General features: G+C 47.9%; 1 long non-coding RNA gene across 2 annotated transcripts; it reads right to left on the reverse strand.

Annotated features, from left to right (window-relative positions):
* Positions 1-5187: 5187 nt before the first annotated feature.
* On the reverse strand, positions 5188-30269 carry LOC144141094 (uncharacterized). Of its 2 annotated transcripts, none has more exons than XR_013316428.1 (3): positions 29956-30269; positions 29341-29476; positions 5188-8834 (listed from the first exon to the last, which is right to left on the reverse strand). It is a non-coding gene; the product is annotated as an uncharacterized LOC144141094 (long non-coding RNA). The 2 variants fall into 2 exon arrangements; XR_013316427.1 differs by having other exon boundaries at positions 29361-29476; positions 29956-30239.
* Positions 30270-69414: the final 39145 nt, after the last annotated feature.

Consider the following 69414-nt stretch of genomic DNA (forward strand, 5'->3'; position numbering starts at 1 on the left):
ACGTATGGCAGGTATGTTTGTGTAATGACACTCATTGCCTCGCCTTCGCTATTTTACCGTAGAGCGCACCGCTGGTCTGGCAACCATTCAGCCAAGATGTTACCGAATGGAGGCCTTTTGTTGTTGGTAACTGATGCGTCAATATGCTGCGGTCCGTGCTCGCTGACGAAAAAAGGGGCAGTTTGGTATCATCGCTGACCTCTTTTACTATTGGGCGTCAGTATAAAACGTCCACAAACGCAGTGGTAAGTTGAACAGGGCGCAGGCGAGTCGCCCGCCCACAGCAAGCATGCAGCGGTGCCCACAGAATGTGCTTCAAACACACGGCTGGCGAGCCGTGCGTTAGCGTGGCGGGCACGAGGTAATAATAAAAAGAAATACAGCAAAGAAAACAAGCAAGCAGCACACCGCAGGGGAGGTGTTGCTCATAGTCGTCGTATGCGCCCGATCGGCAAAAGCCACAGTGCAACGATGAACGGTTTCGTTTTCGGCGTCGGCACCGACAGCAGATTGCAGACGACAGGGGAGAATATTTCCTCCCCCGTTTCGGTGTTTTGCAGCGGCCGTACAGAGGGCGCTACGTGTAATTAGCTAAAGGGAGAATCTCGCTGGTCCGGGGGAGAAAAGCCTCGATTTCCTCCCTTTTTCTACCCTTTTTTCTTAGAGTGTACAGCAACCGCTGGCGGAAAAGAAGGGAGAACCTCGGCCGAGCCACGCGTGCCTTACTTCCACCGAGTGAAACTGACCTCCTCACTGTGCTCGATTGCTGGGAGGAGATCTTGCTGCGGAGAGAGCGAGAGAGAGAGAACTTTTATTTCCCGAAGGGCTAATTCGTGGGAAGGGTGGTGACTGAGGGAAGAAGGCTCCCGGTGACATTGGCAGCCCGAGCGACGATGGCTTCTTGCGCCGCCGAATCCGAGCTGCCCAACGCCCTCGCCCCAGTGCTCACCGTCTCAATATGGACATTGCCAGAGGAGGAGATCCATGGTTTGCGCCACCACACAAGCGGAGCAGTGGGTTGAGGACCACAGAGCATGGCGTACATGCAGTGCAGGCGGGATAGGCAGGGAAAAAAGGCTTCCAGTTGGGGTTTAGTTATCCCCAGCTTTGACACGCGCTTGGCCTGCCCGCTATGACACACCGTTTGCGGACACCTGACACCTTTGTACGCTTCCAGCGTCATAGGTGGACCTCTTTACCTCTTAGAAGCGCACGAATACACCTCCAAGTCACAGGGCTACAGCCTTGGAGACTCCTAGTAAAGTATCCGATATCTGGGCCCAGTCACAGCATCTCCCCACATTTTTCCGCAGAACAGGCGCAATGCTGTACCTTTCCACACCATATAATACAGTATGAGGATCTCTCGCAACAAAAATTTGAAGATTTAAGAAAATTCTCTGCTAGTCAGTAGCATTCTTGTGCCGCTTATCCAGAATGTATGTGCTTTACGGCCAATTTTTTGGCTTTTCAGGTTTCGGCGCACGTAAATGATCCACAGATGGTTGAAATTAATGCGGAGCCCACCACTACTGCGCGCCTCATCACCTCTGCAGCGCCGTAGCGTTAAACCACATAACCAATCAATCCAAAATTCTGTCGATCAATTATGTACATTTACGCTATTACATATATTAAAGATGGAACTTCCGCAAAACTTGAGTGGAAATTCACAGGGCTCACGGTTCGCCATTTCCGCTATTTTTTTATATTTTTCATATTTCTTGGTTTTTCAAAATTCTTCTTTCAAAATTCTTCGGCCAATTACCTCCATTTACGCTATTATTACGACTAGAGGTGGAACTTCCGTGAAATCTGCATTTTGGTTGAAATTCAGGGCATACACGGTTTGCCATTTTCGTAATTTTATAATATTTTTTACTTTTTGGTTTTTAATATGTTCCACTGGTAACCTCCATTTACGCAATTTTTACGACTACAGGTGGAACACCCGCGAAATCTGCCTTATTCTGGAAATGGAAGGCGTTACACGGTCCTGGCTGTGGGCGTAGTCGGCAAAGAATGCAACGCATCAAAAACAGTAGGAAGACTGCGGTAAATCCAATCTTTAAGACTCCGTAAGCTAGCCCTTCCTACCTTTTCGAAGGCTTGTCGTGGGCACTCCGAAAATCGGAGGCAGTTACACAGAATGTGCGCAGTGCCATTATTCGCGGAGAAACGTGAACACTCTAGATACCCTGACTACCGTATCTTGCAGCACGAAAATATGTACTAGTCCCTGCCGGCCCAATTTTATCCTGTGCATGATAACGTGTCATTTCCAGTGACACTGGTGATGAATGTCGGCAGGCTTCACGACACTTATATACTTTTCAAAAACTGCTAAAATATCACCAGTGTTCGGCCTCAGAGCCCCACGGATACAATAGCCGGTTTTGTGCGCGAGCCGCCCGAGTTAAAGCCCCAGCAGTGCGATATTTTTTTCCAAAACCCGTACTTCCTGTCAGTGTAAATTTAGCTTTTTGTCCGATTCTGCTAGTTGTTTTGGTATTACAGGGACGGTTTGGTATCTGTTAGGTTGGTTTAGACGTGGGTCGGGCTATATAAACACGTTCATTAACGCTCTGCATTGCACCAGATGTGCCACGGTTGTAAGTTATCCCCTCGGAGCAACGACCTTTGGTCATTGCTTTGTTATAACTATTTGCTAAAGCCCGAAAGACCCGCTTGCCATAACTATGTAGCTGCAATTCATAGAGAAGTCAGAATTAGGGACATTCGTAGGGTGTGTCTGCGTAAATCCTTTACTAGGGATTATATGAAAACTTGTACACTTGTTCGCATAAAAAGAACCCCGTGATTTCGCATCAACAATTCTGGCTTACGTAGCGCGAAAGCAAGCAAGTCCTTCAACAGCTTCCTGCTTGAGTGCTAGCCTACCTTAAAAAAGCTCGAAATTCTGTGAACACACTAATCTTGCTTTCACCCTTTCTGGCCGAAAAGTGTGTAAGAATCTTGTCCCATGGCGAGCACCTTTAAAAGGTGTTTTGCGTAAAAAAGGGTGTTCGCGGGAACACCATAAATAGGGGTGTAAGGCTGCTCAACACCCTAAAATAAGGGTGCGGGCAGCGGAGCTACGGGGACTGGTGGATGGGCCGAGACCGCAGCATGACATACAGGCACATTCAACACGCACAAGTCGTACTTGACCATCAAATCAATTGAGCAAGAAATCCAGCGGGATGCAAGGGGACAACGAGTACATCCTTACTTAAAAAGACATCTGCTCTTCTAGCTTTTATATCCAGCAGAGGACAGTCCTCCATAAGAGTCGGTCGGCTTGTCGCAAAAATGATGTTTTAGCGCTAATTTCAGAATTATGCATTTTATATGAGCATATAGAAATCAGCATGCGGATATGAAAAACTTTTCAATTTCGAGGTAGTTATTAAGTTCAAAGTGTCATAGAATTTTATCAAATACCAAACTAATATTCCCCGACATCTCAACAGCCTTCATAAAAGGTGTTCATTATTGCAAAACCATTTTTCCCAAAAGGGTGTAAAGCTACAGATTAGCCTGTTGGAAACTAAGAAAAATGGTGTATCGAAAAAGGGTGTAAGAAAAGACCGCCAGCTGACAAAATGGGTGTACAAACCTCCAACTTTGGAGGTATTTCATAGCCGTTTACACGGATGGACAGAACATTTTCTACAAGCGGAGACGTTTTGCGCCTTCCAATGTTTAACACAATATAAATTGCCATAATTTAGTACAAGTGAAGCTGTTTAAGCCTGAACTAGGTTCGGTGGCGTTAGCAAAAAAGACCAATAAAAAGAACTGCGCCCCCTGTAAAGAGCGCACCGCCGCAGCTAAAGTATTATAACAGTGAAGCTGGCTTTGGAGCTGGTTCCAGTGTGATCAGCGAAGGCGCAACCGTATGCGCACCTCTTACAATACCATTTCAAAGGTACAAGTCTTTTTGGGGATTCTGAAACGCAAGAAAATTGGCGCAGCTTGGAATGGTGGTGCAAGGCTGCAGAAATAGCATAGCTGGGGGTTGACCTACCTTGTTTTCCCCTTGGATCCGCTGTAAGTGTGGGAGACACACCTGAACAACCCTGTAAAATCTAAACTTGGCCTCACCCCTCAGCGCCTACCCTAACTTAGCAAGAACATCGCAAAGCCTAGCAAACGTAAGAAAACGTAGCAACACCGGAAGAAACTAGGTCGACACCCCGTTCCGCTGTTCTTTTTTTGCAACTGAACACCTATTTCACACCGTTTCAACATCCTACAGAAAGCCAAGCGTGTTGCAGTCGGTCAACACCCTTTCCACCTCACAACTACGGTGTTTTAAATTTTAAAGGTTCAAATTGACATTTCACGTGCCAAAGCTAAACTTAGGAGATTCGGGGCACCGTATATGGAAACTAGCAATCATTGAAGACGAACAATTTTGTTTTTGCTTCTGAAAATTTCTTACGAGTGAGGAGGGCATGAGATGTCTTGTTCTTTACAGTGCAATTACACATGCATGCATGGCCTCATTCCGGGAACAGCTAAACACTTTTTCCACACGCTTTCAACACCCTCAGAAACACCACGGATGTTGAAGATTATCAACACCCTTTTTTCACACAAAAATGGTGTAGAAGTAGGAAAAGGGTGCCGAGATTCAAGAAAAAGAGTAATGGGCTCCCAACACCCTTTTTGGCCAAAAAGGGCGTAAAAGCGTTGTGTGAATGCTTAAGGTTGCCTGAATAGAGGGCCCAAAAGGCACGTTTTTGCTGAGGGCGGATAGATGACACAAATGTCTCAATTCCTAAAACAGCGATTTAAAAAATGTAGAAAGTTTGTGGTACAGAGAGCGAGTACAAAGTAAAAGGGCATAATGGCAAGATTAGGCACCAGCCATTAACTGCGGCACCAATCAAGAGTAAAAAAAATAAAATGTGCAAACGGCACTTGTTTAACAATACGCAGTTTGAGCTCTGTAATCACCAAAATAGTCTTCACATATACAAACATTATTACTGCCGAATACAGGCAGGCTCACTTGTTAAATAAGTGAGTCAATGTTGCGCTTGCCTTACGTTGTAGTCATCTTACATTGGTTAGCCGTCGCACGTTTGTGCGATAAAGCATAACTAACATTTGTTTGAAACCAGGGGCCGTTGCAATATGGGAGGCTTTCAAAAATAATTCTCAGTACACACACGTACATTCACTGCTTGTCAGAGCAAATATCTGTTTATTACAAGAAATGCCCGTTCATCCATGACGCATCACTTTTTCTAACCTGCTCTTCGTCATCTGACACGCCATTAGGTTTTGTCAGAACACTACGTTAGCATACGTTAGTAATAGCGGCACTGGGAAAGATCCCAACCAGCCAGTCCCATAAAAAGTCATCAGGCGCGCTCTCGGAGCCAACATCATTGGTCTGTTCAAAGTCTGGCCACCTTGCAGCGTCCCACCCGACAAATAAAAACGTGAAAGCAGCGCTTGTGCCCCACTACCCGTCTTCCCAAAACTCTGCAGAGGTCAAGTTTTTAGTTTCACCATCTTCGAACGACGTTTCCCGGTACCACTCTTCACTTCCTCCTTGCCAAAAATCATGTCCAGAACTGGCGTTTGTACTCCGCGATTCGTAATACTCTCCGCCGAACTGATAGTTCCACTCCTGCGTCTGTTGGACGTGGTCTGGCAACACGTCGTGGGGCGGAGGTACCGCAACCATTGTAGATGACTCCGGTTGCTGACACCCTTGCATTGTCTGCGAATGTACCGCAACCATTGTAGATGAATCCAGTTGCTGACACCCTTGCATCGTCTGCTCTGTCCCAGCCCAACTAACTGGTATAGGCGGTGGTAGTGGCGGCAAGTTTGGTGGCGGCGGCAATGGAGTCGGTGGAAAAGGGGGTGGCGGTGACTTTGGCAACGGTGGCAGCGGTGGTGGCGGGCAATCGGGCAAAGGTGGAGCTGGACACTTCAGTGAAGGCGACAACTTTCGTAACGGCGTTGGCGGTGATGGTGGCCTAGGAATTGGCTGGTACTGGTACCAAACAGCGGGTGATCTTTCAGAGTTAGTGGATGAGGACAAGGTATGCTGGACATTTCCGTCTTCATACGATGGCTGTGAACCATCAAGCTGAGCCGGCGTGTACAATGATGCACCTGGAGGGTGCAGGCCAAGTTCTCCAGGAAAGCGTGGTGGTGGTGATAGTGGCGGCGACGATACGAAGGACTGCGCTGTTGGGTACTGGAACATAGGATGAGCCTGTGCTGGTAGGCAATCAGAAACCGCCGGCGGAAAGTTCGCGGGAAAATACTGCGACGGAAGTTGCTGATGGAATGGTTGCGACTGGATCATTGACTCTGCTTGCTGGAAAGTCGACAGTGGATACTGCGTGTCGGGATGCGGGAGTACGGCCGCTGTCGAAGTTCCCGGTGGCGATGGTTGTGGCGGTGAAAGAGGCGCTGCTTGATGATACGCTGGTATGTACGCGAACGCTGGCTGCGCGGGCTGCAGAAAATGGGATGGAGCTGGTATGACGGGAATCCAGTAAGACGCCTGCCACGACAGGTATGGCTGCCCGGCATGCCCTTGGAAGTAGAAAGGGTGCACATACAGCTGTTGTTCTGTACCCAGCCCGGATTCACAGCTGCTGGGCTCGACTTCGTCCGAATACTCGCTTTCTAACCGGCGCCGTGGCGGAGGTGGTGGTGGCGACCGCGAGTCAGGCGACGACAGCCTGGAAGAAGAACGGGAGTCTCTGGAGGACTTTCTACGCTTTCGTTCCCCCGAGGAATTCACAGAATTGCGCGTCCTTTCCGTCGACGGCTTTATGTTTTCTGGAGTGGCCGGTGTCTTAGTCTCCAGACGACTACTCGGCGTATCCGGGTCTCGTCGTTTTCCTTTAGAAGTGACTTGCCCATATTCACCTAAGTCCAACGGTGGCAAATAGTACGATGGTCGTACTTCATCTGACTTGGCTCTTGCTGTGGTCCCCTGTAAATCCAAACAACTTTCAGCCTCGCCATCCTTTCTGGTGTAACGTTTGGCAGCGTTCTCAGGCACCATCGGCTCTGCATCTGGATGAGCTTCTTGATACCTTTCATACTTTGATTCTGCCTCCGGGCTTTCGGTGTGGCTGTCGAAAGATACCGGCTTGAGGTCGAAGTGGCAGACGCTCAATCCCCGAAATATATGAGGCTTTAGACGGGGATCGTTTAGAACTACTCCCGGCACAGTGTCCAGTCGTATCAGAGGATCGCGAACATAGCCTGCTAATACTGTTCGGTGCAGTCCTGTTTCGCTAGACGCAGCCGATTCTGTGCGTGAGCCGTCGGAAACGAGGTCCTGGACAACGCCGCGGGCGGCAGCACTTGCCTCGTTGCCAATCACTTGTACCTCCAGGCAAGGAACCGAGTCAATTTTCTTTCTGCAAGAAATATCTACTCGCCCCTCGGTGTATCCGTGTGCTTCAGGCTGTTTTTCCACTGGTACCGGCCCTTGGTAGAGCTCCCAAAACTCGTCGTCATCACCGGGCGGATTCTCAAAGGAGTTACCAGACGGTGCACGCGAGTTGTGATCACCGCTTCCTACTCTGGCGCTGGCAACTGTAGTATTACAGTCACCTCCCTGGAAAGCACTTCCGGGGCGACATTCTGTAGTGCAGGGCGGTGACTCCGATCGGTACGACGGAGAAAGAAACGGGATTGAAGTCCGCGCTTGAACCTCCGGCGCGGAATTATCTGGCTCTTGGCGATGAGGCAGCACATGGTGTTCAGGGTTGCTCGCCGTAGAAGTCGCCGCTACAGTTTCTGAATGCCGATAGTGACATGAACGTGCTGATTCCGTCTGCGAGGTCTCCCACAGCTCTGGCCGTACAACTTTAAAGATAACGCTTTTCAGGCAAGGTTCTCTCGATGCCTTACGTATCCTGTCTTCAGTGACGAGCGTGCGCGGATCTTCCATGCCGTTTGCATGTGCCTGAAGAGGAATTACAGGTACTAAATGCCCATCTCCCCAGCCGCTCTCCGGTGGTGGGGTAAACAGCGAGCGAGCACGTAGGCTGGGGCGATCCATCGAAGGACAAGAACTGGTGAGTCCATTTTCGGGAACCTCTGCTGTGAGGTCATTTTCCAAACTAGGATTACTTGTATATACACCGGGCTCGCGTGCGGCAAGTGCTACTGCTGAGTCGCAAAGAGTGTTAGCTTTCGGCTGCCAGAACTGCTCCGATGACATCGAAGAGAAGTTCTGTACTTGTCGCACTTGGACTTGTTGCTCAGGGCGGGTACGATTTTCAGTGAAGGCGCTCTTTTCCTGAGTACAGTCTGTCTCCATGTCTTCTACAACGTGGCTCTCGCTAGGAATACGTCTGTTTTCACCTGAGCAATACTGTTGCGGGTTGCGATCAACAGCCGAAGTGTGCATGGAAGCTCGTTGGTTGTGGGAATCCTCTCGGCCATTTGCACACTCATTTTCTTCTTCCGGAGCAAGTTCTTCGGAGTGCCACGGAATGAGGGAGTGGTCCTCTCCGTTTAATGCTCCGCTTCCAAATAAAGCGTTGCCTTGGTGGTCCAAAATCCACTGCGCGACCTTAGATTTCCTCTCATCCGGAGGGTAATAGGAAGGCTGGCCGTTAACGCTGGGACTGTCTCCGAACGATACACCGCTGGCTGTGTAGTCACACAACGCCTCCTCCCAATCTGCCTGCTCATAGCTGCGCGATGTCGTCGGTGCACCGAGATGTTCCATGACGAATGGTGCACGAAGAACTTGAACTTCCAGTACGGAGAACTTGAACTTCGAGCTGGTTCCAAGGTTCAAAAGGCTGTTTCAGGTCAGACGCTTGCTTCTCCTAATTGGGAAGAAAAGAAAAAAATCTAAATAAAACTCACTCGCAAAATGACGCCTGTATAAGACGACGGCCGCATTGGCCAGCGAGCTTCACTGCGGGTCTCACAATTTTATTTTTGATGGGTGGCACCTTGACGAACAAATATTTCGCAGAGAACTGCACTGCACTTGTTTTATACTAGACTTGTTTTGTACTTGCAACACGCTTGTTCTTTAATTTCTGACGTCATGCGTGACTTGGTGCGCCATGTGTACGGCGGCAAGGGCCCTTAAAGCTTTTTTGTTGGCCTTCCTGCCACACGGTTGCAAAATAAGCATAATTCATTTCTTACGAGATGGGAACCCCAAAGCGTGCAAGCGAACTTCGGATAATGAGTACTCCATCATACCCACAGTAGCGCACTTTTAAGTTGCGTTTACGTTACCCCAGCTTCGAAGAACGAGCCGCAGCCCAGCTGGCGCCAGTTATTATATCACCCGTGAAGCAGCCTCCAACCACGTGCACAGTGTGATGTTTCTATAGCATATATTTTATTGTGGAGACATTAGTTAACTTATTACGTCGCAAACTCGGCCTCCCAAGCACTCAAGATGGCCGACCACACAAAAAATAAAACTCACGTCAATGGATGCTCACAATGACGCCACATCTCTCGGAAAGCCCCTATAAACAAGGTCACTTACTGAGTTGAAAAGAAAATTGGGGAAACTTGGCTGTGCAGCCTCCAGCTGCGAGACTTGTGACTTTACACTGCACGTTCGGACAGCTTTCAATGTACAAAACTGCTCTGGTAGGCAATAACAGTGCCATCATATCTATGTTTCACCGAGTTCGTCATGAACGAGCTTACTGTGTTGGCCATCGTGCCTTGTGGTCATTGCCATTTTGTCGTACCAATCATTGTAACTAATCTGTTTTGTGCACCTTACCCAGAAGAAAACGTTTCCATTATGAAAATCTCAAAGAAAATGTTAGCGAAGCTGTAACGAAACATGGTTTCAGCAAAGGTTAATCATGCGAAACTCATTTGGCCGGATTTACTAACAATTTATATACTAACGCCGGGTTGCAAGTCGATACAGTTTTCTTAGATTTCTCTGAAGCGTTCGATCGCGTTCTTCACCGTAGACTACTCCTCAAGCTATCTAAATTTAACCTACATTCGAACGATCTGGCTTGCATAAAAGATTTCTTAGTACATCCTAAAGGATCTAAGTAGATCTGGTATATCTTATCAAGGAATACAAACAAAGGGGAACCCGGTCCCTAGAGATATATTTCAGCACCTCCCTATAAACACCATTCCTAAAAATATACACCCTATTCACCACAAGGAAAGGAGAAACGCTAGAGCCCAAGCACTCGAAAAACTGTTTAAGCATTGCGAGGAGGTAGTCTACGTGGATCCAGCCGAATACAAAGTGCAGGATGCCTTTGCTGTTGCAGCCGTCGATAACAAACTCAAGCACATCACCGCAGCCACTGTTTATGGCAGGCGGCCGGAAGAAGCGGAAAAGGCTGCAATTTCTGTTGCAATTATTAGTACCAAAGCAAACTTTATCTTCAGCGATTCCAAAACGGCTGTGCGTAATTTTGCGAAAAACAACATTCACGAAGCGCCATCTCCAATTCTATTAAGAAATCAGTTCGAACCCCGCCAGGTCCAGATTATCTGGATTCCTGCGCACTCGTTCCATCCAGGGAACGAAGTTTTGCCCGCGAACTCGTCAACCGGGCGGTGGACCAATCGTGCCTGCGAGGGTCTAAGGAGCGTATGGTTACTATTCAAGAGATTACACCTCACTACAGAAATGAAAGACTAGTTTACCCTGCCCCTCATTATTCACTAACGCAAATCCAGCAGGCGACATGGAGGCAACTCCAATCTCATACCTTTCTGAACCCTTATAAATAGGCCCTTATGTACCCAAGTCTGTACACCCCAAAGTCCAGAATGTGTAAGGCGGAAAAAGCCGACTTAGCGCACATCCTATATGAATGCTCTGAGCTCCAACCTAAATCCGAATGGCATCTCTCTAACCAAATAGAGTGGGAGACTGCGGTGACCAGCTCCGAGCCTGAGTCCCAAATTCAGGCCGTGGACTGGGCTTTGGAAGTCGCCACGAAGCAATGTCTCCTGGCCACTTCGCGGAGTCAAGAAGAAGCCCATCAATAATCAAACTTAATGATTGTTGGCTAAATAAAGTTGTTGCTCCTCCTTCTCCTCCTTACTTCTAGACTTCACTTTACATTTGTCAACAATAACGCATCTTTTTTCACCTAAGTAACATCAGGGATCCCTCAGGGTAGCGTACTAGGCCCATTACACTTTCTAGTCTACTACTACTACTACTACTATGTACATTTTATTGGCGCAAGGGCGTCTGAGACCAAAGAGCGCCAAGACAATGTTTGTTTTGTCACATTTATTAAAATGCCATGGCGATGATTGTGATGTACTTGATAAAAATAGTGTATATATGGGTGTAAAGGGCCCTTACTCTAAGAAGCGAAGATGAATAAGATGAGAGGTAACAGTGACGATGTTTATGTGTGTGCTGGGAGCGCCATAACATAGCAGGGATGGCGGTGACGTCCCTGGCACGTTATGAAAACGCTCAGAACCGCCCTCAATATTTGCATTGGGTGGCCCTGATGTCACACATGGTATGAGATGAGTGCTAAAAATCCAATGTCAGCGAGATAGGCTAAAAGGCGTTCACTTCTAATCGGGGGTTGATCACACTTTCTAGTCTACATTAACGACCTTCCATCGTGTGTATCATTACGTGTTCGCCTATTTGCTGATGACCTTGTAATTTACCGTAACATTTCTCCTGATACCGACCGTTGTAGTCTGCAATCTCAACTAGATGCGATTAACACTTGGTGTTTAAGATGGTTGATGCCCCTTAATTAATATATATCTAAAATAAAGCGAATATCAATTTTAGCTGGAAACCCCATTGTGCAACTTATACGATAAAGCATAATTCAATAGAGTTAACACGTATAAATATCCTGGTCTTCATTTATTAAATGATTTAACATGGCCTCATCATATTAACGTTATCCTTGCTTCAGCAAATCGCTCTTTATGACTACTCAGGCGTAATCTAAAACAAGCCCCATCTCATGTAAAAAGACTTGCACACGTCACCCCCCCTTCCTTTAAAAATATTGATTGATTGATTGTAGGGTTTAACGCGCCGACGCAACGCAGCCGATCAGGCGAGCCGTAGTGGAGCGCTCCGGATTAATTTTGGCCACCTGGGGATATTTAACGTGCGCCAAAATCTCCTACACACGGGCGTTTTTGCTTTTCGCTGCCATCAGAAAAGCGGCCGCCGCGGCCGGCAATCGAACCCGCGACCTCGTGCTCAGCAGCGCAACACCTTAGCCACTGAGCCACCGCGGCGCGTCCTTCGTCCAAAAATACTATACGCCTCTGCAATCTGGGATCCTCATCAACCATATATCACAAATAACCCCAAGTCAATACAGAACCATGCTGTTCACTTCATCTTTTCTGATTGTTCGACATTTTCAAGCGGCACGAGGACGCTGGTTCGATACCCGGCCGCGGCGGCCGCTTTTCTGATGGCGGCGAAAAGCAAAAACGCCAGTGTGTCCGAGATTTCGGTGCACCTTAAATATCTCCGGGTGGTCAAAATTAATCCGGAGCCCTCCACTACGGCGGGCCTCATCGCCTGCGTTGCGTCGGCTCGTTAAACATTACAAAATTTTCAAGCGTCACAGCAATAACATAACGAAAGTTTATATTTCAGAAGGCGGACGCGTCGGTCAGCATGGGGAAGAAAGGAAGGAGGGGGGGGGGAGAATTTAAATGTTACATTCTGCGGTCGACGCCTGAAGAGCGCGCGAACTCCCACAGAGAAAGGAGCGTCTGCCTTGCAGTGGCGGGTTGCAGCGGTGTTGTCCATTACACAAGCCGCTGGACGCCGGGCGGAAGATACTGTAAACGGAGCGTTTGAAGGCCGGGACAGTCCCAAACATGTGGTGTACAGTGGGCGTGGCTCCTTTGGAGCAAGAGGTGCAGGCAACTGTGGCCACAGATTGCGCAACCTCCACGGCATGCTGGTGACGTTTTGGCACATACGCACGCCACTTGGGCAACACATCCTCGGTTAGCGCGGCACCAGCCCGTGCCTTGTGCAGAAGTACTTGTGCGCCACGGGGCAATCCAATGGGCAGGGGGGCGGGGTCTGGTGGAACCAAATTCCGCAACGACTGTTTGGACGCGTGCCGTGCTGCCGCCTTTGCTTCTGAGGGGTCGGGGTCGTATTGTGCAAATGGGACGGGCAACGCCGCGTAATAAAACACCGTGCTAAAGTGGATAAGTTATGTGCTCGGCGCGTATGCTCGCCTGTAACTTTTCCAAAAAAGCCGCCCGCATCTTCCCACGGGGGGAACTCGAGTAAATGCGTCGCATCTACTCGAGTCAAGCAAAGCGTCACGTCAAGCGAAAGCCAAGCAAAGGCGCCCTTGACTGAATTCCGAACGCGCGCTCCGCCGCTTATATACGTTGAGGGGACTGCGTAAGCCGGTCCCAGTCGACGACGTTGGCGTACTTGTAAAGCAGCGTGGAGTCTAGGTGTTTGAGCCAAGCGCGGATGTTGCTTCGCCGGAGAACGGCACACCGGTTATATGCGCCGCGCTAGAAGGAGAGGAAACCGCGGAAGAGAGAGTACAGCACATGCGCCGGCCCCAGCGCGTCTGCCGCGGCTATGACGCAACGTGCCGCGGCTATGACGCAACACAATCCAACACAATCCACTTTAATCCAATCCAATCCAAATCCAAATCCAAGCCAAGCCAAGCTAAGCCAATCCAAGCCAATCCAATCGAATCCAATCCAATGCCCCTCGCGAGAGACTTCGCTATCGCCTGACTCGACGCGCATGCGCAGTGAGCGTGCGGACTACGGACGCCAACGCGGGTGACATCGTGAGTTACTGAAATGCTCTGCATTTAAAATTTACTTCAACGCAACACTCCACAACGATTTCTTACAGCCTCCATCAGCTATTTTTGTGCGCAGGGATCATCCCAAAAAAGTTAAGCGCCGGCTATGTCACTCATCCCTGTATGCACACTCGTTCCTGCCCCACAGAAAAACTTAATGCCCACAGCAAAACTTCAAATGGTTTTTCGTTGATTGATTTTGATTGATTCTAGGGTTTAACGCGCCGACGCAACGCAGACGATGAGGCGCGCCGTAGTGGAGGGCTCCGGATTAATTTTGACCACCTGGGGATCTTTATCATGCGCCGAAATCTCGTACACACGGGCGTTTTTGCTTTTCGCCTCCATCAGAAAAGCGGCCGCCGCGGCCGGGAATCGAACCCGCGACCTCGTGCTCAGCAGCGGAACGCCTCAAATGGTTTTTCCTCAACCACAGTGCATTCCTGACATTAAGTTTCACTGAAGTTTGCTTTTTTCGTTCTTTCCTATCTTATATTTTTTTCTCTCTCTTTTTCTAATACTGCTGTTAACACGTGTACTTTCAGTGTGTGTACGCCCCCCGGCCCCCTATGTAATACCCTCCATTGAGGGCCTTTAGGGGTATTGTGAAATGACATAAAATGAAACGAAAGCTGATGTACATTTTTGAGCCTTTGCTGTAATCGAAGTAATTCAGTACTAAGGATTTACATGTATTCTTCGTTACCGCTCTGTCGGTTTTCCAGTTTTGGTTTGTAAGTGTTTTTTTTTTCAATAGCTGCTCCTTTTTTATAGTAATGCACAGTGTTGATAATACCTCTTCTATGGTGTAAAAATGTTGCATTATTGTAGCCGTTCCGTCCCTGCGTGCTACTTCACTGCTGTTGTCTTATCTAGGGTGTAAGGGGTGCTCAAGCTGGAAAGGGCAGATTTTTTTACTTCCGTAACCTTTTGTATTGTATTTTGTACTGTACAGAGGGGAATAAATAGCTTATCTTATCTTAACCCCTGGTCCTCGACAGCTCCACGATTCACGCTGACTGATCAAGGATATATTAAATTGGTAACAGCCTTGGAAAACGGGTGAATGACATTTATCGTCGCCTGCAGGTGTAATGTCGGGGTTTATTAACATAAGTAGGAATTAGTCTCTCATACTAACGAGAAGAGGAGCAAAAAAAGGTATACATGACGTCTAAGTTTAGGTTCTAAGATATGTGACGCGACAGCGTTACTTCTGTGCGGAGAGAGCGCTTTGGATTGGAGTTCGTGCATTTACCATTTATGCTTTCCAAAAACTGCAGTTCAGTTAAGAGAGCTTGAGTAGCTGCAACGATTTTTAATCACTGCCGTATATGGAAGACAGACGCCATTTTTGCTTTTGTGGGTTAAGATGTGGGCTTGACAGGCGGTGGCTGCGGTGTGTTTTTTTAGTTTGAGCAAGAAGGTGGCAGTGTTTGCGCGTGTTTATTGTCTGGCTTCGCGGCCTGGCTGAACATTTTAGTTTTTAAAACGCACACCCTTAGAGAGACCTTCATTGAGAAAGAGACTGACCTTCAACCGTAGAAAGATTGGCTTTTATTGAGTAAGGAGTTAAGAGAAGGTAGGCTTCAAGGACGCAACCCAAACTCCAGGGCGCCAGCATCAGCTGACGCTGTCCTTGGGGTGACAAGTTAGCCAGGATGTGTCGATGTAAAAGTAATATGCAATGTGTGAGCTGTTCACCCCACAGCATATCGTTCTATATGAGCGTATTCTTTAATATGAGCAGACCTTGTCAATATTTTTTTGCGGAAGGAAGTGTGGCAGTCGTTGCCAAAAGGGAGAATGGTATGCGAGTTTCTTTCCGAGTTTCCTTCTGTGCCCTTTTGTCCCTGTGTTGATGTGATGTGAACTTTCCTCAATGCGGATTTCAAAAATTTCCTCAAGCATTTAGGTATTATGGCTGCAACCAAAGGACTACTGGCCTTTTGAGCGTGTGTAACGGTGTTTGGGCATATATTTCATAGTTGCGCTAGGCGGATATCGCCAAGAAGATTTTCGTTTTTCCGTTCCTGTGTGTACGGGGGGGGGGGGGGGGGTAATCAAGTCACAACAACGATTGCAAAGGTAGTCCACGACTGCAATCGCTGCCTTCGTCCTTTCGAACGTCCCGTCGGCGTAGACTGTCTTTGCATACTTTTGGAGTTTCCCTAGGGGCAATCTAATCCTAGCTCCTTGTGCATCTTTACGTCTGCGTGTTTCGGTACTATTCGGGCTAATATGGAGAGCCTCTCGATCGCTGACATATGCATCATGGCGTCCACACTTTCTCTCTAAGGGTGAGCGACATATATTCCATTGTAGGGCCAGTCCCAATTTTTTTTCAGAGCCTCCTTTTGTGATGGGAGAGTGGTCTCTGATTATTCGAAGTTACTATAAGACATAAGTTAGGACCTGTGCGGTGATCCTGAAAACTGACAGATCTGCCTCAAATGCTGTTGCAATAACGGTACTTACTTAGCTGTCTGAAGTGCGGGTAAATTTCTGATACCGCAGGTCTACCGATGCCCGGGTCATGGTGAGTGCTTACATATGCCCTCTTGTTTTCTCTTCATTCCTGCTCGTCCCCTGAGACGGCGTGTTACAATGCGGGAAAAATGTTCGAATATTTCCTGTATTTTAGCAATTATGTGATCGCCTCTGCCGCTTCTCTCTAGGACGATGCTGACTATTTTCACGTGACTGTTTTCAGAGATCACTTACTGACCTAATTCTAGGTTTTGTAAGTCGGCCGCGTGACGTCATTTATCGCTTGCCCGACAGAGCTCGGGGCGGTGACTGAACCATGAAAAGTTGGAGAAATCCTTTCAAAATTTTTGTAATTAGACGCCGGATACCAGGTTTTATTTTTATTGTGACGCATTTTACTTCGTTTCTGGTTCTAACGTAGGTTTACTAGGGAATTAGATAGCGTGGCGTTTGTCTTCGGCGCCCTTTTTTTTACGTACGTGACACAATGTTAGCTAGTGCCAATATTAGTATCTTTAATAAAGGCGTTTTGTTGGTGTCGCAAGTTTCGAGCCCACCTGGCGACCGTGTCTGCCGAGGATGCGACCACCCTTGGCGCAGGTGGAACGCAGTTCACTGCGCAGGCCGCCGCAAGCTTAAATCGTGTATCTTTTCTTTAGACTAGGCGTCATTGACCTCATTTCCCAATCTAGTGGTCACTGCTCTGACTCCCGATTCGGGCGAGCCGCAGTATCTGCCTGCCTCAGTTGTAGTTGCGCGTTAGCGTCGATTAGGTACTTCCGCGGAAGCTTGATGAGTACGGCGAGAAGTTTGCCCAAAAACACTATCGTGTTAGAATTAGCGCAGATTAGACTAGTGGTGCAAAATGGAGCACTAGTGCTGCCAGCTGCCCTTCGTCGGAGACCAGGCTATTGGACTTCACATAGATTTCCCAACATGCCGCTGAGAGTTCTCCATGACTGACAGGCCCGGATCGTATCATCTGCAGCCTTTCACTTCTGTCCCAAAGTGGAACGTGTTAGCGCGCACTAGAACCAGCGGTAACCGGCTTCGCGAACCAGGCGTCTGTTGCGCGAAATAGGCGTCTGTGCTCCCCACTTCAGGCGCGAAAGCATGTGAACTGGCAAGAACAACATTTTTACAATAAAGGAACACTGCAAACGCCACTGATGTATTGATTTGCTGCCTTATATTTGCGTGATGTCTTGTTCTTCTTCAACAATTTTGACAAGTATGAACACTGAAACCGGACATTAGACGTTTACATTTGGCTGTGAGTATATACGACTATTGCGCAGCTTTCGTTTTGCTTTGGCCGGGTACAAGAGTCGAGCCACATACACACAGGCAGACAGACAGACAGACAGACAGACAGACAGACAGACCAAAATTTCAGCGTTTAAGTAGCCCAAGAAAGACTATCGTCTTCAATACCCACTACCAACTGGCACCAATATTAGCATTTTGCTGACTGTTTAATTTCAAGTTGCAAACAACCGTTTTCGGGTTTTCACTTCCATTTTTTTAAGTTATTCATTTATGGTCACTCCATAGCCTGTGGGCTCCTATTTTCAGGGTCTTCGGCGCCCTCTTTCGACTCTTTTCGGTACCTGCTACGCTGGTACTGAAACAAGTAAAAAAAGTGCACCACAGCCTCTTCGGCGGATCACTGCTCTGCCAACACCGCCTCTAAAAACATTGTCTAACGCGTCGCCCGCTTTTATATGGGAACAGTAGGGACGCTTAGTTGATGCACTCATCCTCTATGCTGCTTGCCCCGGCTTGTCACTGCTCGCGAGTCGCGAACGCTGCACCCACTTTTACGACGCACATCTGTCAGCTGGCCTGTTGCGTTTCAAGAGGCGTTTGGCTCACATCTCAGCCGCGACGGGGAGCTAGTTCTGGGGCGCACAGGAGATCTTGTTCAACGCATCGCTCGCTTCCTACCTGCTTTATTTTTCGTAGGATGACTGACGGAAGCGGAACTGAAATAGTCCAAGAACATAGTAATTGTCGGGCAGACAAATAGCCAACAGCAAAACGGTATTTTCGGATGGTACAGCCATTATTGTACTGATATTTTCTGAGGATTCAGTGCCAAAAAATTGAGCGTTCATTTTTGTAGCAAGCTACACTGGCCGAAGTTGAGCAGTTTCGCGTGGACCCTGAAGGGCCGTGCTGCGCAAGCGCGAGGAGCATTGGACTGGATGGAATGGACTGGATTGGATTGGGTTGGATTGGACTAGATTAAATTGGATTGTATCAATCCAATCCACTTGGAGTACGTGTGTGTAGAGAATTGGGTCAGCACATTCGCCGGTCTGCGCATTCCAGAGTGGCATCATACACACTAAACTTTTTTACACCCTTTTAGCCAAAAAGGGCGTAGCATAGGTGGAAAAAGGGTGTTGGGAGGCCTTTGCACCCTTTTTCTTGAGTCTCAACACCCTTTTTCTAGCTCTACGCCCTTTTTGTTTGAAAATAAGGGTGTTGATCAACTTCAACACCCCTGGTTTTTCTTAGGGTGTTGAAAGGGTGTGGAAAAGGTGTTCAGCTGTTCATTGAATAAGGCCATGTTCGGATGCATAATAGCACTGTAAAGAAGAAGACATCCCCTCATATACTCCTCTACTCGCAAGAAATTTCCAAACGCAACAAAAAAAAATAATTGCTCTTATGCAATGATCGCTCGTTTCCTTATTGGGTGCACCTCATGCCCCAAGTTTAGCTTTGGCACGTGAAACACCAATTTGAACCTTCAAAATTAAGAAGACTGTAGTCGTGTGGTGAAAAGGATGTTTACGAACTGCAACACGCTTGGCTTTCTCTAGGTTGTTGAAACGGTGTGAAATAGGTGTTCAGTTGCAAAAAAAGAACAGCGGAGCTGGGCGTCGACCTAGTTTCTTCCGGTGTTGCTAGGTTTTGTTATGTTTGCTAAGGTTTACAATGTTCTTGCTAAGCCAGGATGACCGCTCAGGGATGAGGCCAAATTTAACCAGATTTTACTAGGCTGTTCCAGTGTGCCCGCCTCCTCCCCCCTCCCCATTTCCAGGAGATCCAAGAGGGAAACAGGGTAGGTCGGCCCCCAGCGTTGCTGTTTCTCCAGTCTTGCACCACTATTGCAAGCTGCCCGAATTTTTTTACCTTTTAGAATCCAAAAAAGACTAGTACCTTTGAAATGGTACAGTAAGAGGTGCGGATACGCATACGCCCCTTGTGCTCACACTCTAACAAGCTCGAAAGCCGACTTCACTGTCATAATACCCTATCTGCGGTGGTGCACCCTTTACAGGCACCCCAGTTTTTTCTTTGTATGTTTTTGCTAATGTTGCCGAAACTACCTCCTGAAGCTTAAAGAGCTTCACTGGTAATAAATTATGCCAATTCATATTGCTGTAACCATCGTGAGGCACAACCCCCCCCCCTCCGCCCGCTTGTAGAGAATGTTCAGTCCACCCGTGTAAACATGTACAAAATGCCTCCAAAATTGGAGGTCTCTCCACATTTTTTCTTCGTTGGCGGTCTTTTCTCACACCCTTTTTTTCTTTACGCCCTGTTTCTTAGTTTCGAACACCCTAATTTGTAGCTTTACACCCTTCTGGGAAAAATGGTGTTGAAATAATGAACACCCTTTTTGAAGGGTGTTGAGGTGGCAGGGAAGATTTGTATGATATTTATTTAAATTCTTTAAGTTACGGATCAGAAAAACTACCACGTAATTCAAAAGTTTTTGCAAATCCACGTGTTGATTTGTATATTCTCGTAGTAAAATCCATACTTCCAAAATTAGCGCTAAAATATCAGTTTTTTGCGACAAGCCCACCGACTCCATCTGGGGGCTTTCCTCTGCTGGGTATAAAAGCAAGAACAGCACATGTATTGCTAAGTAAGTATGCACTCCCTGTACCGCTTGCATCCCGTGTTCCAACTGTAACTTGTACGTATTGGCTGTTTGTGTTGAATGCTGTGCGCTCCGCCGTTTGACATTGCCTCTGCGCATGCCATCACCTCAAAAAAAGGGTGTGAGACTCCACACCCTTTTCTTATGCTCAACACCCTTTTTTAAAGGTGTTGAGCTCATCACCCTTTTTTCATCCATACACCCTTTTTTTGCCAAAACACCTTTTAAGGGTGTTAGCCATGGGACAAGATTTTTACACCCTTTTCGGCCCAAAAGGGTGTAAAAAAGTTTAGTGTGTAGCTGCGGCAGTCACGCTGGCGCCGGCGCGTGCCCAGCTGTGCGCCTCCGTTGCGCAGTAGCCAAGTCTGCCGCTGCGCAGGAGCCGCTTGATAGCCACACAGGACCACACAGGATAGCTAGGGCTAGTCCTGTGTGGTCTCTACTTGTGTCCCGTCCTTACCGCGCTACTTAACCATGTTTTACGCTTGATAGCCGTTTCGCGTGGCTCCTGGAGAGCCGTGCTGCGCATGCGCGAGGGGCACAGTCAGCAGTGACTGGATCGGACTGGATTGGATTGCAGTGGTCTGGACTGGACTGAACTGGATTGGGTTGGATTGCATTGCTGAACCTTAGCTCACGCTGCGTATACCCTAACATAGCCTAGCTAAGCCACCGCTAATTTTTCTGTAAGCACTCACTTCTACCATAACTTTTCCAAATATATTACGTTATTTTAAATTTTAGGATATTATAGCAAGCCCAAAAGAATAAGCAGCTGAGGGTTTAGCCACACTGTCCGGGCGCTTGTACAGTGCAGTCGCCAATTTTAAATCTGCCTAGCGAGCGGAGTGCGAACCCCGGGGGAAAAGAGCCGAAATGCGGAGGGGACGAAGATGGGATGCCCCACTCTAAAATTTAGATGCCCGTGATACAAGTAGGTGAGCGCGAAAAGCCGGCATCAGCCAGCGGCAGCACAAGTGATTTTGCGTCAGCTTCGGCAAAGGCGGTGTAATCAGCGGCCGACGCAGAGGCATGATCATGCCTGTCTGTCAAGAAAACATGGGAGAGCCGCCTGGGTAACGCTAGGCACACTGTCAACTATTTTGCATAGTTTGCGAGAAGCGGCCCTGGCTGACGAACATGAAAGCACACAGGAAGACTACGGAGCGGGAACAAGTAGAAGAGAGCAACAGGAGAGTGGCTGTTTGGCCATTTCTCGCTCACGCGTTAAGCAATGATTATACAGGCGGCGTTGGCTCTGCATTTGAGAGCTTTCACGTTGAGCGGAACTGCTTCACTTTTTTGGCGCCATTTCGATCATATTTAAAAGAACATCTATGGAAGCGTTCCGCGTGGTGTTGGTGTGAGGTAGCGGATAAGTAACTTGCGCGTTACCTCTCGTCCCAACGCCGGCTTTCACTGAGATGACGTATTTCAGGCAGGTGTGGGTAACGTGCCAGGTACTACATGAGAGGTCAGGTGCTCTCTGGACACATCTTTTGCGGACGCCTTCTGCGGACGACAACTGGGTGCAACCCTATGCCAACCTATCCAAGTAACGCTTCGTGTTAAAACAACAGCTTCCGAAAAGCTCGCAGCTTTCCTTGGACGTCTCTGGGCTGTAATACGATGAAGATGAACGCAGGCAATCGATTTCGATTGGAAACACCGAAATCACTGCAGCACAAAATTTGCCACACGAAAAACTACGCCCGTACAATGGTAATACAAAGGACTGTAATTTTACCAAGCAAGACAGCGGTGCATTCCCTAGGCCAGATAGGTTTAAAATAGCGGATGCAGAAGGAGTTCGTCGCCGGCGTCTTACCTGGCCGTCCCTCCCTTTGAAGCATGAACACTTTTTAACCTTTTCTGCGAAGCGGAGACAGCGCGACGGAAACGACAAAGACGAGATGAAAATACCACACCTCATCAGTGCCCTTCAGGTCGCGGTGTGGTTGAAATAACAGTATGCATTACAACTGACACTCAAACAGTCAAACTTACAATTTAACAACTTTCTCATAGAGTAAGAATCGCTCAGGTGTGGCTCGTGTATAATGCGCCCAGTTTTAACAGCCCGCCTCTTATTACAAAATCGCAAACATTTGTAGGAACTTAAATACTGCGGCTGTTAATCACACCTTCACGTGAAAGCTACACGCGGTATATAGTAATTGGCAAATGGTAATATGGGAACAAGTAATTATTAAAGTGTCAGTCGGTTTTTGCTCGTACATTGTTCACATAAGCATATTCTGTGCCCTGAATACGACGGCCTAAAAACCCCTCATTCCTGCGGATTCGAGTTTACGGGTATACAGAACGCGTGCCTTACCGCCTGTGTAGCGACGGTGGGTTAAACCTCATAATCAATCAATCGAAATGAAATGTTCTCATCAGCGATAGGCGGGCCATCACGGTAAAGAAGCAGGATAGTGACACTGGCGCCAACATCGGTGTTTGCCAGTTACGCCGATAACGTCGCCCGGAACTGTAGCTGACAACGTTAAGTTCATATCTCCTGAATCCGAACTTTAATCAACACTAAGGCAGCCCACGCCTTAATGTGAACAGCCTTGACTAGATAAGGCACAGGTAAGCGGCAGCGAAGCACCCAAAGTCTTTGCCAAAATTTTCTAGACCACACGGAAAAATCATGCCACAAGTAATTAAAAAACATGGCCTCCCACGAACACACACACGTTGTTGTTTTCCGCCTCCACCGGACCATATAGGACTACTTTCACGAAATAGCACAGCTGAGATAACTATATAGGCCTAAAAGCCTCCCTTTGTGTGTTAAGATATCTCCCAAGAAGTACCCACTGCAACCGTTCATTACAACATACTGTAAATCTATTTTAGTTTTCTCACGGGCATTAACTTGAAACCAAAAGAGCATTCCAAACTTGACGCCGTGATACGTAAGACATAAAATAGCCCTCGGACTTCCGCCCTTCACGCCGACTGAGCACCTCCTTAAACTCGGCCTGCATAATACACTGCCAGAAATACTGGAAGTCTAACAAGCCAACCAACTGACGCGATTGTCTCTAACACCTACAGGCCGCACCCTTCTCGCGACACTTGGCCACCACGTCATACGTCCGACAGAAGCACCCACTCGTATCCCTCCCGACATCCGTGCCAACATTAAAGTAGCCCCCGTTCCACGCCATATGCACTCCTTTTACAACAAGGGCCGACGAGCAGCGCGAGTCCGCTATCTCCAGAGACGCTATTCGAAGGACCGCGACACCATATACACCGACGCAGCTGCATATCATAACCGCCAAGCTCACGCCCTTGTAGCCCTCAACACCCAGAAAGCCCTCCTGACGTCCGCCACGCTATCCACTACCACCTCCACGACAGCAGAAGAAACTGCTATAGCTCTAGCTGCAACCACCGCCACGACAGATTACATTGTCATTATCACAGTCTCCCTGGAAACATGCCGCCACTATCAAAAAGGATGTATCTCGCCTCAAGCCCTCAACATACTACGACGCATACACAAGATGCCCTCCATCTACGTGGTGTGGACACCAGGCCACGCCAACCTTCCAGGGAATGAGGCGGCACATGCCGCTGCCCGCGAATAAACTACCCGGGCATTCCCTGAAGGCAGAGAAGACACCGGAATCTCTCAATAACCTCCCAGTCCTGAGTCGCTACACAGACATCTTGTACCACTACTGTCGAAATCGCCTCTTCTACCCTCCTTCTCATCCACCTCTCAACACCAACGACGCACGCCTCTAGCGACGACTACAAACCCAGACATACTACAACATATCACCAACCATGTATCCCTACGAATGCCCATGCTGTAAAACCCCCAACACCACATACCACCTTGTCTGTGCTTGCCCCTACCACCAAAAGCCCATCGCTTCCCCCTCCCTGGAGCAGTGAGAGTGCGAGCTGACCAGCTGCCTTCCAGAGACGCAAGTTAACCTCGTGTCTCGGGCAAGAGCAGCTGCCACGACTCGCGGCTATCCGGACTAGGAAGGCCACTTACAACAGCACTTTCCGCTCCAGTAAACGTTTCTCTCCTCCTCCTCCTTCTCACGGGCGAGAAAGATCGTATACCCTTCTCACATCGGTACCAGCATGACGCGTTCACCGGACTTCCTGGTGTGACCACACAGGGAAACTCAAAAGGTATTGTGCGCACAACATCGGCTTCCGTGAGTACGTACTCTGATTTCGTAAGTGGATGGGGGCTCAAAGGTGGGTTCCTTTTTTTTAGGCAGCAGGCAGATGCCGTCTTTGCGCCTGAGTACCCCCACCCGCAGTTTCAATCAACGCTTTGTATTCGAAAAGGAACCACCGACACATGCTGTGTGCACCCAACAGGACTGTTGGCAGGCGGTAGGTTTATTTGAGAAACTAGCCCTCGAGGAACGGTTTTTTTTCTAGCTGATACCCGAAACCAAGGTTTATATCTCCCCACCCCTGCTCACTTGGCCGAGATAGCTCTACTAAAGCTTGGATAAGGCTTGGTGGTGTAATAGCCCCTCGAGATAGCCCCTCGGTGGGTAGATGCTCATACTAATATATACTACAGGGTAATCTGTCGTTGCAACCGCTTGCCATCATGGGCGCCGCCGTAAAAGCTAGAAGCGCTCCCACTTCCCCCCCCCCCCACCCTCCCCCCCCATACATGGCTCGGCTTGACACATGGCTTCCTTTCTTACTTGAATCCAACAGCGGCAAGAAATGTGGACTTTATTATTGTTCGTCTTCAATGGTGCTTTGAATAATCCGTGAAAGATATTTTGGGCCACGTCTTGTCTATTGATAAAGCAACTTCTATTTCTTAACGAATACTGATGTATTTTTTTCGAAACGGGAAACTTTTCAACTTGTTGACGAGCCACGCCAAGGACAAGTACAACGCGCCTACCAGGTACATGACAGCCACGCTGAAGCCCCGTAGGCATTGCCGCCAGATTTCCCTGTAGTGTATTTAGTATGAAACGTTATGCGGTAAGGCAGGGCCCAGCACCTGTTTGAGGTGGAGGGCACAGTTGCATGAAGCCGACACGGCACAGGGCCAGACATCAAATCGGGTAGGAAGGAGGAGGGGGGGGGGGCTTTGCAGGCAAAAAGAAATTCAGCGAATTTACAATATTATTGACAATATTTGACAATAATCTGGCTGTGACGATGTGGTCCTTGCCCCCCGTCTAACCCCAATCGAGGTCAAAACTGGCATGTCGGCCTTCAGATAGCGATTGACACAAGGAGGGGTGGCGATGATCTGCTGGAACCCGCATACCTCTTCCCCGCAAGTGACCGACCCCTCGGGTAGGGAACTAACTCATTGCCCTATCATCATCAGCAGTGTGGATTACAACTTTAACGAGTAGAAGTGACGAATTTTATGCGCAGGAAAAGAAACTGTTCCCCTCCTCCCTCCCCCCTCCCAACTCCTAAACTGGGAAACGAGGAACGCGCTTCGCATGGGTCGCACTCGCTGCGATCCAGAGGCAGATTATCCAGCAGAAAGGGGGAGGGAGCATGGCCAAGTAGGGAACGATGCCACGCTCCTATAGAGCCTATACTCGGTTACAACTCAAGAACGGCACCACCTCATGTAGTGTATCCCTCCGCCAAAGCGTTGGACCCGTGACGTCAGTGCGCGCGCGTTTTGAAAGGGGTTTGCTATGAATGCGTGATATCGTCTTCTTTGTCTCACGCACTTTGTTTGTCGTCACTGGAGTCGTTTATAAACATACCAAGTCCAAAAAATCACGCGAACGGCTCACGCCATGTTCAAAATATTCTTAGTAATGCCCTACTTGCGCCGCGCGGAGAAACATCCGGCTACGGTGATAAGGCACAGCGGCAACTTCCGGTGCCGTTCTTAAGTTGTCACCGAGTATATGTAGTTCTGCGGGTTCGATTCCCGGCCACGGTGGTCACTTTTCTGATAAGGGCGAAGGGCCAAAACGCCCGTGTTTGCGAGATTTCGGCGCACGTTAAAGATCCCCAAGTGGTCAAAACTAATCTGCAGCCATCCACTACGGCGCACATCATCGCTTCTGCATCGTCACCGCATTAAACCCTACAATAAATCAACTCAACACTTTGTAGTTGACTGAAACACGCAATAATATCCTTATATGGAGAGCAAGCCTTTATTTCTCTCACTCGGAGAGCACATTAAAGCGAAGCTTTCATCCTCTAACTGATGTCGCATGTCGGCAAACCATAATTCACTACACGAAAGCCAACTTTCTCTAATGACGATGATGATAGTGGGTGAAGTGTAGCAAAATTAAAACCTTTCCCCGCGAAGCTGAGCGAAAGCTCCGCTGGGCGCCCTCCACTAAATCAAAAATCAAATCAAAAAAAGGTTGATGCTCAGCACAGGCTCCTGAAGGAGGTGACGCAGTCGTGCGGTCGACGGCGCGACAGATTTAGGCCTAACGTCATGCTCCGAGGTGAACTGCCACAACCGTTACTCACTGCTCGACGTACGGTGAGAATGACTTTGCTCTACATACCGTAAGGCTGCTAGCCTCAGGACGTTCGGCCTAACGTCGCATTTTGAGGTTTAGGATGTCAGGCGTAACGTCACGGTTTTACGTTTAACGCTTGAAGGAGCCCTCACTCGAAAACGTGCTCACTGAACGCCAAGCAGCCAGTACCGATTCACGCTGTAGACCCGAAAACCAAACGTTAGTCCTACGGAGTGCACACCCGAGAGTTTCTGTGGGTAGCCTAGAAAAGTGGGACATACACCTCCAGGCTGCCACATACTCGCAGTTTGGGATTGACCAACCAAAAAATCAATTACGGGAGAGCTTCTCGTTTAACTATCGTCGTCGTTAGAGGAAAAAATGCATGACCTTTTTTTTTTTTTTTGTAACTACCCTTGCGGGATCGCACACAGTTGTCTGGAGCCTGCGGCGTTCAAAGTTCTTTCGCGCGCTCAGCCGCCGCGGGGCCGCTTAGGGAACGCCAGCCGGCTGTGCTGTTAAGAAACAGCATCGCCAAGGCTACACCAATTTGTCATTGTAATTCAGTGCCCCACTGCCTTAGACGAGAATGTCTTTGCACCCGAAGGGACTGTGCTTTTTAAAGTTATTTTTTTTTTCTGGTTAGGGTTATTTCTTTTGCTCCCCGTAACAACCCCGACTGACGTCGATGTACAACAGCGGCAGCCTATAGTCCTTAGCCGATGCCCCTGTGGCCATACCACGTTTGTGCGTCGGTATGTTGACATCAAATACTTAACGGGACCTTCAGGCGGATGCATACAACCGTTCATGCAACCCCGTTCGGAACCACATGATGCGTGATAGCCAATGGGGACACGTCACGCGGGCTGTTCCAATACAACGATAATGTTGATTAGACATATGTGCTAGCAAGCAGCCAACGGGAACTATTTAGGCATGTTCCGGCCACCCGTATCTCAACACGCCGCTTAATTCCGCAAACTGAGTCACATTACTGTTCTAGCTGATGCAATGTAGTTGGCCTCCGCATGCATCTGAATTGAAGAGAAAAAAAAAGTGTACTGAGAAAAAAAACATGGGATCGTATCTTCTCGCTTTGCTGCAAATGTTTCCCAAAGACAAACATTTTGTGGTGCCCATGCAACATAACGTCCTGTCCGACCTTTTGCTCGAAACCCTCACGCTCTCCCCTCTCGCCCCTTGCACGACGAATGCAACGGGGGTTTTCTCAATTCAATTTTCCCGCGTTGCCCTCCACGTGCGCCGTCTGATGGGGACAGCACGCCACTTCTTCTCTACCTATTTTTTGCTTTAAATCGAACAGCACAAGCCAATATCTTTTGTTTTACCGTTTCCTTATCTCTCGCCTCTCTCGGACCCCGTTTCTAGCGGTGGCTTTCTTTTTCATTTGCTTCCGTAAGCGCCCATTCAAAGTGTATTCCCAATTAAAGGAATGCAAGTAGTCTTAATTACGTGCTAAGGTTTTAGTGGATATACGTGAGCTTTCTTTCGCGCCGCAGTTAATTTGCAGCCTAGAAGTCAGATCCGCGCTTAACGTTTTGAGCGAATGGCACGTAGTTGGCTGAATCACGTAAGAGACGGCGCAAAAGGGAACACAGACGGGCCATCATGTTTTAGCTCAAACCACCAAAAAGAAAGACTATCAGAGCCAATTTTGTCTAACCGCGGCCCTGACCAAAGAAATCAAGCCCTGACAGCCTATGACAGACAAAAAGAGTGGCAAGGTTCGACCACATACGATAAAAGAAACTGGACTGCGTAAGTATTTGGCTTATAAAACCACGTTACACCAACTCCGCCTCCCCCCCCCCCCCAGCATCTTCTATCAGTTGCATTGGCGCGGAGATTGGCTTTTAAATACCAGCAAACGATAAAAGAAACGGACTGCGTAAGTATTTCGCTTATAAAACCACGTTACACCAACTCCGCCTCCCCCCCCCCCCTACCCAGCATCTTCTATCAGTTGGATTGGCGCGGAGATTGGCTTTTAAATACCAGCAAGGAGGATTTCTTTTTATGCGAACAGCTAACTCCACTCAAATTCACCCATTCGGGTATCTATCACTTTCTTTAAACTCGCAACGAAATCAGCAGCGACAAGTTAAACGGCAAACGGTGCAGCTTTGCAAATAGCAGCATAACTGAGCATCATCGCTCGCTGATATTTAAACGCTTAAAAAAAACAAGAACAAGCTTCCTGCGTAAACGACGTGCAGCTGTTCAACGCATATTAGCGCGCCATGCGCGCGCAGTCTGTTCAAATTGGTCCCAAGTGCTCCCCTCCCATGCGAAGCCCTAAGGAACTAATCATTTTAAAAGGCGAAATGATATCTCCAGCACTGCTGCCACAAGTAACCAAAGCAGCGGCGAGGGCATCGCTTCGCCTACATTCGCTCGTATTAGCCTCCTCCTCGCCCCTACCTTTCATCGAGGTCAACCGATCCCTCGAAACTACATTTCGTTTTCTTCCTTTCGGTCCGCTGAGGTCCAAGAACAGCGCGAAACGCTCCGCCAACATGTTACCAGAACGACTGCGCGTCGTGCAATCTGACACCAGCAGACCACGCGCCACGAACGCAAGCGCCCGGCGAACAGCAAGAGCAGTAGATACGAGCTACGCGTACAGCACCTTCGGGCGGATGCATTCACCTGGCGTTGAGGTTGAACGGGCCGGCGAACGTGCCGAAGCCAGCCATCGACGAACGGACAACGGTCAGCATAAAGACGCTGGGCCCTCGGACAACACGACGGCACGATCGCGAGCCCTGCAGGCAAGAGACGCACGAGAAATCGAAAGGCGATGACAATGTGGCCGTTCGCCGTCAAAAAACCGTAAAAAAAGACCGGCTGAACCACGAGCCGGTGCGCGCTTGCAGCAGTGTGCGCAAAGCGTTTAAAAAAAGCATAAACAAAGTAGCCTTTTGTTTTGCCATGGGGTACTGTTTCGTAAGCGAAGCAAACAAGAGTGCACTCTTTGCGATTACACGTTTTCAGCGCAAAATTAAAGTCACACGACTGCCTAATAGTGCCGCAAATGCTCTGATCTCTGCGGTGTAGTCAGCGTACGACGACGAAACGCTAAAACCGTGCCATGTTCGCCTTGCAAGTTGTACGATCCCACGGCGCGAGCGCGTCGCTTGGAGGACTACTTAAACAGGAAACTCATTCAACTATGATAAACTGCGAGAACCGTAGGTGGTAAAATGACAAGAACAAGTAGAAAAAGACAAAGAAGACAACTCACCTGAGCTCTGGCAGTAATATCTTGCGCGGGCGTAGCGGTGTGACAGAGAAACGTGGTTCGGCGCCGCTGACAGGACGCCGCCATGCTTCCAGAGGAGCTCGCGGATCGCGATTGGTGGAGGGAGAAGGGCCGAAGTGTGACGTACGGGTGTCGTCTGCTAAGCGTCGTCTGCTGGCTTGGACGACCGTTACGCAGCGTCTGTCGGCGCGCTCCTGCCGGCCTTATCTGCGTCTTGAATGAACTGTTGCCCGCACTTCTCGCAAAGGCTTTCTAAGCGCAGCGAAGTTGTTTCACAGATGTCATCTGGATGCTGGCGTCTTGCTGTTCGCTGTATAAGCAGTATAAGCATTTTCCCGCGTGCTGAGTTTGGGGCGGTGGCCTCAGAATAACAGAGCCGTGCGGGAAAGCCGCTCGTGCCCTATGGGCGCGGGAAATTCAAGCGTATTTCAAGATGCAGCTCACGCGTTTCGGTACCTCTCACCATTATTACCTGTTCCTCGCTGTGTAAATTATTTGCCAGACCAAAGCCAATGCACCGAGGCAGAGCATGCGACAGTGTTCTTAATAAAGCGTCTTTAATCGCATTTTAATGAATGTATTTTTGTAAATGTTCTTGTATCTGTTTATTTCAATACCATTCACTAGAAACTGTCTTGTGTGGCATTGCTAAAGGCAAAAGATAATATGCCTGACGAGTCCAATCCACCCGCCTCCCGAGACTCGGCGGCGCTCCGCACTTTTCGCACACAAACGTATATAGGATTGAAGAGGGCTGTTCGAGCGTTCTAGCTTTAACTTATCATGATTATTTCTTTGGTTCAGAACGAATGCAGCGTTTTTTCGCAACTTGTGTGAATGCGCGTTTCTCTGTTGCAAGCGGCATACATTGCGCGGCATGTCGCCGACGCCACTTCAGTGTACAAGTTAGGGACTTCTCCAGTGAGTCACAGCCTGAGATTTTCCTTCGTGTTGCTCACTGTTTGAAAAGACATAATTAAAAAAGATCGCTATTATAGCTCAATACACTCGTGTTCATAAACATTTTAGCGCCGTAATCGTTATCCTGTAAAATATATGTACAGCGAAACTGCTGCAAAACCAGTGCACTTAGTCATTTTTAGCCTTTACAGTATAGCATTAGGGCTAACCAAAATGCATTTTCTACCGTGTTGTAGCATGGTTGGCGTCGTTGCAACGTGGGAGTCAGAAGTTTGCCAAGATAAAAGTAGGGAAACAGTACTTCCTGAAGTGTTTCAAAATAACAATATAAAAGACGCTGCACGATATCCACTGGTGCGTTTCGGTCTTCTCTCAGACATACCACTTGAAGGTGAAGTGAGGTGACTGTGAGAGGAAAAGAGGTTCCCAGCCTGCACCACATATGTGACGCAGGGAGAGAAAGGGGAGGGGAGGGGGTAGAAATATGGGTTGAGGTAGTGGTACAAAGGTGGTTGGGGCAGGAAAAGGAATGGGTAATGGGGAAGAGACTATAGATCAGCGACCACCGCCCGGGAACGGGAAAACTATCAGCGGGATTTTTTTTTTTTTTTTTGAACATGAAAGGAAAATTTCCTTGTTTGAAACGAAAAATCACAAAACTCTACAAGTATTAAAAGAAAAATAACAAACACTAAACCTTAAGAACACTTCGTTCTAAAAACTGATCTTCACTGTCGACTTGGATCCTTGGTAGACGTCTTGTCTTGTTTGTTCTTGTTCTTGAACTTTACTTGATTCTTTGATCTCGGTTTGTTGATCTTGTTCTTCATGATTTGTTCGTGACCTGACTTGACCGGGTATTGGGATCTGTTACGCCTGATGGTTTGTGATTATGTGTTGTTGGTGTTCTGCTTGGTTTCCTTGTGTTGTTATGGTGTAAGAAGGGAATGACTGGAGATGTGGGCGGAGGAAGCCTCACCAACATGGCGTTTCTGCTCCATCCCCGTATCATATCCCATCTTTTATATTGTCGTGATTGATCGTGTTGGTGTTCTGGTATGTTTGGTCTATTCGTATGCTTGTAGAATGAACTCGTTAATTTTTGAAAGCATCTCTTCTAAAATTAATCTTGTTTCCTCTTTCTTAATTATTTCCGGTTTTCTGTTCTCTAAGTGCTTTCCTAGTTTTTTAACGAGTCTTTTCCTTTCATTTATTGAGAGTGGGCATTCTAAGGTGTCCAAGCTTTTTTTTGTGTTATGCAGGGGTTAGGTAGACTGTGAAGATTACTGTTTCATAAATGCTGTTTACAGCACAGACGTCCACACAGTCAGTGACACTTCTCTCCGGCTCCCCCGCCGCGGTGGAACAGTGGCTAAGGCGTTGCGCTGCTGAGCACGAGGTCGCGGTTCGATTCCCGGCCGCGGCGACCGCTTTTCTGATGGAGACGAAAAGCAAAAACGCCCGTGTGTTCGAGATTTTGGCGCACGTTAAAGATCCCCAGGTGGTCAAAATTAATCCGGAGCCCTCCACTACGGCGCGCCTCATCGCCTGCGTTGCGTCGGCGCGTTAAACAATCAATTCTCTCAGGCTCAAGCACCACTAAATCCTTGTTCCCAGTGCCCTTTTGGTTGCAGCTTTCCGTTTGCAAGACAATGCTGTCCGGGCGCACCCCTCCCCCTTACAACTGCCGCCGTCTAATTGCTAGCTTTGGTCATTCCCGCAATCTTTCTCCTTCACCAACTGGTAACGCAAGCTCGATGTTCGGCTTCTGTGGCCAAGCCAGTAGTGTGCCGGCTTTCATCAAACAAACAAAAACTGTTGAGGAATCGAGGCCCACCAATTTACATTTTTTTAAAGCAAAGATTTCCTTGTGTTACTTATGAAAATGTCGTAGCCAGAACGCAGTGCAGGAAAGCCAACTATACATAATGGGAGGCCACACGATGATGATGGTGATGGTGTTGTGATGACTGGGATGATGATGATGATGAAACAAAAACGCTTCTCGTGCTGAGAATGAACAAGTTCCTGACCAACACCTGTACGGCACCAGAGACCATTCGACAATGGTATTATCCCCACACGCCCCCCGATGTCCCTACTGCCACCACTCCATCGCAGCCGATCCCCATCACCTCATCTGGCACTGCCCCAACTTTTCTCGCTTTCGTATATTCACTCCCCCTCACCACGACAACTCAACTTACATAAACCCAACATCCCTCCCACGCGACACACTCTTCGAAATCATAATTTATGCCGCAAAATCGACCTAGTACGGGCAATTCAGCAGTAGTCTGCACGACTTGTGAAGAGATCCCTTGAAGGCGGCGTCATAAGGACTGTGCTCCGCCCTCCCCACTCCCTTACTCCCCACCACCTGGCCTTACTTACTTTTTAATAAAGTTTACAGCAGCAACAATCCAACCTGGGTACCTCGCGTTATGAAGCCGACGTCCATCCATTTGCGTCATTTTGATGCGGTCGAAGCAGTTTGTATTTTAAATTTAAGTTTGGAATTCTAACTTTCAACGACGACTTTGGGGGGATGGAGGAGGAGAGCTCAAATTTAGCATGAGGTATATATTAGTTCGTTGCCGCTTGATTTTGAACTTCGACATTGAGGTGGTTTGCACTTTTATCCTTAACGCGTTGATTGTAGCGGCTGTGAGGTTGGCATTGGATTTTCGAGCGCACGAAAGATTCGTGTTTCCACCGGCATCGTCATTAAGCTAAGGGGACTTGAATGCTGCATTTACGGAATTTCCTTCATTACGAAGATGCAGTCTTAGATCAGTTGGATGCGTTCTTTCAGTAAATACGGGTGCTTTAGTATCTTTTACGCCGGCTTAGGTGTGGACAAGAGCTTTTTACCAAGTTTGATTAAAGGTTTTATTGCACCGAAATTACCCACCGGCCTACACTGACTTGGAAACGGAATTATTGAAAAATACAGCCCGACTTCGACAACGACACAAAGCAAGAACGACGGGACAAGCGGAATGTCACGTCTTTGTCACATTTGTGTCGTTCAGTCGTTACCACCGGTGCCGCCGTTCGTACAATGCCGTCGTTCGCGAGGATGCGCCCAAGCCGACCTTGAAGCACCCGCAACACTGGTGAGGCGTCACGTACGCGCGGGGAGTCTACAATGACCGGTCGGACCTGATTTGTACTTAAACGCGCCATCCAATCGTTCCACGGAACCCGCGGAATGTAATCTGTTGATACCCGTTCGTGTCTGCGTCTCTTTTCCTCTTAACTCTGCGTGAACTCACCCAAACGGGAAACAGTAATCCAGCCCCTTAAGGGCCGTCACACATTGTACGAGCATTCGAACTCGCACGAACCGCTGAATCCCAGGAGAGGCGTTGGCCACTACACCAGCCAGGTATGTGATTCAGTGAGCATTTGTAATGTAACAGAGGGAGATTAGGACGCGCAATAAATGCAAACAAAACGCGTAGTAGGCGGTTGCCAATACAGCTCAGGGAGGAGGAGACGAGGGGAGGGGGGGGGGGGGGGTATGGCTGATCTGTGAGTGCCCTCACATAGCAATCCGCTGACACAGTCCAACAGCACGCCAATGTGTGTGGTCTTCAATGCTCACCAGAGAAGTAGGAGCTCATCATTGTGATGCCCAAGCCACTGTAACCCACCACAATACAAATAAAGCTCCAGGGTTGCGACATCCCCGTAGTCCCAAACATCCGCATACTGGGACTTTACATCCAGTAGGACGTAGGAGGAACACTAACCATCCAGCCCCTCAACCACACTACCTCCCAAATCTTGTTTATAGTGAGTCGACTCACAAACCGGCACCAGGGTATGAAGGAAGATGATGTCATCAAGTTGGGGGGGAAGCACTCGTTGTCAGCCGCTTGGTGTAGTCCACGCCTCACCTCCCGCTAAAACCGAGGGAAATGGACCAACTCGATATGCTCCTGCGGAAGGCGTACAAGCAAGCGCTAGGGCTCCCTCCTCACACCGGCGCTAGCAAAGTCAGAAGCGCTCAGGCTGTACAACAAGGTGCGGGAGATCATTGATGCCCACCTTGTCAGCAGAACTAGAGCGGCTGAGGCAAACTTCGACCGGCCGCACGGTGCTGAGGCAGCTAGCCCTTTACGGCCCACCTCACACAAACGTGTGGGTCAACAAATTCTTATACTAAGTGTCACCTGTTTCGTTTTCACGGCCCTGGGTAGGCGCTCCTAGCGCTTCCGAGACTTTTTTGGTTTCGTTAGCTTACTCATTTCGCCACCATGGGGCGAGAAATCGCACACAGTGTTGACAACTGTGGGATTTTCGCCCCACATCTAGGGCGTTCTTGGAATTTTTTGACCGGGCCATTCTGCCATTTTTACGCTAGACGTAGGGTGATTTTGATTTTTTTACTGAGACTCCCGCTCGTGAGCAAAATAACGCGGCGAATTTGCGTGATTTCTGTCTAGCCAGTCTGTCTAGCCGTTCTGTAATTTCTGTCTACCCATTCACACCACATCTGGGCAAACGCGTTGTGCATATTCTGTGTGCGAAGCCAATAAGACATATTAAAGCAAACTTTCTATGTCTCAGTGATGGCGTATGTGGTGTCGAAAACATACTACAGGAAAGCCATTTTTTTCTAACGGTGACGATGATCGCAGGTGAACTGAAACAGCAACAACAAAAAACTCCCACCTCCCCTCGCGGGAACCCCTGTGTAGATGCGACGCATAGGGGGTTCACGTTGCAGCGTTGGACAGCGGATGAACGGCGCTGGAACGATGGAGCGGAGCGGCGCAGGCACCGCGTTTTAGAGCGCGCATAACGGTGATGGGACGCGCCGGCGCCAGTGCGTCTGCCGCGGCTATGACGCAACACAATCCAACACAATCCTCCTTAATCCAATCAAATCCAAGCCAATCCAATCGAATCCAATCCAATGCCCCTCGCGAGAGAGTGTTTGCTATCGGAGAGGAGAGGGGGTGGGCGGTGGAGAGCGCAGCTGGCGCGGCGAGGAGAATGGGAGAGGGGAGGACGCCGACGACGCCGGATGCAGGGACAAGGCTGGTGAATGAGATGCCTTCGCATCTAAAGCGCTTCCCGTAGTTGGAATCGAACTTGGGTGGGTAACTCGTGTTATGAAGCCGACGTCTATCAGTTTGCACCATTACGACATGGTCGAAGCAGCTTGGATTTGGAGAGGGGTGCATGGACGTGCGCAATTAGAGAGAACCATCGTGCTCCCTCAGTCTAACGACAATGGTTAAACGCGGCGCTTTCTTCGTGCAAAACCAAATGGCGAAGGGTCCAAGTCAAAGACGCTGCAATTGAAAGTCGAAGCTGCGTGCGAGACAAAGTCGAAGCTCAATGGGTGAAAGTCCAAACCGTCCTCGAGTCAGAGTCCAAACTTAGACGACAACCAAGGAGTCGCTCACGAGAAAACTTCGCGTTCAACCATCGTCATCGTTACACGGAGGGGTGCATGATTTTCTATGTCAGTTTTGGCCGCTAGATTCTGTATCTCGATGCGCATACAGAGAGCAACATCAGATCAGACTAAGAACGGCTGAGAACGGCAAGCAGCATGCGTGCGGCAAAGGGTGATGTCAGAATTAGGTCAGGAACACTATCAACATCGTCATTTGATTGATTGACTGATTGTACGGTTTAACCCGACGACGCAACGCAGGCGATGCAACGCAGGATTAATTTTGACCTCCTGGGAATATTTAACGTCCGCCGAAATCTCGCACACATGGGCGTTTTTGCTTTTCGCCTCTATCAGAAAAGCGGCCGCCACGGCTGGGAATCGAACCTGCGCCCTCGTGCTCAGCAGCACAACGCCTTAGCCACTGAGCCACCGCGGTGGGTATGAACATCGTGATGAAAAGACAGCTTTCTCCACTGCTTTGCCCATAATCACAATGAGGAAAAGAATGACCATCAACACCGACCTTCATATAATATGCAGATTCATAACTGTCCATTGTATGGTGGCCCCTATGACGTTACGCATGCCATAGATGCAGTGAATGAGAAATAAAGGTATTAATTATAATAGACAACGGCAAGTTATGAAAACACAATTTTGACTACTGTATCCACGAATAAAAAATAAATAGATACGTCATGATATTGCCACTTTTTAGCGTAGGGCCACAAAGAATTTACTGTAGGGTGATGTAGGGCTTTTTCAAGTATGCTGTGAGGCGGTGAGGTCAAAATTGGTTGGTAACACTGATGGCACATTAAAAACGGCGCCCCAACCGGCCCGATCACGCTAGCCGCCTTCAAGATGAAAACTGATATTTCGTCTTGCTATTCTCGTATTTTCTGAATAACAAGCGCAAGACACGACTTGCAGGACAAGGAAAAATAGGATCGGCTAAAAAATACAACCATTCCCTTGGTGCGCGTTCCGTCATCACCCTTGAAAATTCACCCACACATATGGGTGGCCTTAGGTTACGTCGTCACGAAAATTTCGCTGGGCGGTACAGAGTGGCGGGCGCGTGCGCGGCAGCGCTAGCGATAATTTTTTCTTGCTTTCTTGGTGTCTCATTTATTCGCGGTTTTGTGCTGGCTCGTTGGTAATCTTTTCTTGTACCTGAACCTTGAACTACTTCCGTAATTACTTTTCATAATAACATTAATTAAAACTTCATTACTATTTATTTTCACCAAATCCTATTTACAATATAAGCACTCCTGAAACCAATATAACACTTTAAATAATAGGTAGAAATGCAGTTTTTTTGCGTCTGATGCCGTTTCTAAGGTATTATTTCTACCCGCAGATCGTATGAATAGAAGCACAGCCCACCCATATGTGTGGGTATGTCTTCTGTGTGAAATACTCTGAGCTTTCCATTTTCACTTGTTGAAGCATCATTAGGAAGGGAGAAATACACAAAATGTAATAACCTGTGGCCATTTTTTCTAAAATATTTTTGTTGGACAGGACAGGGCTAGGCTACCAGATACCGGACGCCAGCATGCACCTTCGACCGGAAACTGTGCCACAGGACAGCCGTGCGCTCATCAGGGTGGCACCGCTGCCGTGAAACAGGCACTGGTGCAATGCCCACAAAGGAAGTACTCAGATCGGATGTAGCCCGAAACAACCCATTCCCGTTTGAACCCGCCCCACTTGAACCCATTCCCGAAACGCCCTTCCCGTTTGACCGCTTTCTGTTTCAACCCGTTCCCAAAACACCCTTCCCGTTAAACCCGCTCCCAAAACGCCCGCCTCAAATAGTTCAGATAAGTTTCTAAGCTCGCAGTGCGCTTTTAGGCCTCCAAAATTGCGCTGGGCAAGGTAGTTGGCAAGGTAGTTTAGGTTACTGAGTGATGACTACAATATATTTAACTCTTTTCTTGCCTACATATTTAGCGCGGGGCAAATTCTATTTTACCTTGCCTCTAACTGTACTGGGTAGATGGCGCCACCGATACGTTTTCTTTTTAAAGCTATACACAATATAGCTAAAGTATTCTCAAAACTAGAATCGTTATGAACGCTTCACCCGAAAAGTGAAATATTCAAGCTACTTTAAATAAAGTAAATACATAGGAGCAACAAAATTATGCGTGATTTGCTTTGAGTCTAATTCATCAGATGCCGCTCTTGCTCCGCGGAGGCCGGAATACGCAAACTCGGTGCTAAACTCTGTTCTACTGTTTTCAGCGGCAAGCAGAAACTCCGGCTTCCTGTAACACGGTAAACGGTGTCGCAAACACGGCAACCATATAGATCTTTATTATAGACGAATAGCTACCTAAATCTTTTCTTTTTTTTCCATGAACTGTGTGCCCGCGTATGTCTTATCCGTCAAAAAGTACATGCAAGAGAATACAGCTTGGGGTGTTCGCAACGCCTGTATGAAAAATGTGTGCGAAGTATATCCTCCAAGCAATAATTTCATCTTTAGACTTCAATGGCCAATCTTTAAGAGGCATTTGCATATAAAGTGACCGTTCACCACACATTAGAATGGATTGTACCACTGTCTTGGCCAATAATAGTTACCGCTTTCATAAAATAAGTTTTTTTCTGTACTTAGGACTAGATGTGGTAATTATATTTCTCGAGATCTTTTTCCAGCGTATAAATAAAACAGTCGCCATGTACTACCCCTAACAAATTAAAATTTGCATTTGCTAAAACGCCCAACTTCATTTTCGGTAAGAGCTACGGACGCTACAAACTGGATGTGCGACCGCAGAAAGGTTATATTTTGTTATTTCTCGTCCGTTCTTTCTTGTGTGTTGCATATATGTGCATGTGCATTTTTATTTGCAACCGTGGGGAATGGAACCACCACCGCTGCGGCGGAGTACGCATGCGAGCAACAAGTTCCAGACCGCTCGACCAACGCAGAAGCAGACGGAAGGCTGTGGTTTTTGTTGTAATTCATCAATGCTGTACCGGGGCGGACCTAACGCAGCAACCTACGGGTTATTTTTTAAATGCGGAGCATTTCTTAGGCTCGCGATGTCACTCGTCGATGTTGTCGGCGCCGTCCACACGCTCACTGCGCATGCGCGTCGCGTCGAGGCGCAGGTGCGCGTCTGATGATGATGATGATGATGATTCCTATTGGTTTCCCCTTTGAAGCGGGGTGATGACATGTCATCTTACCAAAAAGGACTAATATAACCGGGTTTTACACTCTTGGTTTAATACTAGCGCTGCTTAGGGCAGGCACTAAAGCTTATTAGGCCCGAAATACTTTCTTTTCCCTGTTACAGGTGGTAACTGTCCTAGGCAATATTCCCCTCTCTGCTTTTCGTCCACCAGCAGTCTAATCTTCTTTTCGTCCCCTCTACAGCCTTGAAGTTAACTTCCTCTCTGATACCCTTAAATCCTAGGGCTTCTAAAAGCCCAATATTCCCTACATGTAGATTTGCATGGATACCCTCACATTCTAACACTGTGTGCCGCATAGTTTCTGTTTCTTTTCCGCAGACCACACATACCCCATAATTTTGTGAATACTTCTTCACAAAACTCTTAGTTCGCAGGCAACCTGCTCTAGCCTCAAAAAGCAAAGCACTGCCCTGGGAATTATCGTAGAAATTTTCCTTTCTGATGTTCATCTTCTCAGCCCTGTACATCTCTAACGACGTTTTAGCTTCCATTTTTTTCCTCCATTTATTCGTTTCAATCTGCCTTGCCTCTTTTTTGGTTACCTTGGATGTTTTGGATTCCCCACTGTTCTTTCCGTATTTCATCGTTAGCCTTCTAGTCTTTCTTAACCACTGCGTGTCCACGCTTTTCAAGTATAGGTACCTAAAAACCTTAGCTGCCCACCTTCGTTGATCCATTGCCCTCAACCTCATCTCAAAGCATATTTTACTCTGAGCTTCTCTAACTTCAAACGACGCCCAGCCCATATCTCCCTGAACTGCTTCGTTAGTTGTTTTTCCATGCGCGCCTACGGCCAAACGTCCTACCGTTCTCTGGTTTACTTCAAGGTCTGATAGAACGTCTGATTTTAAGCAGAGTACAGCATTCGCAAACGTGAGACCCGGAACCATTACTCCTTTCCATATTCCTCTTACTACTTCATATTTGTTATACCCCCACAGAGCTCTACGCTTCATTATAGCTGCGTTTCGCTTTCCCTTAACCTTAAGTTGCTCCTCGTGAGTACTTAAGCAGTTATCCCCTTTGTTTATCCACACTCCCAAATATTTATATTCCTTCACTCTGGTAACTCGCCTTGCTGAATAGACACTACGTCGGTGGTAGCATCAATGAAAACCATTATTCCTGATTTTTCTGCACTGAAATTTAACCCGAGGTCAGTGGCTTCCTGGCCGCAAATATTTATTAGCCGCTGCATATCGGTTCGGTTATCAGCTAAAAGAACAATGTCGTCTGCGTATAATATTCCCGGAATATGCTGTTGTACCACTTCGCCTTGCAGCATATGGGTTAGGCTAAACCCTACTTGACTTTCTTCCAGTTTCTTTTCTAACCCTGCCATGTAAAGCATGAACAGTATTGGGCTCAAAGGGCATCCCTGTTTCAGTCCCCGATGGATGTTGATCTGCTGGGCGCATTTCTGTCCTTCCCAAGTAAGGTGCACTCTATTGTCTTTATAGATTGCTATAAGGAACTGTACTAGCTCGTCATCAATCCCTGGAGTTTCAGCATTCTCCACAGCCGTTCTCTGTTTACGTTGTCATATGCCCCTTTAATGTCCAAGAACGTAATCCGTAGTGGTCTATTCTGTGCTTTCGCAATTTCAATGCATTGCGTTATCACGAACAGATTGTCATCCAGTCGCCTGTCTTGTCTAAATCCATTCTGCAATTCCCCAAGTATTTCATTTTCTTCCATCCATGCTTGAATTTCTGATTGTATCGCCTGCATTACGAATCCATACACGACTGACGTTACTGTGAGTGGTCTGTATGAATCAATACTGGCTCTGTCTCCTCTGCCTTTATATATTAAATTCATCCTACATTCTAACCAGTCTTCTGGTATTTGTTTGGTTTCTATCACCTTATCTATTGCCCTCATAAACAATTCCTTACTTTTAGGTCCAAGTAGGTTTATCAGTTGCATTGGTATTCCGTCCGGGCCCACTGCTGTCTGGGGGGAAAACGTTTGCTCTGCTTTTTTCCAAACAAGGTTGCTCAAACTTATTTCCCTTTCCGCAGTCTTTTGTGGCGCTGATGTTATCGGTGCAGGTTTCCCTACCACTATTGTCCTAAACTGCTCACTAATCACTCGATGAATATGCGCCAACGCGTGCTCTCCTTCTAAATGTTCCCCCTCCTCATCAATCAGGAATTTTTGATGGTTATCGTTTTTTGAGCTTAGTGATTTTACATGGTTCCAAAACTTCTTGGATGCGCTTATGTCCTTCTTCCGTATTTCTGCCATCCATGTCTCTCCCCCGTACCCTCCTCGCTCTCAACAACAGGTGCGTCGGTGCGGGAGGAGCGCGTGTACCCAGTGCGCTCCGTCGCTCTCAACAACAGCTGCGGCGGTGCGGGGGGAGCGCGTCTGTGCGCGCATGCGTCGTAGCTACCCGTGTGCTGCGTCGCGCTCCACAGTAACGGCGGCAGGGCGTGTACACGTGATAACGGCGTGGTGGGTGCGTGGAAAGTTCGCGCGCTTGTGTACGGAAGTGTGCGCATGCGCGTCTCTCCCCCGTACTCCTCTCCCTCGAACGCGGGCGGTGTGTATATAAGCGGCGGAGCGCGCGTTCGGAATTCAGTCAAGGGCGTCTTTGCTTGGCTTTCTCTTGACTTGACGCTTTGCTTGACGGCACCAAGCAATAAAGACAGACTTTAACTTTACACTCCTTGCCTTCGCTTCTCCTTCATTCAATAAATAAGAATAATAAAGGCGAAATTACAATTAAGCATTCCCAAACCATACCCAATTACGCAACATTCACGCGATACCCCCCCCCCCCCACTCTGCGATGCATTTACTCGAGTTCCCCCCGTGGGAAGATGCGGGTGGGTTTTTTAATTGGAGCCGCGTATCTTAAACCGGGCCATTGCAAAAAGGTTGCAGGGGAATGGGGTGTCTGCGTACTTTGGCTCCGCTAGCCGTAACGTTTTTTCTTACGGTGAAATGCATTTGACGTAACTTCAATTTAATTATCAGGTTACGGCAGACGCAAGTAATTTTTTACTTTCGATTGCGTCGGAGGTAACTAAACATGAAGTTAAAATACAGTCGGAGGCAACATTAATTTAAAAAATGGCACGTTACGGTCCGAGTCACCCGAGTCGAAACTGGGTTCGTTACTACGGGACGGGGCTATATGGGAAAATTCGAAACGCGGAGGGCGTTTGGTACCGGGCTGAAGCGACAGGGAACAAACGAAAAGGTTGAAATGGGAGCTGGTTCAAATGGGAACAGGCGAAATGGGAAAGGGCGAAAAGGGAAGGTCGTTTTGCGCCGGGTTGAAACGGGAGAGAACAAGCGGGAAGGATGAAATGGGAATGGGTTCAAGCGGGAACCTCCCCTGAGACCAACCCCATGTGCGATTCACGGACAGGGCCCAGGCGGAGCACAGCTCGCCCGGTAGCGTACTGGCTTTTGCACCAGACCGGTAATTTAGAGGTTGTGGGTTCGGATCTCACCCGGCGAGCATTTTTTCCTACACTTTTTTCCTACCTTTCAAACCCTTTCAAAAAGTACATCTGTTTCAAGAAGAAAAAATAACCTACCGCATTTTCCTTTGTGCTTTCCTTGGCTTTCTTCACTGCCTACCCTTATTTCTGTCTTCATTCAACGGGATCCTCATTTTCTACTCTGTTTCGCCACGTGCATAGCGAGTGTCCCTCTTCTGGCAGTCTTGGTGCCATAGGTAGCTTAAGAGGGTTCAACGCTGGTTGAGCTTTCTCGACATGACGTAGACGGTGCAGTCACTGTTTGGGTGTTAAAAAGAAGGTTCTCTTAACCCCGAGTAGTTGCCATGGCGCTGGTCGTCACTAGAGATGCGGCCGCTTGAGAAAAAAACAAGAAAATCATTAGGAAATAACAGGTTTTCTTCTGTTTTTGAACCAGGGTAACGTTGACAAAGCAAACAGAGGTCCTCTTGGAAAATACCTTGTGATGCGACCAATCTGCAGGGAGGAGGACGCTTTCTGAAATCAATGACTCGACGTGAAATCGTGCGCAGGTTTTGAGAGCGGGAGCTCTGCCGGTATTTTTTTGATGCAGCATGAAATATTATTTTCAGTGTAAACGCAAACGTGCATTGCGCACTTCAGTTTTTAAGTGACTTGAAGGCGAAAGCCAGTGATCATCGAAGACATCTTCACCTATTTGTTTTTTTCTTGTCACAAAGCGCATAGCTTTCAGAGAAGTCGCAAGTAGGATTAATCGTTGTTATTCATTGAATGCGCATGCATCAGTGTTCTTTTTTTTCAGTGGATACAGAGAAACAGCACGCACACATGCACGTCCAAGCAACAGGCGTACGCGAGGCCAGGAGTGCTCTCGAGCCGGAAGTTGCGGGAGCAGACGATGAGCCTTTTCCCTTATTACTGGTCACCTACCCTTATTCCGTCCCGGCACGGTACAGCGTTAGTGCTGTAGTTACTTTACTTGGCTGAGGCTCTGGCAACCAGACTTCAAATCCTACTCGTACTCAGGCATGTTTTCATGTATACTTCATTTCCTTATTTTATTTTGACAGCGGTTTTGATTACGTTTCATTCACGCCAGCACCTACTGTAACTTTCCGCGTTTGATGAGACATCTAGGTCTTCCGCCTTACCAAGTATGCCAAATTTTTTAAGTTATAGCTCTGTGCGGAAGCGTCTTCCTTTTATTTTTTGTTTTTTTCTAAAACGGAAGATGAAAAAGAAACCTCTTCTTTTTTCACGCCCTTCGAAATTTTAGGAAAACTTACATCTCTAGGCCCCACCCCGTAAGACCAGGAAATAACTTCCTGAACATAAATACCCAAGATTGTATAGGGGAGCATAGCCCCGTCGGAAGCTTAGTGCTTATCGCACAAGAAGGGTATTCTAGAGGTTGTGGGTTAGACTCCCACCCGGCGGACATATTATTCTCCCCTTAATTTCTCGCTTTCAAAAATCTGTAGCTGTTTCAACGATAACAAATGACCTACCACATTCTCCACTTTGCTTTCCTTGGCGTTCTTGACTGCTAATTGTTATTTCTGCATTAATTCAACGAGCCCCTTATTTCCCTTTCTGGTACACATACGCACACGCACATACACACAAATATATATATTGCTACGGGCAAACTGTTCACAATGACACGTCGGTAAATCTTCTTCCCCGTCTTCGTCTTCCCCAGCCTAGCTCGCAGCCCCAGGGGGATTGTCCTTCTCCTCAGGGTCGTGTAGTTTCATATATATATATATATATATATATATATATATATATATATATATATTTATATATATATATATATATATATATATATATATATATATATATATATATATATATATATATATATATATATATATATATATATATATATATATATATATATATATATATATATATAAGAAAGACCGGCAGTGTACAACACCATGGGCGCCATCGGGGGATGGTTAGGGTTTGTGTTTACTAGGGTTAGTAAAGTTAAGATTTTATGTTTACGTAAAGAAAGCAAGCCAGAAGAACACGCTTCCAGAGTGGGGACCGACCCCGCGCGTTTTGCTTTGATCTCAAATGCCTTGGTCTCACGAATCGCATAATGACACTTGCCTACTTCCGCCGTTAAGATGTAAAAGAGCTTCCAAGGCACGGGTAGGTTGATAAGATGCGTGTTTGTAAAGTGCGCTCGTAAAAGTGTCTTTATAAAAAGCACACGCCCCGTTTGATGTCACTCATTAGTATTCCACATAACAGGTAGCCATTTGGTTGCTGCTGTTGCAGTGAAATGTTTCATTGAGGCAGCCAGTTTGGTTTATAGGGGCAGCAGAAGAAGAGCGAATGGGATGTCATATTCACTTCAGTATGCCTGTTTATTTAGCCTTAGAAAGAATCGCCCTAGAATGAATCCGTGTAAGTACGACAAGACGGAGACGAGTCGGCCTTAAGTCTTGTCGGATGAAATCGGAAAAGACGCTCCCAGTGCGAAGCATTGATCCGACAATCCCGAAACACGCGGGCCTGAAGAGTCCCTGCGACCTGGCCGCAGTGCAGTCGTTTGTGAGGCTTTCCTGTTCAGGCTGATATATCCGAGGTCAAATTCAAATTCAAAGTCAAAGTCAAAGTCAAAGTCCGGTCTTCCTGCAGCGGTGAAAATGAAAGGCCGATGAGCTATATGGCTGCGTCATGGCCGCTTGCGCATCTCTGCTGTAAGGACCAAGCCTGAACAGAGCCCTTGTAGTAGCACCTTCCGCACCGTATACCGTAGGCGCCCATTCTCTCGGACTCCAAAAATTCGGTCTTGCTGAATATTCCAAACCCTCCCGCGGAACCAGCAGTTGTTTAATACAGTAATGTATATGAACAACGGATATTTCGGGCAAAGTACAGCCAAAAAGATGAATTTTCCGGACAACATTTTCCGTGACAGAGCCCACGGTGCGATTCCAGCATGACGCCACTTTGAACACTAAGCCGCATGACTAGCTTCGGAATGAATGAGGATGGGCATTCCCGCCGGGATAACAAACTTTTATCTTGGAGGCCATAATTGTGCGTGTAGTCTGCGGAGGAGGCAATCTCAAAAGCCGGAAGCGGGTCATCCGTGGCGAATGTTTTTTAGACAGCACTTTTTTTTTGGCACCAGGTGACGCCGACTTATTAGCAGCGTCATCGTCAAATACAAAAAAAAAAACATGGCGCTTGCAGAGGTGCAAGCAGGCGTTTTTACACGAAGGAGAAATTTAAGTCAAGAAACCATTCACGACTTCTTCAGCCCCATTTGAATGAAATAAAGTTTGTTTTTGTAACTTGGAAAATTTTCGAACTGCTCTTTTATTCGGACTCTTTTTCGTTTCCCACCAGGCCGAAAAAATCGGCCCCCTACTGTGTAGCCAGCCCTTGAGAAAAAGTGTTGGATTATTGCGAACGATTCTCCTATAGGCATAGTGCTAGCCAGTGTTCGTGCTGTTTACATCGGCTGCGCATTCCTTGTGCGAGCAATGAAGATGCCCGCGAAATACAAAAAAAAAAAAAAACCACGTGACGTGCCGGCTCGAGCGTCTTGATAACAGTGCTTCCAAACGTTGCGCTCACAAACTACCATAGTCGAGTCGCCGCTTAAAAGGCGGCAGGGCAGCAACGTAGGCGTTGGCTATGCCATTTGTGCCAGCGATGTGCTTCTCTCACGAGAGAAAAACCCATCGTAAAATAAGTGCCAGCGTGCGCCATTACAGTTACGATTAAGGCTTCATGTTCTCAAGTTGTTGGGATATGTGGTGAACCATTCTTATAAGTTCACATTTTGTTAGCGTTTCAGTACGAGCACATTTGAATTCCGTGATGAAGACCTACAGACGCGAAAATATTTAGACTAACAACGTGAAAAACACGGCAATGCGCTACGCCTAATTGAAGTTTATTTTCAAAGCAAGACATATATAGGCAACACAACTAGCGAAATATTAAACAAGGTAGCAGAAAGTAAACATATTCATTCTTTTCCAGAACAATTACCGATGAGAATGTACTTACTAGCCATGTATTTTTCTCAGAAAATGTGCCCCACATTACTGAAACCTTTCTCAACCATAGAATTTTGTCTACCGCATGTTTTTGTATGAGTTTAATTGGTTTGTCCAATAGATTTCCAAATCAATTTTTTTTTAATTTATGGCTGCAATGCCTTCGGTTTTTATCTTTATCTTTTTTTATTTTTTTATCTTTTATGCCTTCTGTTTCTGTCTGCATTAGTGCGTGGATTTATCCTGCCTTCATCCATTACGAACAGTGACCCGCCGCTGTGGCTGAGTGGGTAAGGCGTTGCGCTGTTGAGCACGAGGTCGCGGGTTTGGTTCCCGGCCGCGGCGGCCTTTTCTGATGGTGGCGAAAAGCAAAAACTCCCGTGTGTACGAGATGTCGGCGCACGTCAAAGATCCCCAGGTGGTCAAAATTAATCCGGAGCCCTCCACTACGGCGCGCATCATCGCCTCCATTGCGTTGGCGCGTTAAACCATACAATCAATTAATATTCACAGTGTTTCCGAACGTGCACAAGCGGAGTCTAGTAGACAGGGATTTTTCATTTGGTGAGCTCATTCTTGCCTTATTTTGTTTATTTTCAAGTTGTTCATGTCTGGTAATAAGATAAATATTTCTTTAAACGTTCCGAAGCGCTCATTTTCGAGCGCATACCAGGCATTGCACGGTTGGTGAACTGAAGTGTTCAAAAACAATACTTACGCAGTAGAGATATGCTAGTATTTCTGGCTTCCCTGCCCTATGCCACGACAATATGTGACGGCGACAAAATGCGTCTCAGTGGCGTTCATGGGGCGTAATAATCACCGTCGTTTGGAAAAACACTGCGCGTACGGTGACGTTGCGACTGAAGTAGTTTTAAATTTAGTCTGGCTAACGTCTTGTGGCCACCCGGTATTATCAGAACCTTTAAATTTGTACATTTTTCGCCATTGAAAAGTGGCTACATGGTTAGAAAACCGCAGGCCAGATGTCTCACTCAAAAGAAAGCGCTATTAAAACTTCTTTATTGTTCACGCCAAATCTGCATCAACGTAGATAAAAACCAGTGCCGGAATCTCTAGCGCCACTAAAATAGAAATAATACTCAGGTGATTTCACAAAGTGTTATTCATAAAACATTTTTATGTGCACAGTTACAAAATTTGCAGTCGTCTCGTCAATGTAATAAAATTCTCTCTAAACGTCAATGAGTAAAAACACGAATTCCGACATTTCTATCCGCTAAAACCGCGCATTAGTTTTCCTATTATTTCCAACAGTCGGACACGTAATGAAACACATCTGTAGCATGCAAACAAAATTTGGCCGATGGCACGGTGCTAGAAGGATGGCGTGCAACACTTTGGGAAAACCGCAATGAACAGCGATAAGATAACAGAGTGAGAACATGACCAATTGAGATAGGAACTCAGTGTTCCTCGCCCTTAGCGAATTACCATGATCCAGTGGGGTATAAGAAATTCGGTTTTAAACTGTGCGCCTTTGCCAACCTCAGTCACATCGTTAAAAAAACTGCATCGCTAAGTTCCAGATCCACCAAGGATCAACTCAACCAAAGATTGGTAGACGTGGGAAAGTCACTAGTGGATGTTGATGCAGTTTTAGTCGGTACAAAGGGAACGTTCGTCGGTGGCGCGGCTGTGGGTCCAGAATCACCAGCTGCCTCTCCCTCCCCTTCCACGGCCACGTTGGTAGATGAGCCAGAGATGCCTGAGCTGCTTGGCTCAGTCGGTGCAAATTCACTTCTATACCGCATTACCGGCACCAGCTGTTGTAAATACTGCCCGTGCACATCTGGTCCTGGCGTATGCGTTTGATAGAGGGCCCGCTGACCGCGATGATAGGGAACAACTCGAGGACCTGGCATTTGTCTGGTTTGAGCTTGAGGAACAGGTACATACCGCGAAGAATGCTGCTGGAGATCAGTTTGTTGGGTGGAATACTGTCCTTCAGGAAGGGTTGGGCAGCTCGGGTGGTACATGGCTCCCATACCTTCGGAACGACCCGCTTGGTAGAAGTGACGTGTTCGCTGTTCTGTTTCGCTTGATCGCAGCAGCTCTTCCGACCTGGACCGGGCGTAATGTGGCCACTGAAACTGCAACTGCCGATCGACTCCCAAGATGGGGGCGGATGATTGCTGTGGGTGTATTGGCTGTCGCGGGCCATACATACGTGGAGGCATAACCGGTTTCCGCGTGACACGCCGGTAAGAATGGGCGGGTGGGGGAGGCATACGAATTCGGTCCAAGTCAGAGGAGTCTCGAACATGAAGCGAGCTTTGTGACCTTGACAGCACTGGCACCGGGTGTGCGGGCTTTGGCATGACTTTCACACCCGTTGCCTCACTTGGGGGTGATCCAGAAGGCCTAGGGTACCATCGCACAGTATGCGAACGCCTATCTGGCAATGGGGTGGTTATTTCCCTCACACCATACCTCCAGTGCTGAGCTTTATGTTGTGGAACAACTCCATGAACTTGCGCTGGCACTGTCACAGCGTGCGAGCCAGCTACAGCTTGGTATTTGTGTGTCTGCTCTGCTCTGTGAGCTCCTGGAAAGGAATGTGCAAGCCGTCGCGAAGCCAATCTCTCAGCCAGGTTTTCTGCAACGTTTGGAATGTTTCGGAGTCCGTAATTCAGTTGAGGGCATGAGCCGGCAGTCTGCGTTCTTTGGCTAGTGTCTTCCGGATCATCGTCAATGATGATAACTTCACCCGGCGGTTGCGTCGAAGGGCGCTGAGCCTTGTCCGACAGTGGCAAAGGTGCAGACAGCGTAGTGCTTGCTACTCGCTTCCTTTTTACCAGCCGATAGGTATGCTGAACTCTGGAAGCGTCTTGAATACTATCTGGCTGCCTTGCCACCTGGCTGGGCTGACGAAGTAACTCGCGTAGAGGGGACGATGCAATAAAATCCTCTGCAGGTTCGTAAACCGTAGAAGCTTCTTGCGTAGAGGGTTGATCAGCTACGTTAGTATGGGAATGAGCCCTTTCATCAGTGACCTGGCTCAGGGGTTCACACACTGGTCTCTGCCCTTGGAACATTTCGGCCTGCTTCTTGGCTTCTTTTCCGATTGGTAAGTTCTGCTGCTCTACCGAAGCGTCTTCCTGTTGACCAGAAAGAGGCGGTGGACTGAACAGCTTCCTACGAACACTTCCCAGTTCACTCGGACCTCCCTCGGTATCGAGTGTCATTTGCCTTGCGCTCGTTGTTTCTTCGGCCACGTTAGGTGTGCGGTGTGGGTGAACAGCGGCTGCAGGCCGTCGTCCGTAGCCGGTGTAGTTGATCACGCTTCGGCGTATCGCATTTCGAACCATCGCGAAGCACCCCGTGACTGTGGAAGCGTCAGGTGAAGACCCTGGAGGAACTGTAGTTGTTTCGCATGGCGTTGAAATACCGGCGCTGGGGCGTTCAGGGGTCACTTCTACTGGACTTGTCGTGTGGAACGTAGTCTCAGCGAGGGTAACTTCGATCCAACTGGAGTCTCCGCTTGGAGTGGCGAGTGTTCTTTCAGTCATGATTAGGGACGGCCTCTGCTGTGATGGAACTATTTTGGCAGCTTCCTGTTCGGCTCTCGCGAGATCTTTCTTGGGTGGCAACTTCCGCTTCATAGCTGCCTCTTCACAGCCCAACGGCTTTCAGCCCCACTTTTATAGAGATAGTTCTGAAGAAATCGTGCTGGTGTCAGCACATCCGGATGGTCCTTTCGGCGGGAGTCTGCAGAAACATGAAGCTAATTGCAATAGGTGAATTAGCTCTAGTGGTTCACAGTGAGAACACAAGCACACAATACTTTTAGAATCACTTGCTGTACGCACCCAGCGCCATCTACTTTTCCAGTTCGAACACTGCATTTATTGTTTTGAGCATCGGTCCTAGCAATCCCATGGATAGAACCACAGTTTTTCGGGCGAACGGGCTGGGTTCGAACATCAGCAGTGCAGATTTATAAATAACAGTTTTTCAGCAACAGCGTGATCTTTTTACTGTAAAATGTATTGTTCGCTCATTTCCACGCATTCCTTTTGCAAATAAGAGTGGATCTCTATCTTTTAGGTCACTTTTGGTGTGGGATGCTACATAAGAACATGTTTTATTAGAGTTCTTCATCGCAACGGAAGTGCCTTGCTTGTACTACCTCGGTACGGAATATCAGTTTGAAAACTATCTTTTAGTTATTTAAATGAAGACACGAGCAGAATACATAAAACTGGTGTTTAAACATTCTCGTGCCAATGTTTCTGTCCTGCGGCTTTTACTTTATGTTGAAAGATCATCGAAAAACTATTAATGGTTCCAAATAACGGTCTGGAAACCGCGTACTACAGTGAAACTTCAAATAACTAAGTTCTACGCTTAACTGTAGCAAAATTTGTGCGGGGATAAATTTTTGAGTTTCAGTCAGTTCAAGTTTCGCTTTTGGTATTTTCTTTGAAAGAGCAAGAAAAAGGGCGACGGAAGCAGGGCTAAAAGCTGGTCGCCGCAAGCGGGAAGAAACCCCTAATCCCTGTACAAAGCAGTATGGCATAAAAGAAATAATTTCGAAAAATTTTTTTGCGACTTCACGAGCAACACCACAGAAAGGAACTAGTGATTTATTTTCGCCCTTTAGAGGCAGGTTCAAGGAAAAACTTATGGCACAGGACAGCCGCAGGGCATAACTCACGATAACAATGTCACGCAATCCTCTTAGTTACCACTTTGTAGTATTTAGCTACCTGAGAAAATACAAAATTGTTTTTGGTATCCGGCATTTTACGAGCACGAAGCATCATACGAAAAAATATTTAACGCAACCATGGCACGATGGTTTTGCGATAAAGCGAACGTACATGCTTTTAATGTTACCAATACGGGGACTTCAAGATAACAAATTTTAATCAGGGATGTGCGAACAGTTTTTTGAATATATGCAACATTAGAGTGGTTTTCATTTCTTCATAAAGGAATGCTTATATGGCGGAAGGACAATATGAAATACAAATCAATTATCTTGTAATTTCTATCCTTGTGTGGAGCTTACGTAAGACTGAGAGGTATCTTTAAAGCACTCCTATTGCAAGACACGTACCCCTGCCCTCTTCTACTGTCTTGTATGTGGCGTAATGCTATCACCGCTCCTATTGCGGCGGATGGTTCCTGTCACCGTACGTCGGTTCCACAGCCACTGTCCTGGCTGACAACTGACCCACATGAACAATTTCTCCGATTAAAGGGAGATCTGCGTCGCGTCGCGCCACATGCCCTCTCATCCCACCGTGTGGAAAACCTTCCCAGTCGGCTCGCTCGCTGGGAGGAGGTCCTGCTACGTAGACTTCGAGTTGGGGTGGCTCTCTCTCCTGCGCTAACCCAGGCGTGGCCCACGCAGTACCATGCCCGGTTTACCAACAACTGTACTTTTTGTACCGCTCCTGCCGAAGACGCCGACACCAACCACCTGCTATGGACGTGCCCTTCCCTGAGTGCAGCGAGCTCCTGACCCCTTCTGGGCACAGGCCTGCATACTGGAAGACCTCCAAACTCCAGCGATGGCTGTGGAGGCCCCACCACCGCTGTCTTCTGTACGTCCTCCGGGAAACGGGTGCGAATTTGTACCTTTAGGACTTTATGCCAAAGGGCATACTATCGCAATAAAAAAAAACTATTGCAAGTATCATTTTCTAAATTGCTTCCCACCAGGTAACCATTCGGCAGATTTATAGAAGTAATATCCCTAAAAATATGACACCATGCACGCCACCAGCCTAAGTGCTTGCCCTTTTGAAACTCTGGAGCGCCAAAGAACGTTGGCGTAAAAATGTCGGTCGAAAATGAAAGTGACAGCAGTGAGACTGGTTGAATGCACAAGCACAACTTCAACAAGGTTATATTTACTTATGCGAGGCTATTTCAAAAGTTGCCATCAAGTATTAGTGGCGAGGGGATGAATAACCTGCAATTCTGCTTTCACAGAGGATGGTGTCCGAAAGGCAACCTCTGGAAAACGTGAAATCTAGCCACAACACACAATTTCAGTATTTAGATGGCTCGAGTGGTACACCTGAAGTGGTACACCTGTACGCCGAACGCCTCCCGAGGCCCCTACTAACCTCACAGAAAACACAAATGTCGCCTATGTGCTTACTTGGCTGCATATGTCAAAACTAGATAGCCTTCACCCGGCACTACCGCTCAACTGCCTCTTCTTTCCTTTCCCTTCTCCTCGCTCGCTTCGCCATCTTGCTCTCCCTGGATGAATTGGTACAGCTCTGCTCAATTGAGTTATTTTTTCCACCGTTAGCATTGCAGCTACACTATACATTCTGACATTCATTCCGAATGCATAGTGTAGCTGCGAAGGGCGAAGGGCTAGCCAAGCAGCTTTCTAGTACAGCTTTTTTTTCTTGACCCCTCCACTTTATGCGAAAATATCCGTATATATAGATGCACATAATTGGAAATAAAGAATTCATTCATTCATTCAACTGACTTACAAACCGCGCAGGAAACAGGAAGATAGAAAGATCACACAAACACGGCGCTGATCAGCGCCGTGGTTGTGGTATATTTCTGTCGTCATCTTTCCTGCGCTGTTTGCAACTCAGTGATGCACCAACGGGCCCGCCAGAATCAGTTCTGCAGCCATTTGTTATGTTGTGCCTTCGGGCCGCTCTATCCGACACGTTTTGTGCTAGTGCTTCCTGCGCCCTCGCCTTACTTCCGCGCAGTTTTCATTACGGTCGTTTTCGTTTGCTGTAGTAACAATCAGCTCACTGAGTATTATAGTTTAAGGAAATGTGGGCTCTCCTGGCTATGTACCTAAATTAAACCGGAAATACTCAGATGTTTCCTTTTGGAAGAAAAAGGGTGCCATGCATGAGCCTTGTCAAACGATTGATAAGTTGGAACAGTCTTGCCTATATATGCGCCATGTCTAAGCGTTCCTTAGAAAGGCAAGTGTCTATGGGGGCGATATTGCTTCGACGTGATTGAAAACTTATAAACCCGTGAAAAAGAAGGCCATTGAAGACACAAGAAGAACCGGCAAGGCAGTACTTCTGAATTAACTGTATTTTCGAAAAAAAAACAGCCTTTATAGGCTAACACATTACGTCAATTCTGATACCCTTTCCAGGAAGTCATCCTCTATCTCTGGTGGGAAAACGGATGGTTCACGTATGCCCCCGTGTGCGAAGGAGCACGTGGTAGAACTGTATGTGAAGCTTAAATTAGCCGAAGCAAAACATACATAAGCCAGCCAGCCCGCTATTACAATAACGCAGCGCGAGAACATAACTGGAAAAATAATGCTGGGGGCCACATATCCGAACACTGTAAACGCTGGAACTCCTACCGATGTTCGAGAAAGCTATGATTCTACGCGAGGCAAACGAGGTTGTAGAGCAGGAAATTGTGTAATTGTATTATACCAATACGGCTAGTGACAAGTCGATCCAGTTAAAAATCTTTTTTTTTAATCCAGGGACAGAGAGTTGACGTATTTGTTAGTCTCGAAATGCACATTTTTGTTTCGAAAATAAAGTTCAAATACAAGTCTACCGCTTTGCCGTCCGACCTATTTCTTCTGCTGGTGTTTTTTAGGCCTTCTTTTAAGAATCCCTTTGCTTGTTTTTTGGGTGGCCGAAAAGGGTTCAATCGAGTGACACACCTACCCACAAACACATACAAACAAGTTGGTAGTAGAAATAGTCTCAGGGACCCTAAGGCTATACTTTTCAAAGACTTTAGTGACGTTTGAGGTCGTGAACACTGGCTACACGCAAGCAACATGCCTATCGCGCGCCTTCCGCCGGTATTGCGTACTCGTGGCCGGGAATTAACTGCGGTACGTACCTCCCCGACAGGCTGTGTGCACGTGATCGGCAGCTGCCCGTCCACGTGTGTACGGCATGGTTCTCAATCTGCTTCGGTGTTCAGTAATTCACGCGGGTTCACCACGGGAGTCGAAAGAGGAAAACACATTTCTCTGCTTTTTTTTTGTGCTTTAAAGGTGTTGTGCCACCAAATTTTAAGTCTGTAAAAAGCCTGCTGTAGGCTTTCTCTGTATGCAAAGACCCTCAACACGAAGTGTCGGGTACAGCAAGCGCTTAATATATATTTTAATTCGCTTCTAAAAAGTACCTAAAAGCTCTTCTGGAAATCTGGACCCATCGCTAGCGCCACTAACCATGACGTCAGTGAATTGCCAGCATAACAAAGTTTGTGACGTCACACCACGTTAGCGACTCGAGCGACGTCAACGTGAACTTCAGTTACCACAGTATGTTTGGTTGCTTGGTCGGCTTGGTCGTATCACACATATCCCCAGTGCACTTCACGACGGCGACGACAACGCGACGGCGACGCCCACGAGTCGCCAAACCATCGCCCAACTGCCGAATTGCCAGACCGGGTTGTCACACTACGCTGACGACGACACAAACACGTCGGCTGATGGAAAGTTGCCGTAGTTTGACTGACCCGCCTACCGAAGATGCCAACAAAACGGGTCGCCGAGTGGTCGCGCAACGCGTCGCCGGGAATCGACCGAGGAGCGAAAACTGCGCCCCGACAACATTCGTGCCGCAATGAATGCGGCTCTATTTTGTTAGTTTCTAGAGTGAATAAACTCAGTAAAATCCATGAAGCTTATACAACTCAACACTAGCGCTAATGCGATCCGTATTTGGCGTTCGACGCTTCGACCGTGCTCTTCGGCAACGCCGCTACCCCGGAGCTGCAAACTGCATATGCGTGTGCGATCGGCTCCTTGTAGAAAATATAAGGTCAGTTTTGTGCAGAAGAAGAGTTACATATGGTAATTTGGGTAATAAGAGATCAATATCGACCAGGCTTTTTCACTTAAAACATAAAACCGAAAGCACTATCCCTACAGTGCAAATTGCAGTGGCAGCCGGGCACACTTATTTTTGCGAGCGCTTTCGCGACGGAGCAGAGTTGATAGCCACAAGCTATTGCGGGGGCTTCGCGGAACCTTGATGCGCAAGCGCTATTTAAGAAATTTCAGTTCACCAGCCAGGAATTCTGTAAACACCGACATACGACTCGAAGGATGGGTCTCCATTTAGTACACGGCTATTTCGCGACCGGACGTTATTTGTCCGGTGGCGCAGTGGTCTCGCAATGCCGAGCATTTCAGTAACTCACGATGTCACCCGCGTTGACGTCCGTAGTCGTAGTCCGCACCCATCCCCCTACACTATATAAAAAAAACTATCCGGCGCCTGGTTTCGATCCCTCGACCCTGCGGGCGGAACGCAATGTACAAGGTTCTCTACCCACTGCGCCACAAAGCCGACACAGAATGGGAGGCTACGAACGCGCCTTATATCCTTGCCTCATTCAAACTACGTCAAGAAGCTGCTGATACAACGCATTCACTACCACCAACTGCCCAAACACTAAACGTTAACGCAATACACCCACCCCCAATGCGATGCATTTACTCGAGTCCCCCTCGCGGGGAGATGGGCCCAATTTTTTTCTTTTTTAGCGGCTTTTTAAGGGGCATGGTCCGTGTCGGCGAGTCCGTGTCGGAGCTGTCGCGGCTTGACATGACGAGTCGGCGTGTTTACTTCCGTGGTGAAGCACGTGTGTGCGGGAGCAGACGCCGCAGTAAAGTCGCAGCGCACCGCAGCGCCGCATGGTAGGCACACGTGGCAGAGCGTCCTCGCAACACTGTGACGTCACTGCTTGAATCGGCGCCCAGAAACCGAAACCGAATCCTGATGATGTTAAAGGCCAACTCGGAGTTGGCCTTTTTGGTTAGTGTTTAATGGCGCAAGGCCAACGAGGGCAAAGAGCGTCAAAGAATCCTGTTCACCGAATCCTGTTCACATGAATCGTGCGATAATAAATTTTTTACTCAGAATATGTGCATGTGAGAGCATGCATTACGCGCATTTTAGGCGTCATACTTCGTACATCGCGGTCTTTTTATTCATACAATGCATAAAAACAGTGATTTAGCGCGGTCGAAATTTTGAGGGCAGTTGGCCTTTAACCCTTTCGCTCCCGTTGACGAGTATAGCCGTCATAAGAGTTTCTACCAGGTTGCGGGTTCGATTCCCGGCCGCGGCGGCCGCTTTTCTGATGGAGGCGAAAAGCAAAAACACCCGTGTGTACGAGATTTCGGCGCACGATAGAGATCCCCAGGTGGTCAAAATTAATCCGGAGCCCTCCACTACGGCGTGCCTCATCGCCTGGGTTGCGTCGGCGCGTTAAACCCCCACAATCAATCAATCAAGATTTTCTACCAAAATGTTCGATGACGAGTATGGTGGTCATCGTTCAATTTGGAGCCCTGACGGCACTTTTTGGCAAGACAATGAGGTGATGCGGCGAAGACATCTTTTCATTCAATGTGGAGTTGAATTTAAAGCTGCACCATTTTCTAGACTAATATAAGGTGCTCGTTAAAATAACAATGTCGGTTTTAATGCGACAACAAAATATGTGCCATATGAGGACCGCTGTAATAGAAGACAACTATTGTATCTATTTGTTACGGAATTTTTTAACAATAAAATTTCCACCGCGCGGATATTTTGTATTTTCCTTTCTTCAGGACAGATCTGAACTGAGTGGCAGCAGTAACTTGGGAGAGACCCAAAATTAAAATGAAAACAACGTTAGAAGCGAGATATATTTTTTTCCGAATAACAAAAATTTCTCTGAATGTGCTTTCTATATTGTCCAAGGTAATTTTGTTTTCGGATTATAATAAATTGTTGCAATGACATGCTATGGAAAACCGCAGCGGCCTACATTTTTATGCCGCAATTTACAGCGCGTAACTCGGCATGTTTCCGGGCGCGCGCCGCTTCGTCCGGCTCAACAGCAGCAGATTCGGTCGCCGCTGATGCCTGGGAGCGTAATGCAACCAGCGACCCTCTATAGCCCAGCGCTGCCTTTTAAACACCGTCACGCCCAGGATTACACGCCATCATAGCAGCGATTTAACATATCCGATAGGGCGGCGGGGGCAGTGCAAACACACTCGCTCCTTCGTTCCAGTCGACGCCCATACGCGGCGCAGCGATGCAGTTCGGCCCCCGCGCCCGTGCTCCGTTTACTTCTGCACGGACCTGTACGTTCACAGTAAAGAAGAATACTTGAATGAAGCGCCAGAGACAGCTATTCCTTGTTGGGTTCGCAAAGGGCGCGCCACCCGCAAAAACAAAATATTTCGAAATGTAACAATCAGACTCGTTAAGAAGAAAGCGCTGGTGCTGCACCAAGCAGTTCCTGCACACTATTGCCGTGGCGCTAATTGGAATGAGGGGGATCTGAAACGTGTTTCTTTCTGAACAATTGAAACCTAAATATTGCCGGCAGCCGTGAAACCAGACCAAATTGCACCAATTTACCAAGTTCTGCCACAAGGATCATTCAAGGCGCAATACATCGACCGCGTTCCCAACGGGAAAAACCACTGATCTCCACCAGAGTTGCTGGATGGCGCTTCGAGCTCTCCGGCGCACGGCCGCCGGAAGTTCGAGCGCTCGTCCCGGAAGTCGGGCCGTTCCAGCATAGCGCATGCTACGCATGGGCTGGTTTCGCACGCATTTCGCCAAAAATGCCTGCTTGTTGCGCCGTAAACTGCACAAGCAGACCAGAGAAGTCGTCTGGGAAGACGTTCTACTTGGAAGTATTACAATATTCTGAACGATGTGCGTGATACGCAGCGAAACGCAAATGTCATATCAGTGTCGTTTTTAAGCTGGGGCTCTTGTTACGCAGATTCCCTCGCTCTAAGCCGGATTTATACCGGCGTTGGGTGGCAAACTTATACCCTAGTTACACGGCTAAAGTAACCGCAGTTAAGTTTAACCGTGGTTACTAAACTTTAACCGCGGTTATCGCCAACTGCGTTTTTGGATGTTGCACGCGAAATTGCAAGTTTGGTAACCGCAGTCACTTGATTATGAGCGCAACAAAAATAAATTACCACACTTTTAACTTCACGATAAAAAAAGAGAAGCACTGTAGACAAAAAGAAATATCGTTAAAGCATTCGCTTCTGACACAAACGCAACGCACTCGTGCGCGGCGAGAAGAGGGGCTTCCCCAACAGCTCGCAACCGGCTTGGTTTGCTTAGGTCTGTTCGGTGTTGGGAACTTTCATCTTAGCATCGCGGTAGATATTTGACCACCGCTATCTCTACAACTGCGAATTACAATCCATAGCACAATTTTTCACCGCACTAACATTCATTTTCTCGAATGCGGAAGTTCTTTTCCGCGATCAGATTGATTTCGAAGAGCGGCGATGCGATAAGCTGTTGCTGCCGTGGTCTGGGACGGTTCGGGCCGCAAGCAGTGCCGTGCGGGCAGGCGCGCCGGCGTGTTTACAGGCACGGCCGACGCGCGCGCCGATCGTTTCCGTGTGCTGAAAACGCTTCAAGAATCCATTTCTGGCGGACGACGCGCGGAATTTACAAATTTAGCACGGCGTTTGTCGTAGTTGATCGGGCGGATCGGGAAACGAGCCGCTGCTGACGGGCAGTCGCGCTGATTGCGAGAGCGATGCAAAGAACGTAAGTGCGTCTTGGGGACAGCTTTTGGGCGCCTGCTATTTGAGAACCTTTGTCTCTTCCGAACGCCAGGTAATTTTTTTTTCGCCTCCGCTGATGCGCCGCCACTTGCGTCCGAACTGAATTGTGCGATTTTGAGCACTGCGGCTGCAGAAAGTGCGGTTAGCGTGACCGAACTGCGGTGCCAAGCTCAGTTTGCGCTAACCATGGTTAGCGACGTAACCGCAGTTTTGTCTGTCGTGTAACGCAGCAAACTGCGGGTTTTGTCTAACCGCGGTTTGCTTAACCGTGGTTAACTGTGCCCGTGTGCTGTCCATCCCCAGGCAACAGGCTCTGCAGTTACCACTTTACTGACAACTGTTTTGACAGAACGGGCGCACGAACTCGGCTACAGCCTGTCGCCGTGCTCACGTTGTTTTCTTTCTAGCATAAATCCCTAGCATAAATTTCTAGCATAAGTCCCGTTACAGCTGCGTCGTCTCTCAAACCAAGACCCAAGTGACATTTTCGTTCTCCTTTGCAATTAAATTCTGCTTCATATTAACGTCGCATATTTCGGTATAGCATATGTTGCGATCTGAACGCAATGTGTATAGCCAAAATGCAATAAAGTGAGAACAAAATGCCAAAATCCGCCAATCGGGACGCTTATCAGCGGTTGAAAAGCATAGCAGACGCCCGACTTCCGGGACGAGCCGTTGAACTTCCTGTGGCCGTGCGCGCGCCCGGCCGCGACAGCGGCGAAGCGCCATCCAGCAACTAAGTGGAGATCAGTGGGAAAAACGCTATATCTTTGTGAGCCCAACCCAGTACAAGAGTACAACGAGGAAACGAGTGGCTAAATTTACGTTCGGTTTTTATATCTAGGAAGTTTGCCTGCACCTAGTGTTGGCTGTCGAGTATCAGCATGATTTTCTTTAGCGTTTTGCGGCAGCAGATTGCAGCGGATAGATACTTGCAGGTACTTTACGAAAATAGCTGATATTCCGTTCCTTCGGAAATTAGCGTAATATTGGCTGCCCAATCTCTCTATGCGATACCTGGTTGAGTTACGATAACGCAGTTGTGGCAGAGATTAAGCTACCTTAGTCCCTACTTCCATCCTGCCATTAGAAATTGTAGACCAGATATGAAAGGTACTGTTGAATAAATGGCGGTATAATTTGTACCAGAGGTGATAGCATAAATTTCGGTAAGTATAGGCTGTGAGCGCGAGAAATAGAACAACCTTTAAAATTACGCCCATCTTCCCGCGAGGGAACCCTGGTGGGAAGCGACGCATCGGGGGGTTCAATTGGTGTTTCCGTTGGGTTGATTATCTAAATCGGGTGAAACGTGTTGTGACGCAAAGTCGAACGAGAGCGAGCGCTGACTGAACCGCCGCAGCGCGCTACCCGCTTTATATTCACAGCGCCTGAAGGAGAGGAGATAGCGGAGGAGAGTCGCGCATGGGCGCACTTGCGCGACGGGAGCGGAGCGAAGCGAGCGAAGCGCGCGCACGCAGCTGCTGTTTATGATAATGAGACGGAGTGAGAGTGTTGCGCACAGCTGTCGGAGAGAAGAGCGGAGGAGAGTCGCGCATGCGCAGGTGGCGTGAGTCGCCGACGATGCCGACGCTGACGCAGGAGGGACATGCCTCAGAGCAAGAGATGCGTCGCATCTAATAAAACAGGTGATGTAAGCCGATCTTACATCCCTTCCTTGCTGCACCACATGAATGAGGTGAATATTCAATTAATGGCGATCATGTGCACATATGCATTTATTTAATTAAAGGGCCAGGTATAGACTTGTGTCTCTTAGGTACAATGGTGATATAGCTAACGGTGAACACGCGAGTGCGTGGCTGCGGTACCATCAGAGCAGCCTAGCGTAGCGAGCGTGAGCCATCCCGCATGCGCAGTGCGTGCCGAACGAGACTACACTTTCAGCGCGCGCACAGCGTCATCGCAGCGTGTGCGGGTCGTCTGCTGTTTTTATCGCGCGTGTAGCGGTAGAGCTATCAGCCACTGTATGAATGAGTGAAAACTAGAATCCACGTGAAAAGTGTTTCCGTGTGAGCCGTAATTCGCTCTTTAGCTCCAATACAGTGGTTTCGGTACACCAGCGTAATTCACCCACTTGTTTCAAACAGACTCAATAAAAAAATCACGCTTTTGACAGCACTTTATTTTTGTAAGTGCTTACAAAAAGTCTTTTAAATGCACATAGAAGCACGCAACTCAAGGCTTCGAAAGTGGTCACTCAGAGGTGGCGCAGGCGCTACGACCTTCATTCAATATACGCGAGAAAACTATCGTCCTTTACATTTTTATATTTGGGCGTTTTCATTCAATTGATTGATTTGATTGATTGATTGTGGGGTTTAACGCGCCGACGCAACGCAGGCGATGAGGCGCGCCGTAGTGGAGGGCTCCGGATTAATTTTGACCACCTGGGGATCTTTATCGTGCGCCGAAATCTCGTACACACGGGCGTTTTTGCTTTTCGCCTCCATCAGAAAAGCGGCCGCCGCGGCCGGGAACCGAACCCGCGACCTCGTGCTCAGCAGCGCAACGCCTTAGCCACTGAGCCACCGCGGCGGGTCGTTTTCATTCAAGAAAACAGGAATCGCAAGGTACCATTAGCAGACGAGACGCAACATAGCAGACGCTCCGATGACGCGATGCGCTTGCTGAAAGCAAAATATCGCTCGGCACGCATAGCGCATGCGAAATGGTTCGCGCTGGGTACGGTAGGCTGCTCTGATAGCACCGGCGGCCACGCGCTCCCGTGTTCACCCTTAGCGAGATCACCACTGTACGCTATTAAAGCTTTCGTCGAGCAAGCTCTGTGTGATTGAACACCGCTAACGACCATCAGCTACAGCTTGTCGCATTGCCTACATTGACACTAAAACCATCAGTAAGAATAGCGGTCCGCTGACACTTTAAATTTACATGCGCCCCCGCTAGATTTCAGACTTAACTGCAGTAGCTAGAACGCCAAGCATTTGTAATGCCTGTAACCACGAAAAAAAGTTGGGATTGTGGTTTTATACGCCTAAAAGACACCTGGGCTCGGAGGCATCCATAGTGGAAAGGCTACGCACTTAGTCTTGACCATATCGGAACACTCAGTCCATTCACTGTCATGTTTATGAAGGTTTTTGTTGCTTCCGCGTATTGAAATTGCCGAACCAGCAGCTTCGCTGACGAGTCGAGCACGGGGCCAGGTACAGAGTTCTTAGTCTTGCAGTTCTTAGTTTGATGCAGGAGCCATCTAAAGCTTGGATTGTGAAGGTAATGCGATTCGTGCTTCTAAAACGAGATTTAAATCAGAAATGGGGGTACCCGTAGAGTCTTCCACCCAAATTTTAATACGGAATCATGGGCCAATTTTATAAACGGCTGTGTAAGCTTACGAACTGTTTTTGTTCAAGGCTCAGCTAACCGCGAGCATATTGTAAGTATTTCTGCGTAGTTATCTTAGCACACTAACTGGCTTCCATGCTGTGAGTATCGGCGTAAATAGCTCCATCGAAAGTGAAGTCTGGAACAATAATGCTCGCTTTTTAAAAGACGAAAGAAAGTTGTAAGGGGAAACATGTTCTGCGATGTATTAATCCCGTCATGATGCCTGGGGCCTGCATATTACCAATAATAAGTACAAATCGGCGGTGTACTAGAGGAAATAGGTCAGACTTACCTGGTAATTACGACGTTCGCCCGAATTTCAGTCAGGACTAAATTTCACTGCTTCCATTCGAGATGCTCTTTTGCCGTACAAATTGGGTGACACGCTTTACATCACGGTGAAGCAAGAAGTGTAAGCGTCGTGGCAGATTGAAATTTGATTGATTTTTTTTTCTGTGTTGCACTTTCTTTCACAGGACAAAAAAGGGCTGATTTTTCCAGGAACGCGGTGAAATCTGCGTCATCACCATCGCGCAATACTTGCTGCACACGTGATACGATAACTATCATCGGCGCTAGTTACGGTAAAAACGCGCATAGACCGGCACAAGTGGCCTTTTTTTTACAGTTTGTTGCGCACCATAAAATAACGTCAGAATAAAATATCTGTGTATGTTTTACTACAACGACATTTCGTCCCAAGATAAGACCAAACATTACTTAAACGTGTTGGCATGCCACGTACCGCCCATAAATTGACCTAACGGACACTAAACGGCCTTACTTACATAAAGAATGCGTATTATTGACATCAGACAACATTTGACACTGAGAAATATTCGCGGCTTTTTAAAAGCCGCGATTATGTTCTAGTGACATGGGCATTGCAGTGGCTCGAACCATCGCAGTTGACACTAAAAACCTTCAATTGTACCGCTAGGCAACTGAGGATGAGTGAGGGAGTTTTTCTACCAGTTGCCGCAAACACAGGAGGAGTTATATAAGTGACCCAGCGGGGGGCGCCGGGTGCGTGCAGGAAAAGAGAGAGAGGGCGAGGTAGGAAGGGCAGGCAAGGAAAGACGGAGGGAGGGAGTCACTTTAACTGATCTTACACTAACTTACCTGTCAATATCAATCGCACAAAATTTGCAATAGCATGAAAGGCAACCTTGGTAGTAGGGTCGTCTGGGAACGGATTATTGCTTCACTACAACCACGAATACAAAACACGCACGACCGCTCTCGGGCTGGGCCAGGAGACACACAGTCTTGTTGAATGCCTTCCTGTTTGGGCTTCTTAACAGCGGAGCTGTTGTATATAGGGCTGGCCCTGACGACAGCCTCGGCTGTTATGGTGTCCCGCTTTCATTGGAGCACATTGTCCGCAGCGCGAAAACCGCTTTAACCAGTATAGAAAAATAAAGAAATTCCACTCAACGTTCTGAAATCTGTCGGAAGTGCAGAGCAGTGATTCGTCGTAACGGGCTGTAGAGCCATTATCCGCTCACTGCTACCAACCAAAGCAATTCAAATTTCCCGCCGTCGCAGTGCTCGCGCGCCCCCTGCCTGAAACTGCGCCAGCGGGAGTTGTGTTATTTTTGTGCAAAGACTTACTATCGCAAAAAGCAACCCAACAAGCGTTCCTAACTAAATGAACGTGGGCGCTGTCGGTTAATAGCGCATAATTTGTCTCAAATCTACCTGTAAATTTTCTTTGCGCTAAACAACGGGGAGATGTACAGCAAGGGCCAATGGTTCGCGAGTTTCTGACGCTTATGACCATGTTAACCGCTTGGATTTCGAAGCCTCCGGGTTACGCCGCGACGACAGTCGCTACGACGGCGCGCCGTGTGGCTTTGCCCCAGCGAGCGAGCTACGACGACAAGACGAGCCCCTAAAATGCTCGGCACTTAATAAGTATGTCGAAGGGTCTTCAAATCTCCATACAATACGGCGCTTATTAGCAGCGTAAAAGTGTCTTCCAGCATTGCAGTGGTGTTTCGGGTGAAGCCGACTATAAGGATACTGGTGTAGGCTTGGGCTTTGTAGGCTGGATTTTCCACATTGTCTGTTGCAAAGGGAAGCGTGGCCATAAACAGAAAGATTAGGATTACAGAAAAGGGCTCTAAGTCTTGTGTTATTTAGGATATCCCGAAAGAAATGAGGTGATAGTTAGCCGCTAAGACGGCTCTACCATTACGCCGGGTTTCGTTTACTTGTCAGAATCAGTTCACACTGAACTTCAAGTGTTAAAAACTTACTGTCTGATGTCATTATATGGCCATCTACGGAGGGAGGATGGTTACAGAAAAGGGTTGTAACTGCTGTGTCACCAGAACCATCCCTAAACAAGATACATTGTAACTAGGCGCTAACATGAGTCGTACATTGCGCACCAAAGCTTCGCTTTTTATCCTTGCCAGATTGGAAAGGCACTGAATTTCTTTTGTCTTTCTTGTAACCATGTATCCTCAGAGCTCGCGTGGAGGAGGTATCCAAGGGAGGCCTCGGTGTGGGACAAACCTAGGGGACATGTGCATGAAAACCTACCTGTTCATACGTATGACTTGCCGGATTCTCCGGTGAAGAGGCCTCTTCAAGATATCACGCTCAATTGATACGAGTGCCCCAGCCGTTCCAGTCAAGCGCAGTAATGAGGTCAATCATCCCGCGACAAAGCGGGCAGGTGTTTTTGGAGTTCTTTGTGGATTCTAGCGCTTCAAGCGAACCAGTAGAGGTTTGATTTTGGTGCATACCTCCGCCAGGTAATAATGAACAAGGAAAACGGAGCCATCGTGTTCGCGTAAAGTTCTGCATCTGTCTTAGTGAAATTTTGGCTGTAATGCAAAGTCGTAAATTAATGATATACCGAGGGACATCCAGGCTGTTATGACAACAAATTCACTGACGCTAGGATCCCTAAGTATGTCGATTTCATGGGTTAGTTTGATTCGGTAGAGTGCAATAATTCGATTAATGAAAGTTCGTTGGAATATGCAAGAAATGTGTTAAGACAGCACAGAATCGGGGTCATTGGGCGATGCCAAGGCAGTAGAGGAGCTGGTACGATGAATAATAGCATCCATGGTTGAAGGTCGCAAGCCGCGATACCAGTTAATCGGCGTGTGAGGGGACGTTTATGAGTGGTGATCCTTTTGTTATTTAACTATACTTGCTGGTACAGGTAGTCGTATGAGAGCGTGTTATTTACTGAGGCGGGAACGTTTAAAGAAGCCGCTCATGTAACTGTGGAACGGATTGGTATTATGTACGAAGTGTACCTGTTGTGTGTATTTAAGCTCACAGGCTGGGTCACAGTACGTGATGATATTGACCAAAAATGGTGATACCAAACGTCATGTTGCGGATCAACCGGCGCTATCTTGTTTGTTCGAGAAAGGGCTAATGATTAGCAAGATGGTTTTCTATTGACATTTGAGTTCTTGCAAACATTTAACAAGTTTATTTCTGTGGCCTAGTAGTCTAATGGGTCTAAATGAAGTTGCAACAGAGATACGCACATGTGAAATATTAGTAAGTGTGCCTCTTCATAGTGGTTTGGGCCAAATACCGGAACGAACTCCATTTTGGGTGCGTTCCAATTTACCGTTTAGACAGCTTCGTTGCCGTCTTCGCGCAGACAGTGCGCTACGTTAGCCCCGTTGCAATTCGAACGAAGCAGTCAACGAAGACTGCTTCGAGGAGATTGCATCGAAGTCAGCAACGATGCATGCTACCTTCCTTTCTAAACTTCTAAGGCACGCCAGCGCCACCCTTTGTGTAATAATGTTGTGGCAAACTAACTTGTTATTTTATTGAAATATTTACTATAATTTGCTAGTGGTGAAGATTTTTTTGTTTATTTTTGAAATTCTGTAATGTTTGCAATAATAATGATAGTATTATTTATGAAACCCGCGGCTTGCGTTACTCAACATGTCTTCTGCGAGGTTGTCGTCTGCGTTGGTGTTGCGCTCGTAAGCGCTGCGCAGTTCCAAATGTTTTTCCTTTAGACGTCTAATTAGACTGATTCGTAAGCTGTCTACCAAGCTGTCCGCGAATGGGAATGCAGCCTTTGTCACGCGCAGATATCAGGCGCAAAGTGATAACCGATGTAACAAGGCATATGGCCGCGTCTCGCAGTTCAACTTGGATTTCTTCTGGTGAGAAGAAACTCCAAGAATCCAAGTGCGACTGCGATTTCGCCTGGTGGTAAGTAATCAGATGATGTCCATGCGGGTGAAGTGACCTGCATATACGGTACGGGACTGCTGACTCCTTTCGGGATTTTGAGCAACCCTGGTTACTGCCTGATTAAACAAGAATCGTAGGGTCGAATCTTAAGGAACGCCATGGTTGAAGAAAAAAGACGCGAGATGTCTATCTTAGGTGGAAACATTGAATCTGAATGGAGCGAGCGTAAATACCAAATGCTTGGCTGGGTTTTACTGCAGGGGTATGCTTTTTCCAATTCTTCGGAAATAGCTGAAAATTTTCTGCCACCTTCGCAATTGAGAGGCGGAGACAGAAAAAAGCGGAGCTGGTGGTATTCAGTAACTTTTACTATGCATTTTCTATAGCTTTAGGTTGGCTTTGGTATAGGTTTTGGATGACTTTTTTATAGCTTAACTTGGCTTTTCTATTGATCTAACTGTGTATATAGCTCGGAAACCGATTCCGCAGAGAGCGCGACGTTCCTCTCAACTAGGAAAACACCTGTCCGTCAGAGCTTACGCCATCAGCAGGCGCAGCAAAGTCTCGACACCCCTCTCCAACCCGAAGAACTGCGCCGTGGCGTGCACAGATAGACAGACAAACATTTTTATTTGGGATGGCTCGAGGCCGCAATGTTGAAGAAGGGGTTAATAATGGCCGGTCATGGCTGCCTCAAAAACGTAGTGCCACAACGCGGCCAATGTATCTTGGTACCAAGACAGCTAGGCATAGTGATAAACAAGAAGGCGTAGGAGCGCCGTCTAGGGAACGCTAGAGAAACAGTCAACTATTTTGCATGGTTTCCGAGAAGCGGGGCTTGCCGGCGGACATGAAAGAACGCAGGAAGGCTACGGAGCGAGAAAGCGTAGGAGAGATCAGCAGGAGAGTGGCTGTTTGGCCATTTTTCGCTCACGCGTTAGGCAATGATTATACAGGTGGCGTTGACCTTAGCCACTGAGCCACCACGGCGGGTAAGATCTGAAAATAGCTGACATGTTGCCGCTGCTGTACCGGCACGATATTCGGGATTTGATCAATGTCGTCGCATCTGTTTTCGAGTAGTAGCGTGTCTGTCGCACCGGGCTGCCTTTTCTTCGGGGATGATTATTCTATCGCCCCATCTCTACCTTTGTCGCAGACCCGGCTGTTCGTTTGCGCGGCAGCGGAGCGGAACTGCTTTTATACCACAGTGTAAGAAAATATTCATACACCGTGTTTTATACTCACGTGGTTACGTCACGGCTTAGCTCGGCATCTGAGGGGCCTCTGTACGGCGCGGCCAGGCAAATCTACAGTGGAGCGGTGCCGCGGCCCGTGAGGACGTCATCGCTAGGCAAGGTGTTTCTGCGCATGTTTGCTGCCTAACCAAGAGCTTAAACATCATCGCTATTGGAAGCACCCCTAACGGTAGTAACCGCATACAGTTTAATCGCGGCCACCACAAGTTTTAAGGGCGAAACCCTTTAGGACCTCGCAATGTCTGTGCCGATGTCTGGCGATGTCCGTGCGCAAGGGGCCTTACGTGCACATAGAGTTCCTGTATATAGCTCCCGCAGGGAGCTAAGAGTTGCGCGACCGACCGCCATCTTTGTTATCCGGATTGCTGCGGGAAAGCCGCCCGTCGCGAGTGTAGGAGCCTCGCCGCAACGCTTCCAACGGCGGCCGACGCGCGGTGGAGGCGCTTCGGTCGGCGGTAGAGTAGGGTGCCTGGATGTTCCTCCTCGCCCGCCCCTTCAGGCACCCTACGGTAGAGTTCCTGTATATAGCTCCCTGCGGGAGCTATATACAGGAACTCTAGTCGGCGGCGCCTTACGGCGGCAACGCTGGATTCCTGCGATGTCGGCTGCGGCGCAGCCGTAGTGGGGGCTTCTCTGCGTGGCGTGGATAACCGGAGTGTCGCAATCACGGCGGCGCGTGGAAAAGGGTCGCGCAACTCTTAGCTCCCTGCGGGAGTTATATACAGGAATTCTACGTGCACACAGCATTGTGCGACATCTATCGAGAGCGGCGCACACTGTAGTACCATCCACGCGCCATCTGGGGAGAGCGCCGGTAACTGCAGTAGCAAAGAGTGAATTTGGAAGGGTAGAAAACGCAAAAATAAAGCAAAACCCCTAAACTATCTAACGATAATTCGCTGGAAAAGACGCCTTGAACGATGCCGAGGGTGCGAAGTACTGGGACGCCCATTGTCTTTCGTTTGGAGCTTGTCATTTACAATGCATTTACTGC

The sequence above is a fragment of the Haemaphysalis longicornis genome, unplaced genomic scaffold (assembly GCF_048455015.1).
Source record: "Haemaphysalis longicornis isolate Haplotype H1 unplaced genomic scaffold, Haemaphysalis longicornis Haplotype H1 scaffold_6, whole genome shotgun sequence".
NCBI classification, from domain to species: Eukaryota; Metazoa; Arthropoda; class Arachnida; order Ixodida; family Ixodidae; genus Haemaphysalis; species Haemaphysalis longicornis.